Source organism: Seriola aureovittata, chromosome 14, assembly GCF_021018895.1.
Source record: "Seriola aureovittata isolate HTS-2021-v1 ecotype China chromosome 14, ASM2101889v1, whole genome shotgun sequence".
Classification (NCBI taxonomy): Eukaryota; Metazoa; Chordata; class Actinopteri; order Carangiformes; family Carangidae; genus Seriola; species Seriola aureovittata.
Window position 1 is genome coordinate 22,021,516 of NC_079377.1, and position 60,948 is coordinate 22,082,463.

The 60,948-nt window shown below is 39.4% G+C and overlaps 1 protein-coding gene across 1 annotated transcript; it reads right to left on the reverse strand.

Annotated features, from left to right (window-relative positions):
* Positions 1-7,842: 7,842 nt before the first annotated feature.
* On the reverse strand, positions 7,843-54,908 carry bean1 (brain expressed, associated with NEDD4, 1). Its single transcript, XM_056395995.1, has 6 exons — positions 54,748-54,908; positions 53,387-54,086; positions 46,668-46,787; positions 23,345-23,548; positions 22,325-22,466; positions 7,843-12,587 (listed from the first exon to the last, which is right to left on the reverse strand). The coding sequence occupies exons 3-6, from the start codon at positions 46,690-46,692 to the stop codon at positions 12,197-12,199; spliced, it is 762 nt and encodes a 253-aa protein (XP_056251970.1). The 5' UTR covers positions 46,693-46,787; positions 53,387-54,086; positions 54,748-54,908; the 3' UTR covers positions 7,843-12,196.
* Positions 54,909-60,948: the final 6,040 nt, after the last annotated feature.

The window sequence follows — 60,948 nt, forward strand, 5'->3', positions numbered from 1 at the left end:
ACATTTTTATGACTTTTTATGCCTTACTATACTATGACATTTTATGCCTTACTATACTATGACATTTTTATGACTTTTTATGCCTTACTATCCTATGACAATTTTTTACCTTACAATACTATGACATTTTTATGACTTTTTATGCCTTACTATACTATGACATTTTTATGACTTTTTATGGCTTACTATACTATGACATTTTTATGACTTTTTATGCCTTACTATACTATGACATTTTATGCCTTACTATACTATGACATTTTTATGACTTTTTATGCCTTACTATCCTATGACAATTTTTTACCTTACAATACTATGACATTTTTATGACTTTTTATGCCTTACTATACTATGACATTTTTATGACTTTTTATGCCTTACTATACTATGACAATTTTTTGCCTTACAATACTATGACATTTGTATGACTTTTTATGCCTTACTATACTATGACAATTTTTTGCCTTACAATACTATGACATTTTTATGACGTTTTATGCCTTACTATACTATGACATTTTTATGACTTTTTATGCCTTAATATACTATGACAATTTTTTGCCTTACAATACTATGACATTTTTATGACTATTTATGCCTTACTATACTATGACATTTTTATGAATTATTATGCCTTACTATACTATGACCTTTTATGCCTTACTATACTATGATGTTTTTATGACTTTTATGCCTTACTATACTATGATGTGTTTATGACTTTTCATGCCTTACTATACTATGACAGTTTCATAACTTTTTATATCTTACTATACTATAACATTTCTTGCCTTACTATAATATGATGTTTTTATGACTTTTTATGCCTTACTATACTATGACATTTTTTGCCTTACTATATTATGACATTTTTATGACTTTTTATGCCTTACTATACTATGACAGTTTTATGACTTTTTATGCCTACTATACTATGACATTTTTATGACCTTTTATGCCTTACTATACTATGACATTTTTATGACTTTTTATGCCTTACTATACTATGACATTTTTATGACCTTTTATGCCTTACTAAACTATGACAGTTTTATGACTTTTTATGCCTTACTATACTATGACATTTTTATGACCTTTTATGCCTTACTATACTTTGACAATTTTTTGCCTTACAATACTATGACATTTTTATGACTTTTTATGCCTTACTATACTATATTTTTTGCCTTACTATATTATGACATTTTTTGCCTTACTATACTATGACATTTTTATGACATTTTTATGACATTTTATGCCTTACTATACTATGACGTTTTTATGACTTTTTATGCCTTACTATCCTATGACAATTTTTTGCCTTACAATACTATGACATTTTTATGACTTTTTATGCCTTACTATACTATGACATTTTTTGCCTTACAATACTATGACATTTATATGACTATTTATGCCTTACTATACTTTGACATTTTTATGACATTTTATGCCTTACTATACTATGACTTTTTTATGACTTTTTATGCCTTACTATACTATGACATTTTTATGACATTTTATGCCTTACTATACTATGACGTTTTTATGACTTTTTATGCCTTACTATACTATGACATTTTTATGACTTTTTATGCCTTACTATCCTATGACAATTTTTTGCCTTACAATACTATGACATTTTTATGACTATTTATGCCTTACTATACTATGACATTTTTATGACTTTTTATGCCTTACTATACTATGACAATTTTTTGCCTTACAATACTATGACATTTTTATGACTATTTATGCCTTACTATACTATGACATTTTTATGACTTTTTATGCCTTACTATACTATGACATTTTTATGACTTTTTAAGCCTTACGATCCTATGACATTTTTTTGCCTTACAATACTATGACATTTTTATGACTATTTATGCCTTACAATACTATGATATTTTTATGACTTTTTATGCCTTACTGTACTATGACATTTTTTGCCTTACTATACTATGACATTTTTATGACTATTTATGCCTTACTATACTATGACAATTTTATGACTTTTTATGCCTTACTATACTATGATAATTTTTTGCCTTACTATACTATGTCATTATTATGACTTTTTATGCCTTACTATACTATAACATTTTTTGCCTTACAATACTATGACATTTTTATGACTTTTTATGCCTTACTATACTTTGACATTTTTCTGAATTATTATGCCTTACTATACTATGACATTTTTATGACTTTTTTGTGCCTTACTATACTATGACAGTTTCATAACTTTTTATATCTTACTATACTATAACATTTCTTGCCTTACTATATTATGATGTTTTTATGACTTTTTATGCCTTACTATACTATATTTTATGACTTACTATACTATGACATTTTTATGACTTTTTATGCCTTACTGTACTATGACATTTTTTGCCTTACTATACTATGATGTTTTTATGACTTTTCATGCCTTACTATACTATGACAGTTTCATAACTTTTTATATCTTACTATACTATAACATTTCTTGCCTTACTATAATATGATGTTTTTATGACTTTTTATGCCTTACTATACTATGACATTTTTATGACTTTTTATGCCTTACTATACTATGACATTTTTATGACTTTTTATGCCTTACTATACTATGACATTTTTATGACATTTTATGCCTTACTATACTATGACATTTTTATGACTTTTTAAGCCTTACGATCCTATGACAATTTTTTGCCTTACAATACTATGACATTTTTATGACTATTTATGCCTTACTATACTATGACATTTTTATGACTTTTTATGCCTTACTATACTTTGACATTTTTCTGAATTATTATGCCTTACTATACTATGACATTTTTATGACTTTTTATGCCTTACTATCCTATGACAATTTTTTGCCTTACAATACTATGACATTTTTATGACTTTTTATGCCTTACTATACTATGACAATTTTTTGCCTTACAATACTATGACATTTATATGACTATTTATGCCTTACTATACTTTGACATTTTTATGACTTTTTATGCCTTACTATACTATGACATTTTTATGACTTTTTATGCCTTACTATACTATGACATTTTTATGACATTTTATGCCTTACTATACTATGACGTTTTTATGACTTTTTATGCCTTACTATACTATGACATTTTTATGACTTTTTATGCCTTACTATCCTATGACAATTTTTTGCCTTACAATACTATGACATTTTTATGACTATTTATGCCTTACTATACTATGACATTTTTATGACTTTTTATGCCTTACTATACTATGACAATTTTTTGCCTTACAATACTATGACATTTTTATGACTATTTATGCCTTACTATACTATGACATTTTTATGACTTTTTATGCCTTACTATACTATGACATTTTTATGACTTTTTAAGCCTTACGATCTTATGACATTTTTTTGCCTTACAATACTATGACATTTTTATGACTATTTATGCCTTACAATACTATGATATTTTTATGACTTTTTATGCCTTACTGTACTATGACATTTTTTGCCTTACTATACTATGACATTTTTATGACTATTTATGCCTTACTATACTATGACAATTTTATGACTTTTTATGCCTTACTATACTATGATAATTTTTTGCCTTACTATACTATGTCATTTTTATGACTTTTTATGCCTTACTATACTATAACATTTTTTGCCTTACAATACTATGACATTTTTATGACTTTTTATGCCTTACTATACTTTGACATTTTTCTGAATTATTATGCCTTACTATACTATGACATTTTTATGACTTTTTTGTGCCTTACTATACTATGACAGTTTCATAACTTTTTATATCTTACTATACTATAACATTTCTTGCCTTACTATAATATGATGTTTTTATGACTTTTTATGCCTTACTATACTATATTTTATGACTTACTATACTATGACATTTTTATGACTTTTTATGCCTTACTGTACTATGACATTTTTTGCCTTACTATACTATGATGTTTTTATGACTTTTCATGCCTTACTATACTATGACAGTTTCATAACTTTTTATATCTTACTATACTATAACATTTCTTGCCTTACTATAATATGATGTTTTTATGACTTTTTATGCCTTACTATACTATGACATTTTTATGACTTTTTATGCCTTACTATACTATGACATTTTTATGACTTTTTATGCCTTACTATACTATGACATTTTTATTACATTTTATGCCTTACTATCCTATGACAATTTTTTGCCTTACAATACTATGACATTTTTATGACTTTTTATGCCTTACTATACTTTGACAATTTTTTGCCTTACAATACTATGACATTTATATGACCATTTATGCCTTACTATACTATGTCATTTTTATGACTTTTTATGCCTTACTATAGTATAACATTTTTTGCCTTACTATAATATGATGTTTTTATGACTTTTTATGCCTTACTATAATATGATGTTTTTATGACTTTTTATGCCTTACTATACTATGATGTTTTTATGACTTTTTATGCCTTACTATACTATGACATTTTTATGACTTTTTATGCCTTACTATACTATGACAATTTTTGCCTTACTATATTATGAAATTTTTATGACTTTTTATGCCTTACAATACTGTGACATTTTTATGACTATTCATGCCTTACAATACTATGACATTTTTATGACTTTTTATGCCTTACTGTACTATGACATTTTTTTGCCTTACTATACTATGATGTTTTTCTGACTTTTTATGCCTTACTATACTATGTCATTTTTATGACTTTTTATGCCTTACTATACTATGACATTTTTTGCCTTACTATATTATGATGTTTTTATGACTTTTTTATGCCTTACTATACTATGACATTTTTATGACTTTTTATGCCTTACTATACTATGACATTTTTTGCCTTACTATATTATGATGTTTATATGACTTTTTATGCCTTACTATACTATGACATTTTTATGACATTTTATGCCTTACTATACTATGACATTTTTTGCCTTACTATACTATGATGTTTTTATGACTTTTTTGTGCCTTACTATACTATGACCGTTTATGCCTTACTATACTATGATGTTTTTATGACTTTTTATGCCTTACTATACTATCATGTTTTTATGACTTTTTATGCCTTACTATACTATGACATTTTTATGAATATTTATGCCATACTATACTATGACATTTTTATGACTTTTTATGCCATACTGTACTATGACATTTTTTGCCTTACTATACTACGACAGTTTTATGACTTTTTATGCCTTACTATCCTATGACAATTTTTTGCCTTACAATACTATGACATTTTTATGACTTTTTATGCCTTACTATAATATGACATTTTTATGACTTTTTATGCCTTACTATACCATGACATTTTTTGCCTTACTATACTTTGACATTTTCATTACTTTTTATGCCTTACTATAATATGACATTTTTATGACTTTTTATGCCTTACTATACTATGAAATCTTTTGCCTTACTATACTATAACATTTTTATGACTTTTTATGCCTTACTATAGTATGACATTTTTATCACTTTTTATGCCTTACTATAGTATGACATTTTTATCACTTTTTATGCCTTACTATCCTATGACAATTTTTTGCCTTACTATACTCTAACATTTTTATGACTTTTTATGCCTTACTATAATATGACATTTTCATGACTTTTTATGCCTCACTATAATATGACATTTTTTGCCTTACTATACTATGACATTTTTATGCAATACTATACTTTGACATATTCATGACTTTTTTTGGCTAGCTGTACAATCAAATTTTTATGCCTTACTATACTATGACATTTTTATGCCTTATTATACTCTGACATTTTTATGCCTTACTATACTATGACATTTTTATGACTTTCTTTGACTAGCTGTACCATGACTTTTTTATGGCTTACTATATTATGACATTTTTATGCCTTAATATACTATGACATTTTTATAACTATTCATGCCTTACTATACTATGAATTTTTTGCCTTTCTATACTGTGATGTTTTCATGTCTTATTATACCGTTGTATGTGGAGCGGGAAAGGGGTTTCAAAACTTCAGCCTCCTATTTGATTTCCACCACACAAGCTTAAACAGCTTTGAGATAAACTAGAGTTCAGACCTTTTTATATACCGTCTATGGTGTAGACCCATCCACGCCTAGCTTCAAGAAATTCCATAGATGCAAAGATTTGTTTTACAGGGAGGTCAATGGAAAGGTCTCAGATTCAGATTGTATTTTTTCTCATAGAAATAAAGCAACTGCCAAAGTTTTATCATATAATCATTTGAAAATTTTTAATTTAACAATTATTTACTTTGTACAGGTACACCTACCTATAATAGTTGGCTGCTGCTACAGGCCGCATTGCGCAGCTATGAAATATCTTGATGTCATCTGTGAAGTTTTGAATGATGCCATTACCATCCATAATGTTGTCAGACAAGTATTAGTAGTATCACAGCATCAACACACACTGAACACATTTTTACTAACATACCTGAGTACTGTTCCAAAGCCATATCAGTAACACAAAACCATAACACCTCTAAGATAAAATATGGAAGGTCTTACGAGGGGTTCATTCAGGAGTTATTTGTAAAAGAGATTAAGCATGTGCTGAGGCTGAATATATGTCGAGAAGAAGATGCGGACTGCAGATAAATATGCTCCATTGAAAAAGTGGACTGCTAGGTTAAATGGCACACCATAGGTTAGGGATGATGAGCTGAGGAACTCGATGGCTCGTCGTAATGATGTTAAAAAAAATGTTATGTTAAATCAACCCTGTAAGAGTAGCTGACATCAAGGCGTTAGCTAATAAGGATCCTAATAAACTAATAGACATTGCAGTGAGTCAGCAGGGGCTGGAAGCAGCATGAGAAACATCAGTGTTGTCAAATATGTGCTGTAGTCAGCGCACATCAGCCTTTAAATTACAGGATGATCATTGATCTGTACTTATCAGGGGCTGCAATGCTTTAGTTCAGTTCTTCATGAGACCAGTGATTCGCTGACACATTTTTCAGCTTCACGTAACACTAGGTGTTACTAAAGAACACAGACGAAAGAATTTAGGCTTCGTGAAGCAGAAATGTGGCAGCGCCAGTCAGTGTGCACTAAGTGAAATACATAAATTGCTGCCCTCAAGTAAAAAGAACAAGTTTTCCTGATTTGCATTTTATTTCCCACATGCCATCAGTACTTACACTGAGAAGAAATGCAGTCACACCACAGTCCTCACCTGGTCAGATACATGACTGACAGGTCATTCAGACTTCACTTTATAGCTCTGATATCAATGTGGCCTTCACCCCTTCATATGTTTTACGTATGTTTTTACCTACATGAGTAAATATAACCACATGAAACCATTCCTGTGCACTGATTGAACTATACAATGTAATAGGATTTGTTTTTTCCTTTGGGGATTGAGAGTCTCTTTTTAGCTTATCCTTGTTGTTTCAGTGATACATGTGAGCAAATAAAAGCTTTGTTAACATCACAGTACACAACGCAGTGTTTAGTGTGTGGTGTTGGAAATGCAGCTAAACAAAGGATTAGTGGCTGCAACTACAGCTGCCCAGCGAAAAAAATATGCCTCATAAAATCAGTTGTTCTTCTCCTGCGGGATCCGTGTGAAATAGAAATTATACATGAACAAAGATTATACCTTCATACACAAAAAAGAAGATTTTTGTAACTTATTTATAGGAAAAAACAAACAAAACAAAAATAGGATACAGGATACATACAGAGCTCTCCTTTCACCTATATGTGTGTGTGTCTATGTGTGTGTATGTGTGTGTGTGTTTCCAGCTTGTTCAAAATCAGCCACTCACTGATTGATATAAGAGCTCAGATTTATTCACTCTTCTCTACAGAAGAAAATATTTACCAAAATCTCTAATACAGAACATAAAGAAACATTATTAACCACTGTTCCTAATATATACATGAAGTTTGTTGTCTCGAGAGACAAAGAAAGAAGAGCAAGGAGGAAATGTGGGGAGTGATACACATGTAAGACAATTACACACCATTTACTTACAGAGAATGCACCTATACGAAACAGTGCTATCCTAGCTGAAAAGAAAGTAATATGTGAACATGTGCTGGAAAATACTTCTCTCTAGTTGGACTAGGAAAGGAGACACACTCATGTCTTTAATTAACAAATTCTAATATAATACTGACATGGTGATCTTTACATTTTACTCTTCCTCTAATCTAATAAAGCCTTAAAATACCCCTCACTTTATACAAGCACGGCAAAACACACCCAGGGGATCGTACTGTTTTATTCAGCATCCAGCCTCTTGTGTGTGTGTGTGTGTGTGTGTGTGTGTGTGTGTGTGTGTGTGTGTGTGTGTGTGTGTGTGTGTGTGTGTGTGTGTGTGTGTGTGTGTGTGTGTGTGTGTGTGTGTGTCTGTGTGTGTGTGTGTGTGTGTGTGTGTTGTTAAATAGATGAGTGATATATTGTAGTTCTGCAGCACCCTCTGGTGGACGATGGGTAAAAAAAAAGTGTATAATGTAAAACTACATTTGTGACAGTCTGGTTTGATCTATCCGCTGATGTAGATTTTCAACATACAAACATGGGAATTTGTGGAGATACACATGAATTCATTTTACTTAATGATGAACACTGACTAAAAGGAGAGCAGTGTGGAAGCGTGTGGGAGTTTTGGGAATAGGTGTATTCATGATTTCATTTGATTAATTTTTCAGATTCTCTGTAAAACTCGGCCTTTTATGTGTCAGACAGAAGCGTCTTCTTTTCATATTTTTACTCTAACTGGCGATGGCTTTTTTCTCAAACTCAAAGTACTGTATCTCTTGAATCTGAAATGAGGCGTGTATCATTTCATACGTCTAAAATATATATATTTTTGTTTGTTTGTTTTGTTTTTCTCAAACACTACTAGTAAACCAAATATAGTAGAGTTACTAAATAAATAAAATAACATAAAAGCATCGTTACAGTTTCAAGGTTCTGGTCATACCTTAAAACCATCAGGAGCAGGTTTTAATGTAAAATTGAATATTGATACAGCAATAATTGCTTTGTCTACTTCATACTTTCCAAATTCAAAAAGCTAATTCTGGTGCTTATTGTGTTTTCTCTTGTGGAGACATTATTATTGCAGGACTTGGCCGATGCTATAATGCTATTTCTATGTACTGTATAAATGTACTCTGACTATATTAGGCCTGCTGTCATGCAGCTGCGTGCACTACATGTGAGGTCTTTTCATGTCCTTCATATTTTGTGTAATTTGATGAGAACCATTAAAGACATGAGATTCTCTGATCACCTGTTAAATCCTACTAGTTTGATAAAATGCTATTCTATTATACTGTATATACATATCATTTTACACCCATAACTAATTAGCCTAAATTTACTTACAAGCCAATTAATTCTAAAATAATCCTTTATGTGTAGAACAGTTACAGTGGCAGAGAGTGAAAATGAGCGACGCTTCAGTAGCAGATGAAATGAAGTTATGTCTTTGTTTTGAACTGACTGTGCTTAAAAGAAAATGGCTGTGGGCATTACAATAGTAATTTCTAAAGATTCCCTGAATCCTGCAGGGAGAAAAGAGTGAGGGAGGAGGGAAGAAGAGAGAAACAGACAGAGGGGAGAACAGAGAGTTCATGGTTCATCACAATATCATCAAAAGAGTTATTAACATTTGTACTAAAACCGACTACATCATGACTCTGAATGGAAACAATTCAAAGCAAACGCTGGGGCAATAAATGAAAGGTTGTGACTCGGGCAGTTGACCACTCGACTTCAGCTGCCAAACTGAACCAAATGATAAACGAAGCTGATCATTGGAACAAACAAGATGTGTCAATCAAATCTGTCATCACGACTTATTTATACAGGGGTTCAAATAGTGAGAAGATCTTCCAAACCACATCAGGAAACCAAAACTTCATGACAGAACCAAACATTTAACAGTGCAGAGCACTGGAGTCATTGCATTGAGATTATTATATTATGGCTACAATGTTCAAACTAACAGTCTGAGGGCTATTTATTTAATAGGCACATCTTTTAACACAAAGACAATGTCACATAAGGACCATTTTCTACATTGAGGAACAAAAGTCACAGAACGAACCAACCTGGACGAGTTATTCTAAAATCATAAGCAACATTTGCATCGTTATTAAAGCTTCGCCTCAGATGACTTCCCGCTTCAATAACTGGTGATGAATGGTGATGTGTTGTCTACAGGTCTTAGTGTCTCCAGGTTTTTCCCTCCTCACACCTTGTTCGCACATTCCTCTCCTGCTTCTGTCTTTGTCAAAATATTTTAAACAATGTAAAAACACGGAGAGCTTCGAGGGTCTCGGTTGGCTGCGGTGGAAGTGTTCAGCTTCTGCACCCACAGCAGTGAACAGCTGGTTACATCTTTAATGTACACATGGCGCCTGGATTATATTTGTCTCCAGTGCGTCAGACATGAGATCGATTTGTACAGTCATGCTGTTGTTAAGGTGAGGCGACCGACACCTCTTAATAAGAGTAAAGAAAAGTCTGTGGTTACAACTAATTAAATGTATTTGTTGAGGAATAGAAGCTTCTTTTGCAAATTTGCTCAATCTAAATATTTTTGACAGGAATTAATTTTCCCCCTTAAAAATAAAATTTTCAATGCAATTAATTTGTTTTTGATCAGGAGCGATACATCCCAAAAAATTGTGTTTGGATGTCGATCTGTTTACAATAGACATGGAATGACTGGTCAGTTAATCAATTAGTAGATTGAAAAAATAAGTTGATAACATTTCTACTAATTTGAAAGTAGACTGAAATCTTTGGGTTTTGAGGCGTTGATCAGACAAAAACCAGCAGTTTGAAGACGTTACCTCGAGCTTTAAAACAACGCAAACGGCATTTTTCACTAAATGTAAATATTGAAAACAACAGTATCTAGATTCTTATTCCTGTCACATCTCCAGTTGTTGCTTATGCAGGTTAATAACTGTGGAGATGTTTGGAAAACTCAGGCCAAGATTATTCTTTCACAAGGCTGGAACCAAAAGACAAAAAAAGACAGAAGCATCCGTCTCTCCGGTGAACGGTGTGTTGACAGTTTCTACAGTTTCATGTGTAACTTCTCTGTTGCATCAACCCCCAACCCCCCGTCAAGGGGGGAGGGGCTCCGAGCTACATTTTGCTGCTGGGGTCCAGGTACAGCACTGATATTAAAACCAGAGCCCTTGACAGAAGTAGTTACGACAATGTGTGCGACGGCGGACTGGTTGAAACCCCCTCTCTGGTGATGACAGATGTACAGTATGTTGCAAAACATTTCACGGTGACTTCCTCATCATAGTGCATTGCTGAAGGAGACAAACATATACGACTGGAAAGAAGGGGACTGTTGATGATTCACTCTTCTCGTCCAGGATTTTATGGCCACAATCATTTCGTTACAGAGTCATTCCTCTTACCACTGGGATACTAAATGTTCACACACTGCTGAGACGCACTGTTCTCTTACACAACACCAGAGCTAAGTGTAACTTCATTCAAAACATCATGAAAACATACCGACAGGTGAGGATCAGACCAAAATAAATGGGAGAGGGGGAACTCTGTGTGCTTGTGTATACCTAAAAAAAAAAAAAACACTACTAAAAACCACATTGATGTTGTTCACACTCTCTCTCCTACACAAGAAGTCGGCTTCCTGTCGTCTACAGTGCGGTGAATCAGTGTTAGTCTTTTAACTAACTCCAAACACGTGTCTCTTAGATCCGTCCTAATTCAAGAAAAAAGAGATTAACAGTCAAGACGCGGTAAAACTGAACCAGACAATAGTGTTATTACCAGATGGAGTCATTGTCCAACGGAGCGTCGCTCGGATGACAAACCTTTTTAGAGAAGTTGTCTTTCTGGAAACTTTACGGTACAACACAGTCAGACGTGAGTTTTTATTTTGTCCGGAAACAAACTGTAGGTTGAAAGCTGGAGTCCCGGCTTCATGTCAGTCCGCTGAGATGCTGACGTTCAGCCTGATTAGGTTTTAGCAACTGTGTGGAAAATGTGTACATCTCGTTAGTGTCCATTGTTTGGTGTCCCAGCCGCTCCGAACAGCCATTTTGTGCCCCACATCACAAGTGATTCAACTGGGGACAACCAACGGCGCAGGTGAGAGAAACAAATTAATTGTCCTACAAGATCTGGCTCGCCCCGGGTTGCTGGGAGCCGCCATCGTCCCCCCGCTCTGACTGGTGTTTATAAAGGTCACATGGCATGAGAGGGATGGGGTGTCCCTGCTCGGCCAACACTGACTCGTAAGGCGGTGCCGCCTCCAGCGGGAAGGAGATGGATGCGATGTGTTGGTGCTCGTGCTCCTGCAGTCCCAGCGCGTAGTGGGAGGGGGAGAACCAGCCGGCGCCGGCCGAGGTCTCTCCGCAGTACGGAGAAGGATCCGGACCGGTGTAGCTTGGCTGCTCCTCCTGCTCCGGGCCTCTCTGACAGGGGTCCAGTAGGGAGTAAGGAGGTGGGTCATCTGTAGGTATGTAGATCTGAGTCGAACCAGGGCCAACACACTCATCGTAACTATGGAGATTAAAACAAAAATGAGGCGAAAATTAATTTATTTTATTTTACTTTCCTCTGTGGTTTGGAAGTCGGCAGCATTTTATGTCACAAGAACATCAGCAGATTATTTATCAGAATATTGAGAGAAAATCTTTATAATCTTTTGTTTTTTTACTCCTCAGCACCGTCAGTCGGAGCGGTGGACACGGTAAAACGCCTTGACGGAACTTCTTCAAATTTGGAACAAACATTCACTAAGAATCGAGGATGAACTGAATAGATTCTGGGGGTCAAAGGTCACGGTGACCTCACAGAATGGCGTTATGACCTTGTGAACGCAATATCCCTGTAACGCTTGGAGGGAATATCTTCAAATTTGGTAAAAACATTCACCTGGACTCACCGGCCAACTGACTACACTTTGGTCTAAGGTCAAAGGTCAAGGGTCACGGTGACCTCACAAAACATGATTTTGGCCTTTTGAACGCAACATCTCCAGAACTCCTGAAGATAAATCCCTTCAAATTTTACATGAATGTTCACCTGGACTCAAGGACGAACTGATTTAACTTGGTGGTCAAAGGTCAAATGTCATGGTGACCTTCAGAAAACACTTTTGACTTCACACAGAAATTATGACCAAATTTCACACACATGGTTAATATTTTATATGATTCTGGATAAACAGGGATGTAACCTGATTCTAGTCTTAGCAGTAGAGGCAGAGAGAGAGTGTGTGTGTGTGTGTGTGTGTGTGTGTGTGTGTGTGTGTGTGTGTGTGTGTGTGTGTGTGTATGCTGTGTCACAGCTAATTTTATGATGTGCTGACAGCTGTCCAGTTTCATCTGTCTCCACCCTGACAGGGACACAAAAAGGAAGAAAAATGACATTCAGTGAAAAATATTATGTAACGGCATCTTAAAACATCACCTGCTTTCACACCCACTCGTTTGCACGCACACACATTTGTGACATATTGGACCCTGTGAACACACAACAAAACAAAATCCTGTTAGAAGCATCAGTTTCACATGATGATGCTCCTCAAACCCAAACCACATTTCCCATAACTCCTGCTATCCGTCTCTTCTACACCTCTGAGTCCTGTCAGATCTGATGCTGCTGCATACGTTTTAAACCCACTCTTAATGGTGTGTCCAGTATCGTGGTGATTAAAGGAATATGCCACATTTAATGTAAATTATGTTTTAAATTGATGTGAAAATGCTGCATGTTTCACCATCAACATGGATTCCAACCAGCAGCAGCAGCAGCCTCATTCACAACACACACACACACTCACACACACAGCCTCCTTTCTGCTGTTTTGGCACACTTCCCTGATGAACTCCTCCAGGAGCCCAAGAGGTCAGGTTTCTACCGACCTCCTCCCACCTCCACAGAGAGGAGAGCGAGAAAGGGAGAGAGAGAGAGAGGGAGGGAGAGAGAGAGAGAGAGAGAGAGAGAGAGAATAGAACACATAAAATAGAACAAAACGAAATAGAAAACAGAATTATAAAATCACAGTGTGCCTGCATGTGCGTATGTGTGTGTGTGTGTGTGTGTGTGTGTGTGTGTAGAGCTAATGGTAGAGATGATGGTGGGGAATAGGAAGCAGTAAATCAGAGTAACTCAATCAGCGCAGTGGTTAACTATATCAGTCTGGTACCATAGTGCTGCAAGTGTGTGTGTGTGTGTGTGTGTGTGTGTGTGTGTCTCTCCACTGTTTCTGTCTTTCTTTTTATTCATGTTTACTTTCTCTGTTTCCTTCACTTCCCTGTGCAAGTGTGTGTGTGTGTGTGTGTGTATGTATCAGATATTTTAAAACAGTGTTAGAGTGTGAGTGTGTTTCTGCGGTTTTATTCTTAAATGTGTGCGTTTGCAAGAGAGAACGAGGGCGGGGCGAGTCTATTTTAGCCTCAATGTGAGGACGAGGCTCAGTCAGAAAGACCTAATGTCCACACACACACACACACGCACGCACACACACACACACACACACACTACATAGTTATATCAAATGTGACCCTGTACGTCTGATCTAATCTAAGATCCTTTTACAAAATCATCACTACAGTGAAAATCAGTGTTTGTTCTTTAGTGTCGCACTTGTTAATTAGTTAATTGCTACTTACTCATTTATGTAAACAAACCAGACAGAACAAACATTTTCTAAATAAAAACCTCGGCACAGAACTGGTTCATATTTAAATCCCAGTTCAAGCTGTGAACAAACCAATGGGGACATGAGGACACACAGGGGACTGAAGCCACTGCTAATGGCAATGAAAACTAATGCAGATTTACTGACTTCTTTCATGAGGTGTTTACACTCTTAACTGCGCTTTTAAACTCAGTATCTCCAGGACAATGTTGAGGCTTACAGTGTCATTACCATGTTGTGACTTCATTGTTTCATTCCAAACTGCAGTGATCTGTTTTTGTGAGAAGATTTTTTTTTTTTTTTTTTTAGAGATGATGATTGCAGCAGTCTGAATTTTACATAATCTCTCCCCCGGACACCCTCACACACCTACACACACGGACACAAATCAAAAGACTGGGGGCAGCTACATGTTTTTTTTTCCGTGCTGATTATTTTCTTCTGCTTTGGGAAAACTGACCTCAAACATTCATGCCAATGAGGCGTGTTGAGGTGAAAATTGGAAACGGGGAAGCGGCGTGCGCGGCAGGGCGAGGGTGTTTCAGAGGTGTCATAACACACTGTAAATCCCTGTGTCTTTGGTCTCTCAGGAGTTATGAGCTCCTCCGCTCCCCCGCCGCCTTTCGGCTCCGTGTGTCTGTGCTTCTGCAGAAACCTCACACCAGATAATGAATGTGGTGTTTTACACTTTTGTGTGCTCTGCTAACGTGTGTGTGTGTGTGTGTGTGTGTGTGTGTGTGTGTGTGTTAGCGAGGTGTGGCTGAGTGAAAATAATTCGTCCCCTCTGAGACACACGCTGGGAGTTAGGGCCGGGAGTTACACAAGTGCTTCTGTTTATCTGTCGGTCTGCGTTTGAATCTGCTGCCTGTTTCTGTTTAAGCTCCCGACACGTCACATAAAATACCCTTTAAATAAAATTTTAAATAGCTAGTCCTTTAAGGAAGTTATTATTACTCAGTAGCAAATAACAAAATAACAAGTTTCATGCTGCTGCTGTCCTTGTTCTAACAAGGTGAAGTTCTTATATTTGTTCTGTTTATAAAAATGTGTTGGGTTACTGAGCGAGTGAGCAGTCTCTCCTCTCTCTCTCTCTTCTTCTCTGCTTCTATACCCTCTTCTTTTTTCTTTCCTCCTCTCTTTGTCTCGGCCCTGGATCCGCCTCTCTCTCTTGACTCTCTTTTTTTATACAGGCAATGACGAGGAGAATCAATAGATCCAAGTCTTGATAAATGTTAGCTTGGCAAACAACTTCTCTATGAGGAGTAAATTTAATTGATTTATTTCTTCTTGCTGATGAAGCAGCTATACCTAAATAAAAATTTCCAAAGGCAAATGACAATTACCAGGTGCACACGGTTAAGTGAATCCGAGGTGCTCCAGAAATTAAACTGGTCAACTGTCGTCAAAGGGAAGCCTCAGTGGGTCCCAGTGTGAATCGAAAATCTGATCTGAATTTTCCTTTTAGCAATATTTCTTACTTAGATATGCGCTAACTAATAAAAGCTTTTAGCTGCATCGTCAGCTGAAGTTTGTGCACCATAAATAAGAAAGTCTGCATGTTGTTTTCATATGCTTTATTAATCAATTTTATTTTAAACAATGAATCAAATGACTTTGCGTATTGTAACGTGGGAGGGGTCTCAGATGATCCCACAGAAGATTATTGCCGAACTCTGCAGTTCTATATAAGTTTTCAGCCTTTTTAACAAGACGAGAGGAAGCGGTGTGACATTGATATAGTGCTGCAAAACCACTTGAAGAAACTGCATCCCTCTTCTTACCAACAATCTCGTGTTGACTTCCTTTAACAATGACCACGATCTTTCCCTGACTCTAAACCTCAATGGATATTAATATGATAGAGAAGGAGGTTGAAGTCGGATACGCACGGGTCAGTAGAGAGGGAGGACCTCTGGCATGTGTTCATGCGCTGGTTGTGACGCTCTACAGATCTGGACACAGGACAGTTCTAGCTACAGCGTACAGCATATGGTCCTCGGTGTGTGTGTGTGTGTGTGTGTGTGTGTGTGTGTGTGTGTAGGTCTATGTGTGTGTAATGTTGGCATGTCCTTGCTCTTTACCAGTGTGAGAGGTACTTGCCTGTGGAGTAAGAGAACCATATAGATGCTGCATTCACAGGTGCGTGTGTATTTATATACACACATATATACTATGTGGCTCGTGCCAAAGCTGATTTGATTTCTCAGCATAAAACAGCTCACGGCATGAAGTCTACAGTCAGATTTAACCTTTCAAAAGAAAGTTTTAGGTGAAATTTAACAGGTTTAATCAGATCACATCGCTGCAGCTTCCAGAAAATAAAGGTCACGTGTCTCCTGTTGCTGTGTTCCTGTGCTGTAAATCTATCTGTGTTAATTTTCCCGCTCTCAATCTTTACACAACCTGCATGTGGCAACATCACTTTCACTCTACAATATGACAGGAACACATGGCAGATTCGAGTGTTGTTCCTGCGATTCAATTGCTGCGCGTCCATCACTGCTCTCACCTTCTCCGTCTTTCATTTTCACTGTCACTTGTGCTGTTAAATCCTGATGCTGCCCAGAGTTATCCTTCCTCCAGAGCTTTCTCTGTTCTCTGACAAAACTGCCTTGAGACACCCTGACCTGAAAACACTTTTTCCTTTTCTTTGTCAGTGACACTGAGCATTAGTGTCACACAACATGACACAGCAACAGGAAACAAGGAAATTATTCTCCTGCTGAACAGGTCGTGAATCTTTTTAATAATGCTACGTACTTGTCTACTTTTTCAATGTGATGTGCGTCTATCAACACACATGAACATCTGAAGGCAAAAAAATGATTTCAGATCAAATCCCACATAAAGTCTCACGACCTGCAACTTTGATGTTGTGGTTCATCCTGCTTCCTCTCATCAGCTTCCAGCAGCAGTCAGCTGTTTCCCTGCAAACGTTCATGAGCTCACTGTCAGCTAACGGTGCAATAAACAAACAAAACATTTTAGGAGACAGCTCTCCTATGGGAATATCCCGCACGTTGAGAAGTGACGCTACAGCGGTTCCCAGTGACGACGGTCGGGCCCTGATCAAGCATCCGTACGTGAGGACGTGTCGGTCCTGTAGTGGTTTGTCCGCAGACCTAATGATGTGTTGTGTCAGAGGGTTCGGATTCAGACAGCCTCTCTAGCGTGGACAAAATAGATTTCAAATCCAGCTTTTAAACAACAGCAGCACTTCTTCTTCTGTGCTGTTAATGTAGGTGTCTCGATTTCTTGCTGAGGGAAATTCCTGTTACAATCATGTGTTTTCTATCACGCCTGGAGCACAAACGAACCCAGTGACATCTATGACCTTAGTAACGACCGTACAGAGGTTAAACACTTGAGTCTCCACACCAGTCACAGAACTGAAGAACGTCTTTCTTGCTGAGACTTCGCTCCAGTTGCTTTCGATTCAACCATGACGTGGATGACTGAGAGTCCTCACAGACATTTTCTAACAAGATTACACGCTCATTCATTTTCATAGATAGATGCATCATATATATATAACCACATGATTTTACAATGTTGTTAAATTGTTAAAGACAAAGACACTCATTATCAAGCAGTTTAGCCTGGAGGAGGAGGTGAACGTGTTTCCTGTCTACATGTGTCTGAGAACATTGAAAACAACAGGATATGTGTGTATAGGCGGAGTTAAGGAGGATGTTGTGATGCACAAAGAGAAGAATAATGAGTCTTTAGATGAGAGAAACTCAGGCCGGGTCATCTTGACATTTTGATTGAAATCATGTGTTAGTTACAGCTGGTGTGTGTTGCATCAAATTACTATAAGAACCGAGGAGGAGACGGCCTCTCCTCAGTCAACAAATATCTATCGATAATACGAATATTGTGTCAACTGGTATTTGAGTACCATCTGTACTGCACAAGAACTGATTTTCAGAGTAAATGTTAATGTCGCTCTGTCACAGGTTCGCCAACAACAACTTTATTGGGTGTTTACAGTTTGTTGCACTGCCCCAAAGTGGCCACACAATTAATTAATGCTGCTTTACAGTCTCAATTAATGAAATTGACAAGACTGACACCAGCAGTCAACACACATCTTTCTAAATTCTGTGCAACAGTTTGCTTCCACTTGCTCCCTTATATTCTTATGCAACACTAATCAGAAGGGAAGGTGTGTGTGTGTTCGCTTGTGTGTGTGTGTGTGTGCGTGTGTGTGTGTGTGTGACTGTGCATGTGTGTTTGCCAAAGCTTGCCCAGCTTCTCCCCAAGAGGAAGCAGAAGCTTTCAGTCTCCACAGGTGAGCTGCTGATCCATGAGTGTGAGTGAGTGTCGGAGAGAGAGAGAGAGAGAGAGAGAGAGAGAGAGAGAGAGAGAGAAGGTGTCTGTGTGTGTGTGTGTGTGTGTGTGTGTGTTCGTGTCGGAAGCACAACGTTCACAGTCTCAGTAGGTGAGCTGTTGATCTGAGTTCTCTGAGTTTCCCTCAACCATCTGTGGCCCCCCCCCCCCACACACACACACACAGACACACACACAGACACACACACAGACTCTCTGCAGGATCATCACATGACTGCAACTACCTGCTTGCTGACAGTGTACCAAACAACAACTTGCCAGCATAATGGTAAACAGAATATGTGATTGGTATGTACGTACATTATGTGTGTGTGTCTGTGTGTGTCTGTGTGTGTGTGTGTTGGCTGCCGTCCCGTCGTCCGGTTCTCACACAGGCTGTCCAGAACACTCTGGTTACCTGCCAGAGCGCTGACGTAGCTCGCTAGCTCCCCTTTCTCTCTTCTTGTCCTCTGCTTTCATTTCCTTTTTCTTTCCTTGTCGTGACGCCGGGACGTTGTTTACTGTTACACTCTCTCAGGTTTCTACTGCTTCAACTGCAGTGAGAACAGTGTGTTTATGGTGCCTGTCCTGTCCTGCTAATCAGCACGTTAAGGATTTTTCATGAACACTGAATGGATTCATCAGAAGTCAGGTGGTAGCCGTGATTGAAGATGGGAACATCCTCTTGGCCCACATTAGTCCCTGCAGCACCAAGCATCATTTAAACACCACGGCAAACCGAACACCCGCTGCCGACCAGGTGTGTCCCTTCCCAGATGATGTATTTTTCCTGCAGGATAATTCATTTTAACTGTGTTGCGAGATAGCACCGAGGACATGACAGGAGCTTTGGTTTAGTCCCCAGATCACACCCCTCCAGCACAGACCCTCAGCCTCGCATTCAACATGATGAATGTTTGGCCAAAAAACTGCAAGAACTGTGCAATAGGCCGACTATTATATCAGCATGAATCAAGATCCATATGGAACATTTCCAGCACTGTGTTGAATCCCACGGGACCTCGAAGCACATGAGCTACGTGTAGCTGCGATAACATGGCTGGTGTGTGAGGAAAAGAAAATCGATCACACTGTTGAGGTGACTGGCAGTCGGAGCACTTCCATAGACTGTAAATAAAGATGGACGCAGCCTCCGTGACGTCACCCACAGGTTCCTTCTGAAGAGCGGTTTTGTGGCTCAGAGTGAGCTGCTCTGCTGTCGCCATCTTGGCAGTGCCTGACTCCGCCTCACTCCCAGCTAATCCAAAAATGGGCAAAGAGGAGGGGCGTGTGCGGAGCAGAGACTTCGTGGCGCTCTCACGCACTTGTCACTCACAGTGACCACGCCCTCAATTATGCAGTACTATAGGCTTTAATAAAATTTAAATGGTTGTGTTATATGAAAATTCATCCCTTGTACAGTCGTCATGAAGGAGGAAATTAGCTATAAAGACCAAAACAGTTTTTTGTACCAGGCTGTAAACATTTCTGCTATGTATTTGGACATTTTAACATGGGAGTCTATGGGGATTGACTCATTTTTGGAGCCAGCCTCTAGTGGCCATTCAAGGAACTGCAGGTTTTGGCACTTCGGTGTTGCTTTCATTTTTCAGCCGCTTGAAACTGGACCTGAATAATCAATTGACATATATGTCCATCATGTTCTCTACATGTTTTCCCATCATTTAAGGTTTGACTGGTACACAAATAATTACGTCATCTTCTTGAGCCACAACATTTCAATGGAAATCTAACTTTATAGCACCTTGGTAAGAAGCATCAACCACGCATTAAATTCTGTAATCACACCACCAATGGACAGAGGTAAATCTAAACCTGATAAAATATTCAGCTGGTGAAACTGATTCACTTCCAGATTCTGGTTCAATGTTAGATGAATTCATCAACTATGGCACAGTGTTTTGTTACCAATTGTGCCAATGAAGAAATTGTAAATTTGCCACCACTGACTAGCTTCTTTTCCTGAGGCTCATGGGAATCACAACAGCTAGAGCCATCTGCCATAACAAACTGGTGGACAATCAATCATGATGTCTCATAAACTGAATTGAAACAATCAAAACTCTTGACATTACATAAACCTGATGCATAGTTAGATTATCCAGGAGACTCCTGTGTTTTTACGTTGATAAATATTGAGGATATCGATGCAAGAAAGCTTTTGAATGGGATTTTAATAAACCTCAAATCGATCAATTTGGGTAAAGTGAGTGTTTCTAAGGCAGAACAAGGAAAAGACTAAAGCACACACACACACACACACACACACACAACACACACACACACACACACACACACTCTGCACGGGTGGGATGTATGTGAATTATTAAAGTTGCCAATTAGACCAGCTGACATTTAGCTCAAAAACACCATGACATTGGCCTTTAGCAAGCTCTTTCTTTCTCTCATTCTGTCTTGCTCTCTCGCACACGCACGCAGACACACACACGCGCACGCACACACACACACACACACACACACACACGCACACACGCACGCTCATTCCTGCACCTTCACAAAGGGCACCACAGGTAGCAGTGCTCTCTAATAAATGAATTACCACAGAAGGAGGGTCAAACCAAGTGAACAGAGAACAGTGGGGGACATGGGCTGAACTGTCAGTTATATTTTATATTTGACATTTGACATAATTGGCAAGAGGAGGAGTGGTCCGCTTTCTTATTTTACCAACACACTGTAACTTCTTGTAGATGAAGAAAGGCTCAACATTTGATTTTTAGCTTAAGTGTCATCAGAAAAACCAACTGAAAGCTGTTGTGCTTCGGCTGTTAACGCTCCGATGACGTAGCGGAAAGTGTTAGCGCCCAATCAGATTGAAAAAGCAACAGCCAACGGGAAAAGTCCAACCCTCGGCCGACCAACTCTATCACTCACTCACTCAGTCGGTCGCAGACATTTGATAAATAAACATACCAGGAAAGAAAAGACAAGTCTTGCTGAGAGTTAGATGAGGAGACTGAGATCTTCCTCTGGTCTGTAAGCTACATAAGTTACTGTCAGCAGCCCGCTAACCTAGCTTAGCACAAAGAATGGATAAAGGGGGAAACAGCTAGCATGGCTCCGTCCAAAGCTTCTCCAAGCTCGTCAAAAGCCCTGTAATTAACACAGAAGTCTTGACAAGAAACTGATTACATGTATGTCAAATCGTTAATTCAAAAACTGGATTTTGTGCCCGAACACTGAATACTGAGCTACCTTAGATTCACAAAGCACTTACCGTGGAGGCGAGTCTGGGTACAGGCTGTTGACCTGCGATAGTGTCTCTCTGTATGAGTCAAAGTCTAAACCAGGAGGAAAGTCTTCTAAGCAGGTAGACCTCAGTTCTCCCACTGAGCCTCCATAGGAAAAACCATCTGGTCCTGCAGAGACAGAGACGAGAAGTTATTGCTCTGTTCAAATGGGACTTATCATCTCGGGGCATCCAGTAGTATTACAGTAATTGAGGCGATGGACTGCATTTCTTTTTATCCCGTACAAATCTTTCATATGTAATTTGTTTTCAGAGCAAACAAGACTCCAGTCGATGCATCTTATACGATGACCGATAAAAAAAAAAAGAAATGAGATAACAGCAGGCCTTCAAAGGGCAATGAAATGGATGAGGCAATTTGTTTTCCTTTCCGTCCATTTAAAGTCCTGGCAGCAATTATTGTTTAATATTTGTTTAGTGTCTTGAAATATTTACATTCTCTTGGGAAACTGAAAACCTGCTTAAGACTTTGGAAGAAAGTTAGGAGCAGGAAGGTGTGGGAGTACTGAAAGTCAGAGTAACCTGAGTATTTCATTAGTGAATAAATATCCTATAATAATGAGTTTGAAGCTTGTATTAAATCTTAAATTGAAGTATTATCATAGAGAGTGTTACAGTTTCATTCTACAACGTCACGTATCTCTGACAACTTCTAATTTCTGATAATGAATCTTTTGAATTTTGATTATTTCCACTGAAGGCGACAAACAAAACTTCCCAGATAAGAAAATTAAACTTCTGGCCCAACATATGCCCGGGTCCTCGTCCCAAGTCTGGCCCACATACTGACAGCATCTGACAATCAAGCTGTTTATGGGCCAGATTTGGGCAGTGGAACCGGGCACATGCTGGACCAGAAGAAAACAAGCATGTGGCCCAATGTAATTGCTAAAAAATCCTTGGTGATGGGGAGGGGGAAGATGTCGGGGTTATTAATAAAGCTCCAAGTCGGATCTGTCAGAAAGTCAGATGCAGTTACAGACTGACCGTAGCTAGCTCGGAGGTGTGGGTTTCGGAGTCGACTGTCTTTGCGCAGGCTGCCGACGATGATGGTGATGCAGGAGAGGAAGAGGACCAGACCTATAACGATCCCCGCCACCACCAGCGGAGACACCAGGAGAGACGCCTCCCCTCCCGACTCCCTCTCACTGCGGCAGTCTGGGTACTCCCCATGGCTCTGGTTGGAGCTCACTGCAGGGTGACGGAGAGAGATGGAACATGTCAGGCGTGTGAGTGTGTGTCAGTGTGTCACTGTGTGCGACCATGTATGTTCACATAATACATAATGTTTACATAATATTACACATATTTACAACCCTTTCAATATTCTGTTCAGATCAGAACATGTTCATCTTGACCATTAACTACTAATTAAATGTTTACTGTATGTTAATGTTTTTTTTAAAAATGGAGGATAAAAAATAAAATCTAAGTAAATATTTATAACAAGCTGCATTAATTGATTTTTTTTTTCTGTGGGAGGCACAAAAAACTGGAAACACGTACTTGCTTACACATGTAGCAGACATGAAGCAAAATTATCATTGATTTGGAATTGTGTTGATAGATTTCCAATACTGTTCCAACTCCTGAGGGAAGTATCTGTTTATTTTTTCAGCTGCTATTTATTTCACTATGTTCATCAGGAAGTAATTAATATGGTCTGTTTGCGTTTTGGTGCTGGGCAGGAAGCGTTGTGTGGGTTTATGGCAGCTTTGTCACCGAAAACCTGCCTGTAAAGCCTGTGGTCAAGACTGATGACATCTATCTATCTATCTATCTATCTATCTATCTATCTATCTATCTATCTATATATACAGTGCATCAGGGGGTCGTGTTATGCAACTGCTGTCTTACTCACATGCACATGTCGCACTCACTCCTTATTCCTTCTCCTCTCTCCCCGTCTTCCCAGCTCTCTCTCCCTGAGGACTTATTCCATTTCAGTGTGTGACAGATAATTAGAGCTGGAGTCTAAACACACACACACACAGTCTCTCTCTCAGTCGTCATCGTCATTAGATTACAGAACGATCCTGTTCCTCTCCACTTCTGTTTAATGTCTCATCTGTCTGTTTGCTCTGCCTGTCCACCCTCCGCCTGTTGGTCTGTCTACCCCTTTATCTGTCTTAGCACCAGTCACTCTGAATCTGCCTCTCTGTGTTCACAACACAGCTGAGAGAGCAGAGAGGATGAGACTCACTTTTATTCTTTGTCTTTCTTTTGCTCTGTTCATGCTGCAACCAAAAAGGTTCTGATGCTGTCACTCTCTATATACTGTGAGACTGCATTTCATGTGACTGGCTTAAGATTCAAATAAATTCAAATCAGGAGGTGCATCTCTGACGAGGGGAGAAAGTCAGTCCTACATTATTCAGTCAAGTTCATAATGATGGCATCACGATTCTCTTTGCCTGAGGTAGAGTCACAGGTTACAGGACATGGGTTTGTAGGTTAAAGGTATAATAAAAGAAAAACAAGTTCAAAATTATTTTAAAAAATTGCAGGTTTACGTTCACGTGACAAAGCCCTCTGTGGTAATTATGACTCATGTGTGACGGTGATACAGAGGAGGTCGGGTGGATGAACCCCGAAGGAAAACAAATTTGAAAAACCGTGTCCACGACCGTCGCCTCTAACCTGGACGTAGTATTAATTTGAATCCAAACCACAATGTTTCCCTAACCTTACCCAAATAATAATCACATCAGAAAATAATAATATCATTAAAATAATAAAATAATATAACTTACATGTGTTGTTCTGGTGTGCATGGACCAAAAACATGTTTTGTCATTCAGTTTATTTAATTCGGAGGACCTGCTGGTGACACTGGCTTCAGATATGAGTATGTAAGATGTAAGCAGTCATGTAAGTTATCATGAACACCTGCAGTGTGAGAAAAGCTTTGCAGAAATATCTTGAGTGCAGCGGAAAGTCATTACTCCTCAATTCAGTCATGTTGGAAACAACTTGTGCTTTTCTTGCACTGTTTTTGTAATTTTCACTAAAATTAAGGACTAAAAAGTGGATTTTAAAAATGTGTTTCTTTACTGTGAATTGTAAGATATACAGTTACAACATGGAAAATATGCGTTGTGTTAAATGTACCTTTTGAAACACTTAAGCACTTAAATACATGTATGTGTCTTGATAAGTTGCCCAATTTAGAGAAAACACACCTACGTAACAACGTGAGGTGCTGCAGGACAAAACGTGTCATTCACGCCACTGACTGACCCACAGGGAGACCACATCCTCTTTCTGTCTATCACCGCACCGAATATGAAGCAGGAGAAACAATCAAAACCTCTGAGTGATTTACACTCACAATATCTTTTTCATTTCAGTCTCTGTGCTTCTCTATTGCTCATTTCTCATCTCTTTCCCCCCTTGAATGTCTGCGTCTGTAATTCTGTTGTCCTCAGTAATTTGGTTTCACACAGATTCCCGAGAAGAGGAAAATGTTCTCTCACCCCAAATGATTCCCAGCGGACCTCTCTCCTCTCTCAGTGCCGTCTCCTCTCTCACACACGTCTTTGTCTGCTCCTTCTCCCTCGTCTAACATGATTTTCTCTTCATTTCGCTTCTCATCTCTTTCTCATAAACTCCATTTTCTCTCGTTCTCTCCGGGGGGAACTCACATGGAAATCTATAATTATATAGATTTAGATTCACATAATTTCTAACGCTAGGACACACGCGCACACGCACACGCACACACACACACACACACACACACACACACACACACACACACACACACACACACACACACACACACACACACACACACACACACACACACACACACACACAGTTGCCGGGATTAGTTTCCATCCAAATAGGGCACAAACTTCATCTGGAAAAAGGTTATCACTGTGTGATTTAGAAAGGGGTAAAACAAAATGACATAATTAAAGAGCAGCGACAGAAAACTTGTATATTGACATGTACATGTCATTTATGTTATTTTCGTAACTTAATTTGTTTCTTCTGGTCACTAAAATTGCTTGATGTAACATCTTCAGCCATTTCTGTTTAATGACGCTGGAGATAAAACGAGAATATTACAGAACCTGCAGCAGAAGATCTTTCCTTTACTAACACCAACTTCTGTACCACAATTAAACTTCTTTGTGACAGTATGTTCAGATTCATGGTCATGAGTGGGTGACAAGGTGTGACTCACAGCAATTTTGATTTCAAGGTTCCACTTTTACTCGTAGACTTTGTGATGATCTTTTTACTCTCATTATGACAAACAACTTTGCAGGATATTAGCCCATCTGCATTACCTTGATTGTCTTATTGTTATTGCATTCAATCATAACAAAAACTACAAACTAAACTATATTCAGATAGTCTAACAGGGTAATCCTATAACAGGAGTAACGACCTTCCACTGCAGAAACAAAAAGTTTGCTAACTGACAGCGAACTGTGATCAGTGCACACACGAGACAAGATGCTCCACAGCTGGTTCACTCCATCTGCTCTGCGTTATACCCGCCATATAAACTCAGAGTGTCTTTGATTCAACATCACTCATGCTAATTTGAGGCTTGGTGTGTGTAGTACCTGGTGGTGGATGAAATGTTTATACATTACTGGTAAATAACAAGGCAGGTAATGCAAAGTGATACTGAACTATTAGCGACATTCAACACAGCCACTCGTCTCCTGCTTTCACGGTACATACCTGCACAAGCAACCACCACAACACATGTAGATGTTACAGGAAAATGAAGTTAGCCTGTAACGCTTCACCGATAATAACACATATTAATCTGACGTGACGTGCATGCGCATCTTCATTTTGTAGAACAGCCAATAGGAACTCTGTCTCTCTCTGTGAGAAGACCTGTGATTGGCTGAAGTCTCCTGTGGCGGACTAGGTTTTCTAAAGCCTGAAAACAGAACCAAGAGGAGGTGCAGATGTCTGGTTCGCTCTCAGGCCACTTGAATTACACTATGCTGAAAGGTGATTATGCAATATCTGCTCATTAAAAATGAATGCCTACCCCGGCTTTAAAAGAGATGTGATGAAACTGCTAAAACTTTTTTCTTCTTCTTTTTTTTTTTTTTGCGTTTTCAGCAAAAATCACAACTCACTTCTCATAGACAAAGGAGGAATTTGCTTCTTGTGTGTGGCTGGATGAACTTGATGTCCTGTATAAAGGCCACTGGCCACAACCCCGCCCTGCAAATGTCCTTTTTGTTCCCTCCACCCTCAATGCGATTTAACACACAGGAGGGAGACTTTAAGCGATTCAGAGAGCGGAGTAAGGCTGGAGAGAGAGAAGGCGACCGCACAACAGTTTGGATAGAGCGGAGAAGAGAGAAAGACAGAGAGGGAGAAGATTGTAATAAATGGTGATAGTGTTATATTTCAAAACCCTGAGGGGACAGGACGCAGCTGCAGAGAGAAAGGAGAGAATGAGAGTGAGTATTGGTGACTCTGGATAGCATGAGTCTCAGAGTGTAAAAATATTAGCTTTACACACCCATCCCACGAAATAAATCAGCATAAATGAACAGAGGGAAGCAGGTTAACAAGAAACCTATAAATCTTGAGACATCCAGCATTAGAAAATGTCATGAATCTTCTGTGTCACACTTTATTTGCCTCAATTAAACTGTCCTTCGTGAACATTCATTATGTAACAAAGGTAAACGCAGCACAGTGAGTGAACTGCAGCTCTGAAGGTGGAAGATAATCTGTAGAAAACACTCTTCTCTCACACACACACACACACACATTTTGAATCTTGGTGCCAAACTACCACAAAAACACGAGGAGAAGAAGTTAAATTCATTATTGAAACCCTAACGTCTGGGAATGTACGTCAGCACAGAAAATCTCCAGAGCCAGCATTAAGCAGCTAATTGCGATACTGCATCTTAAGATATTTCTACATTGGCTTCCTCTTGTTAATGATTCAGCGTCCTGCTCAGTGGCACTTCAGCAGGGCTCGTGCTCGCAGGCCTTCTGCATCAGAAACGGCCAGTGACCTCTACGACACTCGATCACTGCTGTATGTATGTGAGAGTATATGCTATACTGTATGTTCATATATAATGAAACAGCAACAGTGGTAATTCACTTTGACAGTTTGTCACTAAAGCTTACCATTGGACGTGCAGCCTCCTCTTACACCATATACTGTGGTGTGCTACAAAAGACCAGTTCATAATCCTGACGCCGACACCAGCCCCGAGTCGACCTGAGGCGTATTTACTGTGGGTTAATAATTCTGCGTTTGTTTTTTCACAGTCAGTTGCGCTTTGACTTCATCGTGTAACAAAGAACGACCTGGTAACACGGTTGGAGTTTTTGCACTGACAGGAAAGATTTCACTCAACTGCACAACATCAGACTGTTTGGAGAGCTGCTGCAGGAGAGATGCATGAAAGGGAACTTTTGGCAGTTCTTCAGTATCAAAGAGCAAGGCCGCCTTTTCTGCTCATGTTGCAGCAACAACCTCGGGGAAAAGAAAAAAAAAAACATTTTACTCCACCGAAAAGCAAAGGGCTGCACTGATGTGATCATGTTGCTACAGGTACCCATGAGAAGAAAATACCCACACAGTGCAGCGTGAGTAATACGTCCATGAGTTTGAAGGCACAGTGGTTTATAACGCTCTGAAAACGAACAATCGTTAGATCCTGCGAGGTAAACGGAAGAAATACACCATTACATTACAAAGTATACTTCTACTACAGATGTGATTATCCAGTGCAGTTCATTATGGCCAGGGCTTAGCAAAATCAACTTTTTTGTTGGACAACGCTGCGTTTTTTTTGTTTTGTTTTTGTTTTTTTTACCACAGCCGCTGCGTCAGGACTCTTTCCTGTGCCAATGTAAAGCCTCCTCATTTATGGAAATGAATTGAGAGCCTGCATTTTTCAGTGCAGTGCTGTTGGCGGTCTGAAGGCAGCCCTTTTTTCTCTGGGAGCTGACAAAAGTAATTCTGGAAAATATGAGATATACTGTGGCTAATTGTAGCAGTAGTATATACAAAAGGACCTTGAAGAGAAAAATTGTCTAACAAAAATATGAATTGCATCGTCTGCACAAAATATGTCCTGGAGTTCAACAAGAACAGAATATGTATGCAGTTCAGATGTTAATCTCTAGGGTGAAATTGGTGTTAAAGGTTAACATATAGGTCCTGTATATATGGTGTGTGTGTGTATGTGTGAATTCAGCTTAAGGAGTCACTAGCCGTCATTTATTTTTGGGTGTCACAAGCTATAAAGGTTAAGAGCCTGTGATATTGACTGCTGCTGCGTACGCTGCATCACTTTGTACATTAGCCGCATACATTATACAAAAGCATCAAGCAGCCGCTCAGATTCGATCTGACAGCTTGTCATTATGAGTTACAACCTCCTTCTCTTCAATATGAAATATACCATAGTGCTGGCTGACTGTACGTCCACAGTCGTCGGGTCAGAAAGAGTTCCTCGTGGCAGGACGTTCGATAAGGGACAGCAACAAACTCAACTCGAGCCAACGGCAGCATCTACGTCGATGATCAGCGAGAGCGAAGGAGGAAATAACTGGTGTCTTAAAGGACTATACCAACTATCCCTAAATCTTTTCCAATGATACACATTTTACATGTCTGCCAAGCAATTCCCAAAACATGCTACGCTGTAAACCTACTTACATTTGTGAATGTATTCATGTAGTGTGAAAATCAATGGGAATAGACCTGGAGCAGATTTCTTAAGAATTCAGAAACTCCTCAGGTTTTGTTTTAGTCCTTTTTATCTGTATAGTAGAAATGAAAACAATATAAAACTGTTACTTATTGTGTTTGTAAAAGTTAATATTAGACGATACAGAACTAAATAAATAATTCTATTAAACAGCAGAACCTGACTTAATTGTAAGCCACATTTACATTCAACAACAAACTGTTGAATGGTGGATTGCCTTGTCTAATTAACAGTAAGTACAATTTTTAAACCACTTTGTAATTACTATATATATTATTAGCAGTAAAAGTCCCTTGTGATATATGTTATTAAGTAACCAACTCTAAGGCAGAGTGACACACTGTGGATCCTGAGTTTACAGGAAGAACCAACTCTAACCCTCAGCAACCATCAAGGCATGAAATAATAGATGACTAGAAGTGTTTACTGTATGTAAATGATTGTAATTCTGTACACGCAGAAGCACTGTGCTGTGTGTGTGTACAAGCACAAAATTACAAGAATAAAATAAAATAAAAATATATTTTTTTATGTACTTTATGACCATACGAAAGGCTGAGACGAAGTTGACCTGATACAGTGTTTAGGCCATTCAAACATCTGCTCATGTATTTGACCTTACAAGCCGAGGCAGAGTGTGTGTGTGTGTGTGTGTGTGTGTGTGTGTGTGTGTGTGTGTGTGTGTGTGTGTGTTCAGGAGCAGAGCTGGATCTGATTATATTCTGAACTTCAGTAACCTTTTAGTTGTTACTCTCATTCACTATCTGTTTGTTGTAGGAATCTGCTTCCAATACTTTATATGGACCCCAAGGAAGAGTTGCTGTTGCCAAGACAACAACTCATCATGCAACAAAAAAAAAAGTATTTTCTTTAAAACCAAATCTCTCAGTATTTTCCTCAGTGACCAACTGATCACAAGCTTAAAGAAAAACAAAACAAAAACAACATACAGCACCAGGTGGAAATGTGACGCATACAGTGAGTGTGAACTGTTTAACGTGAGCCCCCACTCCCACCCGAAAACACTAATTTGTTAATGGACAGCATTCATCACATTTGAGACTGAAAGCTAATTAAACTGGTTACACAGAACAATCAGTATCAATGCAGTTAGACCAGGCTGCTCATTATGATGCATTAACCACACAGCTGGATTTTTAAGCCCATCAGCCTAAGTGATATTGAAAACATCTCCACCACAGCATGCAGTCAAAGAATAACAAACAACCCCCCCGCCGCACCCCCACCCCCTCACATTCCTCAAAAGGGAAGGGAAATTATGTTTTTGAAATACTTTAAGGCGTTAACTGTAAAACAGTGTTGACAATACACATTTATTCTTCTAATCTATCTACATTAAAGGATTTGGCCTCATTCAGTATTTTGCTTTATTTGTTGTTTGTTTAATATCTAGTCTTTTCTCCTGTTTGGACCTCTGAGGGTCACAATATTAACATAATTACAACATTAATATGCATCTTAAAAGATCTCTGTGGCAAAATGGGGTTTAATAAAAGAGGTTTCAGCATGATATACACACACATTGTGTTAGTTGAAGTGCATATTTCATATATTTATGGCTCAATAGGGTTTAAATAGGTAATATGTTTGATGATTGCTCTAAAACTTGACCACGAGCACAGTTAAAGGTGTCAAAATAAATCGAAAGCTCTATAAAAGATCAAACTTAAACTTGTCTAATGCTCAGCAGGAAGCTAATAAACCAAGGTCATTGCATCTTTGTCGTTTGTTTCTTTAGCACCAGATGAAAAATCAAGTCAACAAAGGAATGTCAGTATTCATGCAAAGTTTTAGGTTGTAGTTTTGAAGCGAGGCCCATGTTCAAGTGCCCGACCGGCCTGATGTCGTGAGGTCCAGAACATTTGTGTACTCCACATTGTTTTCAATAAGCTGGACAGAAGGTCATGAATCTTGACACTGCTGTGAGGAGCAGCCTTTTCTCTGCTTTCAGGTGTGGACAGCCGACACTAAGCATCATCTTTAGTTCCTCCAAATTTTGCTCATTGTTTGGCGGACTTCAGATGATTTAATATGAGCTCTACTGCCGAGTTTTTCATACCCAGAACGAGGGTTCTTCTGGGACCCGGCTCTTCCCTCTCCTGAGTCACGCCTGTATCTTCTCACTGTTTTTCATCGCAGACTGAAACCCCCTCAGACTGCGGCTGCACCTGACCTGAGCTGGATTTGCATCAGCTAGCACAGGCACTAATTAACCTCTCAGCTGGTGTTGTTATTGTTCCATTACAGGATTATACTTCGTTAACATTACAACTCAAAGAGGGGATTTATTTTAGATTATTTTTTGGCAGGTTGTAAGAGATGATGTGTCCCACAAGGAGAAAAGTTTTCACTTTACTTTACAGAAGTATTGTAAGTCTTCTCTCGCTTACATTTACTGTGGCACTTTTGTGAGTTGCTCTGAATAAGAACGTCTGTGTGTGTTGATGAAAACATAGTGTTTCCTCCATGCATGTGGTTTTTATTCACGATAACTCAGTGACGCCTTGAAGGAACTTCTTCAAATTTGGTAAACACGTTCACATGGACTCAAGGACGAACTGATTACATTTTGGTAGTCAAAGGTCAAAGGTCAAGGTTAGTGTGACTTCACAGAAACACTTTTTAGCCATTAATCAAGACAAAATTTCACACAAATGATTAATATTTTATAGGATGCTGGATAAACAGGGGTGTCATCTGAAACTAGTCTGAGTGGCGGAGGCAGACAACCGCGAGGAGGTAATTCTAGTTTGGAGTGTGTGTATTCAGCATCAGAAGCGGCAGGATGACCTCCAGTCTCTGAACCTCTCGGGACACCGGAGATATTCCACTCCTTGCAGAAACAATGTTGTTCCTCCTTTTCTGACACGTGAGCAGTCTCCACGCTAAAAATATCCCTTTCAGAAAGACTCAAGTAAAACATGACTGTTTCTATTGAATATGCAGAGGTAAGGAACAAGCAAGCATAGGTATAAGTGCAGGGAGGTAAGCACAGTCATGGTTTGCAATTAAATTAAGATTATAATATATATTATATATATATATATAATATACTGTATATAATAATTTCAGTTTTCAGGCTCTTGTATTGGCACTAATCTCAACAGAAGATTTTGTCTCATCAGTAAATCACTCAATTACCTTTAAAAAATAATTAAAAAAACAGCCTAAATTAATAACTTCATACGTGTCAAATGATTCCTACAGTGTCTGTCAATAGCAGGATTTTCAGTAAAAGTGTCTTGATTTGCAGTAGATGTGATTGTGGCTGTGGCATGAGGTGACAGATGTTATCTCCTCACTTGTGCAGCGTGCTGGAAAAGCCTCAACCTTCCTACAGCCTGGTCAAAGGACAACAGTCAAGGCCCAGAGAGAACATCTCTGTCACACGCACATCCTCCTGTCTCTCTCTCCCTCTGTCTTTCACTGCTGCCTCCTTGTTCAGCTTCCTTTGCGCTCTCTGATCCTTCCTGTTGTATTGAACAGATGCCAGGAGGGCTTTGTTGTTGGCGGAGGGAAGAAATCGGCCATTAAACAATCATGTTGAATTACCACTGAAGCAAGGAAAGGAGGAGGAGATGAAGGAGAACAAGACAAGTTAAAACATAGTATATGGCTGGACCGTATCGTAAGCTATTTGCATTCTGTCTACTGTCAGCCGGATTCAGCCCTTCATCTGTTTGCATCTCTCCTCCTCTCTGTGCTCACATATGCAGTATTTTAATACAGCCAAATTCCAAATAAAGCTGTTCTCATTTTCTTGTTTTTTTACGTGGGTCTGAAAAGAAATCTAGTGATCAATGGGGAAACTCCCAACAGTCGCCCGGCCGACCAGTGGTGTAACCTCATCACTCAGTCAGTCTGCGACATTTGTGTTTATAGGGCTGGCCCCGCTGTGGCGGTTCAGCCAAAAGGACGAGGTCCTGAACTCAGAAGTGAAATCACTCACACTAGTGGCGGTGAAATAACCTCCTCTTCTTTAAAGAGCCACTTCACGTCAGGCTAAAGAGCAGTGTTTTCCTACGACGTCAGATGTCTGCTCTCAACAGCAAATTGGGGAACTGTACGAGCATTGCATCTCTTTCGTAACTAACCCCTATGCCTGAATGACCAAATAGTTACTTACTACAACGGACAGATGAAGCCAGAAATGTCAGGGTTTCCATGTCTAAAAAGGGTTCTTTAGGCTTCACTGTAGTTCCTGCATTCAACATCTACTTAAGTGAGTTACTGATTTTAAGGTGTAATTAAAAGCAGTGAATGAAGAACTCAGTTAACATTTGTATTAAGCTACTACAGCGTGTATAGTCTCAATTACTGCGGCGTCCAGATGAGGCCAGCACCAACACAGGGGCGTCAGAGCAACAGCAATAATAATACTGCAAAACAAAACTACGCCTTTGGCAAAGTGAACTTGAAACAAATAATTCACATTCAAAAAACAAAAACGAATTCTTGAAATGCAGATGTGTTCACTGATTTTTTTCCCTGCAAGGCCTGTGGAAGCTTTACACACACTGTTGCTGCTGTTTCAAGGTTGACAACACATCAGGATGACTGACAGGTGCAGTGGTATGAACCACGTGACAACGAAGGGGCGAGATGAGCCATTCACTTTGCTGACTCCGGGCAAAGAACTGTGGCAGCTGTGGTGTTTGATGTTGACAGACAGCTATTACATGCAAACTTGGTAAATGTGAGCAAAGCCTGACCCTCAACCCTACAACCACAAACAGCTCACCGTCCATTTTCACTTCCTCTGTCTCAGTTATTTCAAACACAATGCAAGTATTCTGCTGTTGGATGCTCAGCAATCTATTTCACTGGAGGGGTAGGTATTTGGCGCCTTGGACTTTGAGCCCCTGGACTTCAAATGACCACAGTGAGACACAAAATGGCCACAAAGAGATGAAAAATTACTACAAAAAGACACTAAATACCGACAGAGATGTAAACTGACGACAAAAAGATGGAAAACAATCACGACAAAAACATTTTTCCAAACACACCCCTGATTTCAACCGCACACTTTGTGGGTGTGAATGAATGTAACTGAATATAAAAGCTCTCACATTCAGTAAAAACAACAAGTATGATTCAGCTGGATCCACTGAGCTGCCCGGACCATCTGACGGCAAAAACCTCAAAGCACACTGTCTCTCGTCTGCTATGAAGGTTAACCAATTACAACATTATTACATCACAGTCATATTACAGTGGTATTCTAAGGATTCAATCCTTCATTCATCCTCGATGTGTAACACACTCAGACACACCCATGTCAGTATTAAATTAGGATGTGTATTTAGATGAGGTAGTATGTGGGTCACAAAACATCACTGTGTGTGTGAATATGGGTCAGAATACATCATACATCCCCTTAATCTCTCTCTCTCTCTTCCCCATGTGGGATAGATGGCAGAGAGACAGATTATCACACCCTGCTGGCCCACATTCCTGCCTTCCCCTCGTTTAATCATCCACCTCTTTCCTCACTCGTTGGGCTCTCACCATCCCTCGCTGTTATTGTTGTGGTCACTTGTTTGGGTCGCTTATCTCCATAAACAAACCTCTGACCCACCAATTACAGCCAATTCTGATTACAACAACTGCTTGTGAATTAAGGGAATTATGATTCAGAGGAATTAGGTTTTCAAATGCAGTTTGGGCAAATGTTATAGCACGGCATTATTCTTCCCATCCATCCATATTTCCCATCCATATATATTCAAATAAGCTAGATAGGTAAAAATAAAGGAGGTCATGGAGGGTTTTTTTTTTGGTGCCTCATCCTGTGTAAGTACATTAAAACCTGTCCAGGTTGTTTGACGTTAGCAAATCTATAATAATGTATGTGGGCAGTTAGATGTGCTTAACATTTTTTATTTTTGTTTTACAAGAAATTAGATTAGATGATCAATATCAATCTCTTTTTATATTAACCCTTGTGTGGTGTTCGGGTCTGTGGGACCCGTTTTCATTTTTTATCAAAAGAAAAATTATATGATTAAGTATTTTTTCAAACCCAGACTCATTGGCCTTGGCTCATTTTCTGTGAAGAATATTTATCAGAACACATTTTCAATGACCACACATTGTACACCCCCCCTACACATTTCTATTACATACAAGATGTTCGGGTCCACTGGACCCGGGGCTAATAAAAGTATGGAAATTGTTGTACCTTCACTCTGTCCTCCACCAGTCTGGGCCAGCTGTTAGTGTGTGTGTGTGTCTGTGTGCGTGTGTGTGTGTGTGTGTGTGTGTGTGTGTGTGTGTGTGTGTGTGTGTGTGTGTGTGTGTGTGTGAGTGAGTGAGAGTGTGTGAATGTGAGTTTTGTGTTTCTGCCACTGCCATTCCCACACAAGGTTGCAACATTGTTGCAAAATTCAAGTACCAACACCTGTCTGCTCTCACATTCCCGTACATCTTACCCTCTGTATTGCGGGAACCAATCTTTATTTTCTCATAGTCTATCCCAGCTGCAAATTGGGGGCGGGACACTATAAATATAGCTTTGCCAGTGTGGTTCCTTATCACAACTGATCAAGATGGCCAAAAGATTCTCTGTTCAGAGGGCCTTGCAATTGGTTTTTGAAGAGAGTGAAGCTTTTGATGATGATGTAGGCCTGGAGGAAGAGGTTTCAGAATGTGAGGATCACATTACTGAAAATTCAGAGTCTGACAGTGACTTAGAAGAAGCGTATGAGATTGAGCATCAGCTAGCTCCAAAACAAAGATGCCATTTAGGGGCCACTGCCCCTTTAGGCAGTATATACCATCTACACCTGCAAAATATGGTATAAAGATCTGGGCTGCCTGTGATGCCACTTCCTCATATGCTTGGAACTTACAAGTCTACACAGGGAAACCTGATGGACCCTCGTGTGTTGTATAGGCTGGTATGAAAAGGCAATGTGTTCAATGGGGCTGATGTGTTGTCTAAACTGACATGGTTACTATATGTGTTCAGCTTGTGTTGTGTAAACTGACCTGAATTTGTTAACCTCCTAAGACCCGAGCTCTATACTTTGCTATATAGGCTGATTGGGACCTGAGAAAAATGATGTCACATATGAGGACATTAGTTTTAAATTTCGATTACTGAGTGGCAGTATAATATCCTCATATGTGGTCACCAGGCCTTTGTTGAGAAAAAGTTAGTATTGTGGTCTAGAGAACCCAAAATGTGAGGTCCACATATGTGGACGCCAGGTCCTAGGAGGTTAAATTTCAAATGGTGTTCAAATAAATGAAAATCAATAGTTACAAAAAACCTTGCTTCATTTGTAAATTTGTTGAATTTTTTCCAATCATATCTTGATTGTTATTGATTTTCTTTTTTTATTACATTTTATTAAAAAACAAACAAAATCGAGTAGCACTTTAATTTGTAAGTGTGATCTAAGAAAGGTAAAGGGCAAATATTAACCATAAAAGTAAATGCTGTTTACTGTATATTGCTTGTAATTGAGATGAAGTAAACATCTGTTAAGTATTTTAATAGAAAATTGTTTGATTGTGTTGAATTAAACCCCAACAAATGCAGCGGGTCCACCAGACCCGCCAGCACTGGCTGAGTAACAAAAATATGAACATCACACAAGGGTTAAGTGGAGAGGTGTTCATCTAACCTTGTGAATCAGCTGGATTTCTCGCCAGTGGTTCAGACCAATCAATCTTATAAGGGGGGAAGTACTGGCAGCTACAGGCATGTCTTAGGTGTGACACCAGCGAGAAGCTACTGTTCATTAGCAACAGACGTTAGCGTAGATGCTGCTATAGCATCAGTTATATCAAAACTGCAGAAAGAGGAGCAAAGAACGGCACTGAAGGTTTGGAAAAAGATGATTTCACTCTCCTCCTGACTGCCATTGGCAAGAGTTTAATTTACCAGCTAGCTTCGCTGGTAAATTATTTTTTTTTTGGGAGCACCTGTCCTTTTGCAAACAGTTTCTTCTTGTCAGGTTAGGGTTCATATAAGTGCATAATTATGGTAACTCTTAAAGCACAGCCCGGCACAAGTTAGAGGAGCTACAAGTCACCTCTGACACAGACAGCCTCTGGGACTGGGATATGAACCAACTGCTAGTTAGTTCATAGTAAAATATTCTTGCAGTAGTTGGTGGTGTAGGTTCGGCAGTAAGAAGGAAGGGACGTGTTTAAATGAGCAGGTGCATTGGAGGCCTGGGAGGTTTACTGGGTGTCCTGTGGTCTGGTTGTGTCTATGTTCTGTTACAGAAATAACTGTATAAATAAATTATGCCTAAAAATGTGTTTTTCTACTTAAAAAAAAAAAATGCAAATATAGATCACACAAACCCAGTGTGACTCTGGCATCTCTGTGGTGCAAAGCGAACTGAATATAAATCCTGGCAGTGACTGCAGTAATATCCTCCTATGATTGGTCAATGATCTCTGTTAATCCAGCAATAAACACTGCAGATGAAGTTATGATTGGTCAGAGCCAATGAAACATCTATACTGATTGGTGAATGAGCCTCAAAGATTCAACTCCAAATGGTCAGGTAGCACTTTAAATCCAGCTATGATTGGTCAATCACGACTTCAGCACTGCAGAAATCCATCAACTGACACACACACACAAACACACACAAACACACACAAACACACACCACAGGCTGTGTGCACCCACACACGTACACACTTGACCATTTCCACTGAGAGCATCTGGTGAAATTCAGGAAATGAGCGGCGATTACTTTTTTTCACCAGAGAGTGTGGCTCAGATCTATTTGCCGACAACGTGATTAATTTCGTCCCATCTCACCTCATAACAAGTCGCAACACAACTTCTGTCTTCTCCCCTGCACCTCACACAGAAAACACAGCATACAGAGGTGAGTATTTCTCATTTTCATCTAATGAAATAGCAAATTTTGTAAGGGGTTTATGTTTCTAAATGTCTGCAACAGAACTAAAACTAAAAACTAAAACTAAAACTAACTAACTAACTGCAATATTCTGGTTTGTGATTTTTGTCACTGTCGCCTCACAGGTAGGTGTTTTTGGACACGTTTTCCCTGATTGACAGGTGTCATATTCAGCCGAGGCGGTCTGACTCGCTTTTCCCATGAGTTTTCAGCTTGTTGCTCATTGTTTTCTTGGCGAGATTGGCAGAGAGCACTAAACCCAAACTCCAGACTTGAGAGCGTCTATTCAGCTACTACATCTGTCTTTATCCGTCCCTGCATGAAAAGGCAGAGCCACTGCTGAATCCATGCTGGGATAAACATCAGCACCACCAGCGTCAACCACACTACTGACTAATTCTATCCAGCATGTTCTACATACTAATAATCTGAGTTTAAGGTTTAAACAATCAATCCACAAAGATAACAACATACTTTACAGTTTTATACTAAAAGAAAATTATACAATAAATGAAACTCAATCAAACTGTGACTTATAAAAGCTACTTCAAATTAAACTTCACAAAGAGACATTTTCTAAGGTTTAATGAGTTTATGGAGTTGTTTCATCACCTCCCACAATTAATTAAGTTTTTTCGTCCACTGCGTTGTGGAAAACAGTGTGCGTTCAACAACACACTCAAAAACAGCCATATCTAGTGCGCCTAGTGTCTGGTTTGAACGTACTTTACTTTGTATGGATTTGGGAGGGAGTGCAGGGCTTTCCAGTAGAAGTCAGACTTTTCAAAACATTACTATTTTTCAGCTGAAACATTGCATATATAGAAAGTATAACATGTATACATTGATAAACAGAGGCGCACACATTCAATTTACTTCAGACATTAGTTGCGTTGCATTTATCCTCGGTTATGGGACTGGCTATGTGGTTAGTGCAGCGCTGCACTTTAAAAACACTTATTTCAAAAAACAAGACCTTTTGACAGCAGTCTAATGACTTTCCTATTATTAATAATCACTCTCATGACTTTATCAACTTTCTGTCCCGACTAGACAGTTAAAAGCTGTGAAATTGTTTTGCGTTGAAGCAGACATAGGGTTTGACAGACAGCCACAACAAACCGACACAACAGAAGATTCAGCTTTGGAAACTGTTTTGAATGACATATTGCGATATATTGCTAATGTACAGCATCACACTGTATATCAACTTTGTTCCAGGGAATTGTGGTCTGTCAATCCATCCGGTAACAAAAATAAATAAATAAATAAATAAAAACTCAGCAGGACCTGCCACACACAGTGACTCACACAGATTTGTTGAAAATCTGTCTCTGTCTCCGAACCTACCAGACAATCTGCCTGAAAGTGTTTCCATCTGTTTTTCTGTCAGGTCTCTGAAGGAGGATTACGCCCAATCCAGTAAGTGCCAAAATAGCCAAAAGCCAAGGCCAAAATAGTCATAACATCATATCACAGAAGCCCATTTCACATAGACCCCTCCCTTATGAATTATAAGACTGTGATCTCTTTCTCTCCCCGACCCTCCTTGCCTCACACTCTGTCTTTCTATGTGTGATTCCCTCTATGGCTCTTGCCCTTTTTCTTATCACTCTTTATCTCTGTCTCTGTTTCTTTCTTTCTTTCTTCCTCCCACCTTCTCTCTGTCTCAGAAGTGCTGTGTAGGGGATAACGACAGGTGAGAAAAGAGTGGGGGGGAGAAAGCAGAGGGAGATGATGAAATAGAGGAGGAGAGAGGAGGCAGAGGTAATTTCTAATCATGTTAAAACAAGGTCCTGCACACACCCCTCTGTGCAGCCTTTTCCCCTGTGGACACACACACACACATGCACCAACACACACTCTTATGGATCGCATGGTGCATAACATGATATAGATGGTGCATCATGAAACGACTGAATCCTTTCATCTATTCTCAATCTGTACAACCATCATTTTCCAACTGATTCACACTGAAAAGCTGCTTAAATATGTAATTCTTCTCTTTACTTATAAAAATACACAAAAAAATATTGGTTGATTCACAAGGAACTGTATGCATATTTTATCTTATTTTCAATGACCATTTTTCAAAGCATGGCTTGATTTCTTACCTTCAGGTAGGAAAAAAATAAAAAATCATTTTGGAATTGGTGGAATTACTTCAGCTGGAAGAGGAGACTCAGGATTCAGGGATTTCCTCCCTGCCTGTGGACAAGGTGAAACACCTGTCCCAACTCAGTCAGGTGAATCTGCTAGGGACAGGTTAAAGCTCTCACACCCACACACACCTGCCTCACTGTGAAGGAGTAGCCATGCTTTGCCCCTGCTTCCTAAGAACAGCTGTGCCAACAGGATAGAACCACATCCCTTCTTCTGAACAGTAACTATTTTCCCTTTTCACAGTGTCCGTGTTTGCTTACTGGTCTCCAGGTTGGATCTTATTACGATGTGGGAGGTAGCAGCGCTTATTGGCAGCAGACCTCAAACCTCAGAATGAGCAGCTTCCCACAAGCAGTTAACTGCACCACCGACTCTCAGCTGCAGCCTACTACTACACAATCATAATCTGACTTCAGCAAGTAAAAGAAATAGATTTTATTACATTGTTTCAAGCAAGTTTAAAGTCTCCGCAACTTGATTTTCATATCAAATTGACTTTAATTAAAGCTAGTGCTGCCTGGACGAAATGAAAAAGGCCTTTAACAATCAATAGAGCTTTGGAAAATTGTCAGATTGATATGTAAGTATAAGTAAATAAGCTTAAAAACCCCCCCCCTGCAAGCGGTACTCTACATATCCATCCATCTAGCCATCCAATCATTCAGCATGGTGACATTGAACAGCTGAGCCAATACGTCCATTTCCAAATGACAGAGCTAATGAACTGAAGAGGAGGATGCAGCGAGTCTACTGAAGTCAAAAGGGAGCCAGCGTTAGTCAATATTGGCACCAAGACATTAGCAAAGACATTTACCCTTCACTTCTCCTTCCTCCCCGCCCCCCCCTTTCTTATTCTTTCAGCCGTTCCAAGCCACCTCCCTCAATTTCTCTCTCTGCTCTTCTGCTTTACCCCACTTCCCCTTGAGAGTGATGCCGTTTCCCCCCTGACACTCATTTCACTCCCTAAACTGTACCTTGTTCCTGTCCACTGCTTTCTTTGTTTCATCTATACCTCATCCTTCCTTCCTTTTTATTCATCCACGCCTCATCACCTCTCTCCCTTTCTTCAGATAGACAGACAGATAGACAGACAGACAGACAGACAGACAGATAGATAGATAGATAGATAGATAGATAGATAGATAGATAGATAGATAGATAGATAGATAGATAGATAGACAGATAGATAGATAGATAGATAGATAGATAGATAGATAACAAAGCACTCACTTCTTTCCTGTGCTACTTGTTTTCTGACAAACACACAAATACACACACTCACACAAACTTGACCACCTGTGGTGTGTATTAATTGTCTATGGGCCCTGATGGGGGGTTAGTGAGGCGGAACAGCCTTGGTATTTGCTGACCTGCCGGGCCGTGAAATCTCCCTGCATATGCACATGCCTCATATCCATTTAAATAGATTTAAATAAACGACCTCACACTGTGACCAGATTGGACGCAAGCACAGACGGACGGACGGATGGACGGACGGACACAGAGAGATAGGTGGACGAGATAGAAGGCAAAATGCCGTTAAATGCAGTTTTTCCTTCCATTTCCATAAAGCATGGGAATGTGATGATTGATGGCTTGGCGGCGGGAAGGCGAGGCGTTGTGGCGCTCGCGCTGATAGATGGATAGATGATGTGTGCAGCGAGGGGGAACAGAAGGAGATTCCATTTCAGATCTGCCCTCATCTGATGCACGCCCGTGCCAGTGCTCTAATATGTAGATTGTGTTTAGCCTTTATCTTTTGCAGTGATATCAGAGGGCGGGGCGTGAGCACGCACGCGCACACACACACACACACACACACACACACACACACACACACACACACACACACCATTACCCACGGGCCCTTCCAGTTATCACTTACTGTGTAAACAGCAAACACACAAATACTAATTTGTTTAAATAACGTGTAACTTTCTGTCACATCTGTCTTGTTCAAGGTTGTCCCTGAGTTCTGAGACACCAGGTGTTGGACTTTTACATCACATGATAATGATTTCCCTGTTTGTTGAGCTTGGACACTAATCGTTACGGTGTTTTAACTAATTTGACTAATAGCCTTGAAGAAAAAAAAAAAAAAAAAAGAGAAAAACTCACTTTGCTTTTCAGTCGGATGGTTTCTGTGTAAACATGTACTGACTGACTTTACACCGCTTCCGAATAAGAAGACACATATGGATGTTTATGCTGGCAGTTGGCCACTGAGTGCCCTTCACTGTGGCACAGCAGCAGCAACCCTTGGGCACAAACAGATGCCATGTGGTACATGTCAGCCTACTCTGGCCACTCCAAAAGCACCCGAAGGTGGGTCAGAGTAAACATTGTTTATCTGGCAAAGATTTTTGTAGCACAGCCCTCCTCCATTTTGTTCTCATTTGGGCACTGCGACGATATTCTTCCTCTGGTGAAGGTGAGTGAGTAGCTGGTTGAGAAAAACGTGGAGCGAACATTGAAGCATGCAAGAAGTATTCATGTGTCATGGACCTTACACTGTTCTGATCTTCTACAAAGTCTTTCTCTAAAAGGGCAAAAAAGAAACTTTCAGCTCTGAATTCAAAGCTAAAACCTGGACATCAGCAAAACCTTAGTGCAATCATGGATATACTACATTTCAGTGAGGGATCTTATGTTGTCAGCAAACTCTCCTCAGTCTTATACATTTCAACAAGTCCTCATATCTAAATGTGAAATCACTGTTCTCCACTAGTTTGGTTATGTTTATGCAACTAGGTTAAAGTGGGAGTCACTTTTCTGCATAAAATCCCTTGTCCTAAACTTGATCTTGAGTTTTCAGTCCTGGACAACTCATCATAGGATTTCCACTAAATTTAATGAAGCTATAGTGAAAGCTCAATCAGGAAGACTATCTTCATGCTGACTCTTCTTTTTCTCTTGCTCTTTTCCTTTCCTGCTTCCAGCTCAATCCGCTGACTTGAGTCTTTTCCCACTTAAGAGTTCAACCGATCAGATTTTGCCATGACCTCTGTAAGCCAATTGTCTCATTACTGTCAAACTGTGAATCTGTTCTTTTCCTCTTCACTTGTCAAATAAGCTTCTCTCTTGATTGAAACAGTTCTAATATCACTGTGAGTCCTGCAGGTTCACTGTACGACGAAATACCAGCATGAACATCATGGCAGCCACCGAGCAACATCCTTGAAAGCACACGCAACAACCTAGCAACACCATAGCAACCATCCTGAACACCCTTGCAACTTAACTTCAAAAAATTTAAGCAACCACCCAGTCAGTATGTAATATGGGGAAGAGTAGTAAAATATAAAATGAACATAAATCATGAATGCTGTCTAACAGTTTTCTGAACTTTTCTTTATTGTAAGAGCTGAATACGCATTATCTAAAATAATAGGGGGATAATGGGAAACTTCTGGAACATCATAACCTCCTGATATCCAGCAATGTGAGATATTTAAAGGGTAAACTTAAAATAAATAAATAAATATAACTCAACACGGCTTGAGTCACTGTCTCAGGTGTGTAAAAATACTACATTTTCCACTAACGTCATGTTCTAACTTATTCATCCGTAGCTGCACTCGGGAACCAGTCTTTTTGTAGGATGACACAGGGCTGTGTAAAATGTCAACCTGTACAATACACCACACGAAGAAATACCTTGGCGTATCTATAGAGCTGCCCATCCCAAAGCTTTTTATCTGTCTCTGCGCTCTGTTCTTTTATTCATTATTCTATTTCTTTTTCCTAGGAGGGAAGCACTGTCGGTGGAGGTCTAAACACCCCGGAGCGGACGGAGGGATTTCAGGTGTCAAGGGAGAGAGAGAGAGAGAGAGAGAGAGTCAGAGAGGGATGTGAATAATAGATCAGAGAGGGGGAAAGAGAAAGTGGGAAAGAGTCGGGAGAAGAGAATGAGGGAGACATAAAAGGTGGGAAATGGAGAGAAGTGAATAGAGAGAAAGAGAAACAGATATAAAAGGGGATGTCAAAAGGACAGAGGGAGATAGGGAGGGAGAAGAGGGGATGCATGGGAGAGAGAAAGAGGAAGGAAATAGGATAGACTGTTTTCTTAGAGGGCAACCATGACAGGAAAACACACATCCATAAAAGTCATGCATCCATCCATCCATCCATCCATCCATCCATCCATCCATCCATCCATCCATCCATCCCTCCCTCCATCCATCCATCCATCCATCCATCCATCCCTCCCTCCCTCCCTCCCTCCCTCCATCCATCCATCCATCCATCCATCCATCCGTCCAGCCGTCCGTCCATCTGTTCTTCCCTCCTCCCGTCTCTTCCCTGTCTCCAGTGTGGCCAGGAGTTGTTGCATAAGACAGCGATTCATCTTTTATTGAAATGGGAAGCTTCTATAAATATGTCCACCTTGTTCTCTGGAGTTTAAAAGCTCAACCTGTAATGCAGCTAAAAATAGACAAAGGATACCCACAACAACAACAACAACAACAAATAATCAAATTATACTGTGAGGCCCACAGGACACAACTTCTGTTCTTTCTTGAATTATTTCACAAGGACTCATGTGTCTTCTCAAGTGTTTCCTTTTTTTTTGACAATAAATTATATATATTTTTTCCCTTCAGAGACTTTGCTTTGTTTGTCTGCTGAGAGAGGCCTGCTACTTACTGTTATATAGAAATCAAATGTTGACTGATGTGACTTAAAAGCCAAATGCTGATGTATTTGTACTGAAGCTGCCAGCTGCCCTAAATGCACCAATATTCATTATCTTTAAACGTGTTTCCCTCAGAAGTATTAAGAAATTATCAGGAACATCCAATATGATCCAGACTGAATAATCAATATTAACTGCAGGTTTTATCTACTTCTCAATACCTGACTGTCCAACATTTAACATGTCAATGTGTTAAGTATTTCATATACTGTAATCCATGGGGCCACAACATTTTTATATAAAAAAAAGAAATGTATTTTTGTCTTTTCTTCACTTTAGTTTAAGTACTCTTAAGTAAACTTTCTACAGGAAAAAAAAAGTTACAAGGTTCATTGGGATAGTAAATATATTGGTTTATCACTACAGGGTGTTTGGTCTGACTGTTTTTATATGTAAGCCAATAAAAACATGAGTACATATGGTATAAATAGAGTAAATCAGAGTTTAGATGTGTACACCCCTGTTTATAATCCCATATGCTATCACCCTTTAATTACAGTGACAGCTGTTCAAGAAAACAATAATTAGCCAATCAATACACCTGGGATTTTTCCTTCATTTTAATAATCAGGTTTCATCTGATATCAAATTCTAATATTAATTACTGTCAAAACACACACGCCTTTCTATTTCGCTGTCTTGTATTTTTGTTTCTCACATGATTCCCAAGTACATTACAATGTAAGAATCAGACTTTGTGTCTTTCAAGAAAGACGTATTCCCCTCTCAGTATCTGCAGAGCAAATAACACTTAATACCAGGAGACTAATTAAAGCAGAAAAACAAAGAAAAAGGTTGTTGATCCTTACCTGAGCAGATCAATTTCATCAGCATGAACCCCTGTTCACAGTGTTTCCTATTGGCACATCTCAACAGGCAGGAAGCCAACTTCAACTGGTCTCTACCAAGCAGAGCGGCTAAATATGTAACTACAAAGACAGAGAGAACGAGAGAGGCAGGCACATCAGTGCATGGAAATTGTGGGGAGCAGGCGTAAAGGGAGCAGGGAAAGAAAACAAACAGCAGGCAGGTAGATGGAGACTGAGAGAAATAAATGAAGAGAGTGAGAGATGCTGTGTTGTTTTACCAAGAGACAAAGAGAGCGAGGGAGGGAGGGAGGGAGGGAGCAGAGACTGATGTGCGAGTCACAACCTCCAAGCCCGGCTGTTTATAAAGCCCCAGGCAGAGTGTGTGTGTGTGTGTGTGTGTGTGTGTGAGGCAGTCAAGTGGCCACCCACGCCACCCTGTGTGTGAATATGTGTGTGTGTATGTATGTATGCGTGTGTTCATTGCTCTTTCCGGTACATGACCACAGGGTTCAAATGTTCCAATCAATACCTCAAACACACACACACACACACACACCACACACACACACACACACACACAGACACAGACACACACACACACACGTATAAATACATACATGCAAATGCTACTGCTTTACTGCAGGAGTGTAATACTGCCTACAACTGCTCTTACTACCATTAACAATACCTGTCATAGATATTATAAACACACCTAACAAGAACTACACAAAAAGTACTGCTTGTTAGATTTTATACCAAACTTCCAGTTTGCATGCTTCCTCATTTTACCAAGAACTTAGTCGTCAGAAAACAGACCCACCTCCTATCTCCCCCTCGTCCTCTGCTGTGAGATGAGGACAGCACCTTGCACAGTGGCTTGCTGCCATTGTGAGTACGCATGCGAATGGGTGACTGAGAGGCCAATCGTGAAGCACTTTGGATAAAAGCCCTATATAAATATAGTCCAGTTGCTACTTAAACATAGATTTAAATCCTGTTTATTCTCTTTTCTAAACACAAATAACTTTGCAGTTTCTATGATGCAGGACAAACTAGTGCCATTTAGGCCTAAATTTAGCAATTGCTAGGCCTCCACCAGCTCTGACGCAGCCCTGCCCTCCTGCTCTACGGTACATCAAGTTGTCTTTCCTGCCCTGTTCTCTGATCCTTCTCCACATACCCCCACCTAAGCTACAGGCACATGTTACTGACGCTCACAACCGATACTGGACTTTTTCATTTCATTATCTTATTGAAGTTTTTACTACATTAGTATCCGAACCTGTTATAATCATACTGTTGGTTTATTATCCAATTAGTGTGTTTTCAACCTTTTAGTTAATCAGGGCAGTTTAACTGAGAGCCAGGCTTTCTCCTGTTGGAGGATCATGTATCTAAGGAAGTTTTATGTAAGTTTGATGACTTCCTGTTCATGTTTTTGTAATCTCACACAGCTCCTGTTGCATCACAACCCATCCAAGTAGGAGAAATCTCTCTGAATGTCCTCTCCTGAGGCTTCTTTTATTTGTTCCTCATGAAGAAACATTAGTTTTTCTTGTCTGAGAGAGCTTCTTTATCTTCTTATGGATCATCAACAAAGGTATAGAACTATAATAGATGTGGGCCTATAGAGCCCCATGCGATGTTGCATATGGTAATGGTCTTCACAAACAGACCAGAGTTGGGTAAACACGTCACATGTTGTCAAACATATTGTCGCTGTCAGGTCAAAGCGGTGAGATGTCAAACTACACTTACTGTAATTCTGATAAATCATGCACACTGTGTATGATTTAATGCTCACTTCCTGTGTACAGACACAGTGTGTGCGTGCAACTCATGTGAACCTACGATGCGTTCTGCTTTGTTGTTACATAACTGTCCCTGCTCACACAGACAGATATTACAGACAACACACTCTGGCAGCGAGACTTCTCTCCCCATCTCCCTCTCTCTCACACTCTCTCACACACACACACACACACACACACACACACACACACACGCACACACGCGCACACGCGCACACGCGCACACACGCACACACGCACACACGCACACACACACACACACACACACACACACACACACACAGTGGGTTGTTCTCACTCCGCTCTTGTACTGTTGTGTGTGAGTGAGATAAAGAACAGAACTCACAGGATTTGTGTCAACTCTAACCCGACTGCAGGCGAGCTACAGAGGAACTGCTACAGTACGAGGGGTAACACAGCCTCACCTAACCTCCTCTACGTTACAGTAAATGAAAGTTAAAATAACATTAAAAACATACGATCACACAACAAAATTTTTTGTTAGGCCACAGTGTCGTGTGCAGGGTTTTGTGCTGATTATTGATACATTATTATGGTAATGATGGACTCACAGTAACAGGCTATTGGTCTAATTACTAATTTAAATACTTAAAAATAATAAAGATATAATAATATCTGTTTGTTTCTTCATTTGTTATCATTTTTTGATCATATTGATTCATACTGATTATATAATCCCAGGAAATATACCTGTTCAATGTACAAAATGTTAGTTGTTTTACTGATATTTTATGACGTGCTGCTTTCGCTCCATGTTGCAGGAAGATCAAGTGCTGCATTAAAGTATCTCCATAAGCTGATTACTGTCACAAAAAACTGAGCCTCATTTTAATGGAAAAGTTGAAGTTTTATATGATTTAACGAGGAGCTCTTGTTTCAGAGACATTAGATGTAGCTGTGTATTATGGGTTTTTAAGAAGGGAAAGGAAAATAAACAACACCAGATCATCCAAACAGAAATATAACCTCAAACATGCAGCACTGATATAAAAAAGTTACTGTTGTGGGGGAAAAAAAGAGAAACAAATGAATATTATTCTCTTTAATGAAGAATAAGTGAGAGGGTGTTCAGAGGGATTCGGATTTTTATAGACTTGAATGCTGTTTCAAAATGGAAATGATGTCATTTCTCTCCAGACTTGCATTGCTTATAGCTGCCAACAGGAGGCTACTGCCAATTTCACAAAATCGCGTAGAAATGTCCTCAGAGAGAGTTTGGTTGGAGATGAAAAGCTTCTGAAAACTGGACAAGCAGAGCAGAGTAAACACTAATAATTATAGAATATAATTTCAATTTCACAATCACAGAAACTCTGCTGTTACTTCTCTGCATGCAAGACAAAGCATGTACACAACCGACTGTCCTATAGGGATGAGGTTGGAGTTTACACCTTGATTTAGTGTTGGTTATTTAACAGTTTTAGTTGCCTTAACTTAAACAAATCTTGATCATAGATGTAAGCAGATCCCAAAACACTCCGGATTAGTTTTCAGAACAGCACCTTCAACCAAAAATATCATGTTCTGATCACTTTTATATGATGAAATGAGCAATGATAGAGCAGTACATTTTAATGATGACATCTCATCATTTAGGTTCCAGGCCATTGAAAAGGTGACCTACCTATCTACCTGAGAGAGGTGGTAACACTGATGACACTCTTAATAGAAGATATATAAGTATACTGGATATTCAATTTGCAAACGCTATCCCCCAAAGGACTGAATGACGATATCCCGTGGCATGTGGGACATAACATACAAATCACTGTCAATGATTGAAAGAGAGAATAACCGTCACACACCTGCGCACACAGAGATGGGTGGAGCATTATCTGTTTAAGATCATGGTTGTAAGAACTGTTTAAAATACATCTGATGAAACATTAGGATGATCAATAAATCGTGAGAGCAGTGTGCGGGTTATTCTTCTTTTCAAGACCGATGTGATAAAATGGGAAAGACCACTGCAAAAAAAAAAAAAAGCAAAGCAAAAGTAACTTGTCAAGTTGTCACAAAGCAGACGCTGTAACTCATACGCCACTGTGCAGAGCTTCTAATACTCCACAGATTACACAAAAGCAGCCGATGATTGGGGGAGAAAAAGAAGGAGCGACTGAGGGACGGGACCAGTCAGAGAAAGAGAAACTGAGGGAATCAGGTATTGTCTGTAGCCACAACAGCACTCCATCATTTCCTCATCTCTCTTTCTGGTATTCCCTCTCTCTGATGCTCTCTCTCCCTCTCTCTCTCTCTGTCCCTCTCTCCCTCCTCTCATCCATCTCCTCCCAGCTCTCTCTGACAGTCTATTTGGCCCACACAGCCCTGTCATCCATTCAACCTGTCAGTCCTGGCAACGGCACCAATCTCACACCGACTCGCGTTTGTAAGCCGGGGCAGTCAGAACCCGCGGTGAGAGCGTCCGCGCCGTCGCTGAAAGCCCGTGTGTTTAACTCCCGTGGCGGTTCGGTCACGGAGCCGACCCCGGAGTGAGAAGGTCAGAGGTTCAGTCCTTGTGGAGCAGAGAGTTCATCAAGGTTTTCATGCAATCCACATTTAACACCGCTACTGTATTTTAGTAACTTTTGCGGACTTCGACTGGTAATTTCACATTATTTTACAGAGCTTGGCCCAGTGGGATGTGGGAGCATGACTTATCAGAGTGGACAAGGCTATAACAGAAGTGATGAATCAGATTTTAAACCAGTTGTCTTGGTAACGGTAAAAATTTTGGAAGTAAAAACAAACATGGACTTATCTAATGTGTCCGTTTCTATTGCCAGTTTCACTGTGAAATTACTTGTGAGTCCAACTACCTTGAGCACAGTAAGTCCAAGTTTAACAAGAAGCAGCTTTTCCTTTCCTGTTTAATAACATGTCTGTTGCTTAATCCTCATTAAATTATTTACAAGCAAACAGAAAATGAATAAGATCAACGTGTGTTTAGATGATTACCTTAAAATTTCATGCCAATTTGCTGCAATCAACACACATTCTTCCTTGGTTTTTCATATTTGCACTGAGACACTACTTACACTCCACTAACTACTGTAATATACATCTATGTTAAACTGAGGCTTTATGAACTCAAGCAATTATATCTCAGAATTATATATCCAGGGGTTAATCTCATTTTATTGAATTTGTCAAAGGGCTTTTTGTAGTGTCGACCTTCATGGCTGAGTGCAGAGCAGAAGCCACTTAGATAACATGGTAGGGCTCTGATATCCTCTGGGGAGCCCGGTACTAAGACTGTGTGCTGTCCTTTCGCTGTGAAGCTTTTAGATCAAACTGTCAACCACTGTCACTGGAAAAGTCACATGTGCTAAAACTGGAAATGTGGCTTTTATCACAAGGACACGGATAACCACACTTCTGCTACATCGAGGGAATTACTTGTTAAATGTTTTATTTTTATTATCTATTTCCTTTTTTTCCCCCCAGTTCAAATATTCTCTTTTTATCTTGACTCGTGTGGTTTTATTACATCACCTGCACCTGTTTGGATTTCCTCTCTTTTATAAGCCTAAATAGTTTTTATATAACTCAAACACACTGATGGATCGTGTGGCATGGTAATCTGGCAGGCCTCCCTCTCCGCGCTGTTACTGTTACAGTAGGGTTGTAAGGCTACTGTACTTCACTGCTGAAACGAGAGAGTGAAAGTGTGTGGGAGGAAAGCCGAGCGAGAGAGAGAGAGAGATGAGTCGATCCAAAAATCACTATAACACGCCTACAGTAGTCCTATAGGAACCTACAGTGTGTTTGTGGTACTCAATAGTGAATTTGCTTAAATAAAATAATTTGCTTGAATTAAATATCAAGTCTATAGCGACTTCTTGTTGGTGAGAGTGTCTGTAACACTCAGTAACAAGTGTATTTTTTGTATTTACATTTGTTCTTTGATTTCCCTCCTTTGTAGCATGTCTGTCAAGAATTGCTCATGGATGATCAAATAGAGTGAGATCTGATGACTCAAAAGGACATTTCATAATCATCAAACCATCACTTGACCTCTCATGTCCTATGTGCAAGCTTCTGATTTCAATGTTTTTCTACACTTATTTTTTCAGGTTGTTCCTTTTATTCCAATATACAGGTATATTTAGAGCAGCGGTGGAAGGCATGTTCAAATCATTTACATAAGGTAGTAATGTAGTAATTTTGAAGTACTCATTTACAAGTCTGTACTATTAGGCCTATAAGTTATTGGATTATCTTTACTAAAGCATTCCTGTGTAAGCTGCATTTTCATGTTATATGACCATGGTGGAGCTAATTCTAAATTCTTTATTTATTAGAAGAAGTAATAATGTATTATACTTTAGAAACTTATCATGTTTTTTTCTGTATTTTTATTTAATCGAAAGGTTAACCAGCAACCACAGGTGACAGAAACAGTACATTTAGTGGAGTATAAATATATTATTTGCCTCTGAAATGTAGTGGAGTGGAGTTAAGTAGCATAAAATGACAATACTCAAGAACAAATACCTCACATTTGTACTACACTTGAGTAAATGGAGTTAAATGTCACCAGTCACTTAGCTGACAATACTTTATAGTGTGTTCATATAGTATCCTGTTTGTGTACCTATTGAAATATTACATAATATTACTGTTATGCAGTAGGAGGTAAAAGACACCATGAAGATAATGTCACTATACATTTGCCACTGAGTACCAAAGATATTCAATGCAACTGCAATGTCCGTGCTCGTGTCATATTTGTGTAGGTAATACATTTCTTATAGTTTCAGGATGAGCAGAGAGAGACAGAGACTTTAGCTTGGGATGGAGAAGGAGAGACAGAGAGAGAGAGAGATAGAAAGACAAAGAGAGAGAGAGAAAAAGAGAGAGGCAGAGAGTCCGACATTGGTTGCTTACCTGCAAAAATGTATGAGTATGTGTCCTCGCGCTGGCAGGAGTCCTTTCATCAGCTCCTTAATGTCGCTTCACATCACGGACAACAGCAGCAACAACATCCCAGACTGTCACCGAGTCCGAAGGTCCTCCCCCTCCTCCCGCTCTCTCTCTCTCTCCTTTTCTCTCTCTCTCTCTCTCTCTCTCTCTCTCTCTCGGGACTTGGCCCACCTCCTCAGAATAGCGCTTCGTTAAACTCTCGGTGATACCCGAGATTTACCCGCACGATGATCAACACTGAGCAGAGAAGCGCTCCGATCGTCCGAGCATCCCCCCTCCGAGCAGTCCCGTCCTCACCACCTCGATCACCATCATCATCATCATCACCATCACTGTCACCATCCTCCAACCCGCAGAGCTCTATATTTCTTCATTCCTCTGTCCACAGTATCATCATCATCATCATCATCATCATCAGCAGCAGCAGCAGCAGCAGCAGCTATGAGCAGCTTCTCTCTCCCGCATCCTCATCATCCTCGTCTGACTCTGTCCTCTGGCTTCCGCACCGTGTCTCTGTCCCGTGGCTCGTCCCGTGGCTCGGCTCTGCAGCCCAGTAAGTGTGTCATGCCTGGGAAGAGAGGCGCACCATCCAGGGCCGGCACACGACGACGGTGGGACTGGCAGCCAGGAAATGCCTCGTGAAAAAACAAATAGCAGTGATGCCCTGAAAAAAAATTAGAAAAATGATTTAATGTGCAGAAATCAGAACTTTACTGAATTCATTGAACTCACACAGGATTTATCCATGCATTTAAGTACAGGTACAGTTTAGTCCTACACACATGGTAGGGAAGTTTTAATATCATAATGATGCCAAAAAATAAACTGAATTACAGGCACAATATGGAATATTGTAATTATTATTATGACTGCATTCCCTAAGAGATTATAAGGTGATATAATAGTGGGTATGATAAGGCACTTTAACCACAAGTATCAATGTAGACTATTTGTCAAAAGTATGTGGACACCCCAATCCACATCATACATATCTTACACAGAAGAGTGCTTAAAACTTTAGGGCAACATTTGGAACAAAGTCAGTCCCATGATTAGGTGGTTTTCCCGGTTTGTTGAGGAAGAACTTGACCCCGCAATCAAGAGAGCCAAAACAAAAACAATCCGGCCACAGCCATTAGCCCAGGCTAGCATAGCCGTGACGTGCTCTACAGCAATGTTGGCCGTTAGCCTGCTAGCTATAGCAACCTTTGCCGAACACATTCATGCTATCAGTAACAGCAAGTTAGCAAACGTTGTCATGACTACTGTAGCCGGCCACTCGTCAAAACAGACATGTAAAAGTATGTATTCATCAAATTACTTACATATCGAGAAAAAGAAAAGAAAGTCAGTTTCCGAGGGTGAAGCTGGAGCTCTTTAGCAGCTCGTAGGTTCGCCATCCTGGTAAAGCCAGACCAGAATTGACTCCACAATCGGACTGGGAAAGAAATTCACCGTTAGTCTCGTGACATTAATGGAGCTGTTAAAAACTTTTAAAACCTTAAGGGTGATTTTGATAGGCTACTAGCCGACCTGCCGGAACTGTACCATCTCACATGTGGGCGGTCCCTTTGTGTTTCTAAAAGTGGGGAGGGGCCAACGTTCAACAGGTGGGACTCACGTGCACTAACATGCACATGCACTGGCAGACCAGATACCAAAACAAATAACAGAGAGACTTCTTTCTCTGCTCAGCCATTATTTCACATCTCATTATATCTTTGCGTAGAAAATAGTCGTTTGCCGCTATATTATTGTTTAAATCTAGTTTACAGGGGCTTTAAGCAACAATACATTAAGTAATGTTCAGATGTCCACAAATTTAAGATTTGTACACCTATGCTGAATCCACACAGATGATTTTAATTATTCTGGCTGTGACCTCTGGAAAAGGTCAATTTTCAATAAGATTTAGGGGTATAAAATTTTGGAATTGCTTTCTCCATTTGGCAAATAACTGTTCCTCAAAAAGATGCTTAAAAGACCATTTAACTGCTGTTTTATAACTATACCCCATGTATTACTGTCCATGTAGTTATGTCTTCTTTGTTTTGCTCATATTGCACACACATCACATTCTCACATTTTCTGCTTTTATTTTGATATTGATGTTATTATTGCTGTTAATTTTATTATATAGCCTATATTTTGAATCTATAAGTTTCTAATAATTTTTATATAGTCACATTATTTTCTTGTATGTTTATTTAGTATTTTTATAATTTTGTGATGTTTCTACATACTGAGGTGGAGACTCTAAATAAGCCCACTGGGCTTTTTGCCAGTCCCTGCACTGTATGCTGTTTGTTCTCTTTGCCATTTTCTGTGTATTTTGAATTGTACAAAAATAAATAAAACTAAAATCTACCAACTGTTTGACTGACATCTCCCTGCTTTTCCTTTGTTGCACCTGTTAGAGCAGGACATATTACACCACTATAGTAGACCTTCTTCACAGCACATATTTTGTCAATAAAATGAATGATAACTGAATTCCATGTAGTTGCTTTGGGACACTTGAACAGAGCCATAATTAAACACCTGTATGACAAGTCAAAATGTCTTCTGTGGAAAAATTCTTACAACTACATGGAGTCCATGTAATCATAATCCAATAACCATAATCCCATTATATCTTAACCCACCTTGAACTCGAATAGAGGTTTAATCAGCCAGAATTCAAAACACAGTCTTTAAAAACAAGTAGCATGAAAATCCTGACAAACTGCATCAAATTATCCCATTTTTTTTTATTTGTAACTGGTGTTAAAAATTTCCTTTTAAATATTACATTTATTCAAGTCAGTTCAAGTACAGTCTTTAGGTTTCCTATCCAGTACTTTAACTCCCTGATATTTCAGAGAAAAATGTAGTTTTGATCACTATGATTTAAATTCAGCATGAGATATCCACACGAACAGCTGTAAAATGTTTTCAGGAACAAAACATGGTTTCAGCATAAGCATAGACATACTTCTAGACTGCATCTAAAGGTTTTTTAAGGTGTAAGAATTTGGAGAATATTCCCAGTTTCTTAATGTTTTAACTAATATTTAGTAAGTTTCAGCTTTTACTTTTGATGCTACCAATATTATTTGTTTCCTTCCGACTGGAGTGAAACAGGAAATCTTACTCTTCTTCTTCTGCTGTATACCAATCTGTATCAAGATGCTCCTCTGAAAAAAACAACAACATAAACATAAAATACAATACAAAATACAATTGAATAAACATGAGATGGACATTTCCTACTCAGACATTTTTGAAAGGGAAAATTCAGTATGGCTGCCTTGGCATGATCCCCCTTTTTTTTTTTTTTACAGTCAAAATACCATAAAGCAGAGTCAGCCTAATACATTTGATACAGGGTGTATTTTGTGCTTTAAACCACAGTGTGGCGACAGAGCACTGCCAGTTTTGCTGCCAGTTGGCAGTTTGGCTTTTTTAGGTTGTGCTGTTTTCTCCCTGTGGTGGTTAATAAATTATCCATTATCTCATTGCTCATGCACATAAAGCGTATCAGAGATGCTAATTAACCAGATTCAAACCCACAAACAGGCAAAATATTCCCTTTTGACCTGGAAACTCTGCTGCAGTGACACTTTTTTCTTGTCCTTTAAAGCATTTTTTTTTGACATTTTTATGAGATTGGAGTAACAATTTCTAAAGCATACAGAGACATTGTAATGCATTTAATCATATGCACATGTTAATATTGAATCATTCAAAGGTGCTGAGAGGTAAAAACATACCACAGATCAAACCTCAGCAGATCAAAGAAAAGCTTTGTATTCAGTAGCACAGTTGTTAGTGTAAATAGATGATTTTTGCATTATTGTGACTTTAATTAAAATCCATTTGGCTCCAGTTCAGCTCTTCTAAACTGTCCAAGACTCTTTATATGGTTAAAAAAAAACTATTTTCCTTTGCTGCACTAAGCAAAAAGGGGCAAACATTTAGAATGAGAGGATGGAGAAAGGGGATATCCTCCTCTTCACATTGTTGTGAAGTATTTACCATTCACAGACAGGACATAAGTCAAGCACTTACACTGGCAGTCATTGTTGAAATCATCCTTTGTGTATACAGTATGTTACTTTATGTTACTTCGCACAAAACCACCTCTCTGAGCTGATTAGTTGTCAGAACATTCCTAGTAATGTCTCTCCCCCCCCCCCAAAACATGGAACCACATCGTGTCTGGTTCCATGTTTTTGGTTCCCCTGGGTCTAATTCCAGCAAACACTCAGCGAGATGTTGGACCTTGGCGGTGTCTCCATCTGCAACAGCTCCTGCTTTTACAGCGGTTGTTTTGAACCCCGGTTTTATTTGTCAGTGTGTCAGTGGGATGTTTGATGCAGATGTGCTTTTGTGATGGTTGACTGCAGTGCTTTTCAAACCAGGAATGAGGACCAGGAGTGTTTCCAGTGGGCATCCACATGGGAGGGGTACCGGTATATTTGAGTAATCCTGCTCTACCGTGACTTACAAGTAGGGAATTGAACCCCCAGATCTGGCGGTGCCACATTCTAACTACTTAGCTACATGCCACAGCTTTATTTTTGCCTCTATAAAAGACACAACCACATCTGCTTTACCGACCAACAGAGGACATGAAACAAAAGACACCCAGACATAAATCCTGACACACATTGTGAGGCCAGAACCTGTGTGTGCCATGGTGTTTAGTCTGTAGATGCTTGTGTTACACCACAGTGGAAGAAAATATTTTCCCTCCTCCTGTAATAACAATGGAGACAGGCTTTTTATTTATGAGATTTTATGAAAAGATATGGGCAGATGTTTCACAAATAACCCGAGCTTGTCTCAGACAATGGACAGATATTCCTCATGTTGCATTGAATGGAGAAACTGTTTTTTTCAACTGAATTTATCCTCTAAACCTTACAAACCCATTTAGAAACCCACTGGAAATTATTCTGACTTCCTGGTAACGTTCCAACATTTCCAGAGACCCCAAATACTCCAAGTCAGGTGTAATTATCAAGTAATTATGTGCACCAAATTATGCAAGATGTCTAGATTTTTGCATTTATTGAAATTGAAAATATTCCTTCAAATCTGTTTCTCTCAAAGTTCCCGTTAAATTGCTTCGAATTGAGAACATTGTCCAGCCTTCATCATAAACTCAAGATCCCATTTATGTGGTAATAAGTAGGAAATTCAAGGTGGATTTTTTGAACCATTTTTTCTCTACTTCCCCCTGAATCATTGGAGATCTTGGTAATGTTTGTTGGGTCTATAACTAGCATTTGTATTGAGTCGCCAAAGGTCTGAAATGATAACAGCACATGATTTGATTTCTTTCCTCACATGTTTTGATCGCAGCTGTGTGTTTCTTCCCTCCAGGGTTATTTTGGTAGAAGTACATCTGTTGACTGAAATGTTTTACAGCGAAAGGCTTATGTTTCTTCATACACTAACAATACACAGAGTATGAATTTATTACATGTTTTGAGAGATGTGAGATGATTGCAAACCATAACAAATAAAAAATATATAAATGAATGATGTATAGCAGTGGAAGGTATCTAAAGGGGGTTTTTTTTTTGGATGCTATGAAGCTGCCAAAGGCACATTTCTGTAGAAAGTCATGCTCAAACCAGGTACAAGCCAACAGATGAGAATACCACGGTGAAAAATATGCACGTATCAAACACTTGTACATAAAATCATGTGATGTGTGTGTAATACGGAAAATGTCTGAAACGTGCACAGGTAGCTGTGCCACTCTCTCACATTCATTTGAGCTGTTTTTCATGCTACTAGAAACAAACATAACTGCTCGTGACAAGTGCTCTCTAACTGGATTACATACTGTGGTCATGTAAACAGCTACCCATATCAACTCCTTTTGCATGTAAACACAAACTGCAGCCCACTTCAAAATTCAGACTTTCTTTGATCAGGCTTCAAAGGATTATCCATTCGCAGTCTCCATGTAATTGTATTCAAGGATAAAGCACGCCTCGCTTTAATAGTCTGCTTCTCTAGTTTGACCGTAACGCAATGTTTAGCATGTTGCTGCCAGCTGGTCCCGTCCCATCCTCACCACAAGTAGACCAAGGCTGAGCTGAGGTCGAGGAGGGAGGATTAAAGGAGTACTTCCAGGAGATGGAGGTACGCCTTTACTCTTCTTTCGATCATCATCTTTCTTTCCTCTCAGCCCCTCTCCTTCCTGTAGACATCCGTCACATCTTCCAGCTATCCTCCTCCTCGCCTGAATAACTGATGACAGAGTGAATTTGGTGACTGCAGCTCACAGGACTCAGTGAAAGCTTTTTAAAAGCAGCCCTACTCCTTATTAGGTGGAATTAGAGAGTGTTATCATAGAAGAAATATGAGCGGCTGCGTGGTAGAAAAGAGGTCACATGCTGAACCACATCGCTGAGAGTCATGTAGTGGTTGTACTGTCCCGGTAGATTTGATGATGAAGAAATGATGAATCATGGCTTAAAAACATATAAAGTTTTGTGTGATATGGATGTTGCTGATATTTTTTTACATGCTCAGAAGGATAATTTATCATTTTTAGCCACATTTCTTTTGCTTGAAACAGCTCACCCACGTTGGCTGCACCTGAGAGGTGGGAGTGGCTCTGCAGGGTCTTTAAAGCCTGTTTCCCCATGTTTCCATCTCTTTCCCTGGGCAGACTCTGTACTGTTATTCTCCACTTTCTCCCAGCCCCTTAATTAACTTAATGTTCAGACTTTAACACAGACACAGTAACACCTTCCCTTATCCAGCTGTGCCTTCAAGTCTGGTCACCTTACATTCATACATTGATCTATTGAATGAAATTACACAGCCCCAAAAACAAGGATGTGATGTCATGACTCTGATGTGATTAATCAATATAATCAGAGTGATGACAAACTGTAAAGTGTGTGAGAGTGACGCTGCAGTCAGTGTGTCTATTGGCCAACAGAGCACATCTGCTCAGTCAGCGTTGAACAAAGATCAACTCTGACCTCGGGGTCGTTAGGGGTCAGCAAGAGATCGCACCGAAACAGGAAATGCATGCTTGAATTCGTCCATCAGAGACTTAAACAGAAGGGAATTGTGGGTAGAGCAAATATTTGAAGGATGGAGATGTAATGCAACATCTCCACACACCTTAAATAATTAATATTTGATTAAAAACAATGAATTGTTATTGATAACTTTCATATGTGTGTACACTTGTAACTTTTTAAAACACATTGAATTGTCAGTGTTTCACAGATAGGTAACATCGAAACGCAAACTTTCTGTTTATTTATTTCATTATTAGTTTATAAAGGTAGAAGTAGGCCGATGTTGTTATACTCTAATAAACGAGCTACTTTGACTTTATATTAGGACTTCTTGGAAATTGGGCTTCCTGACAACATACAGAGCCTGAAGGTGTTTAGACACTTCGTCCTGTTTTAAAACATCATTTGTCAACCAGATAAAAATTGCAAAATCACCTTTTGGATAGAGATTTAAGTGTTTGTGTGTGTGAGTGTGTGTGTGTGTAGTTC

What these genes read in the sequence shown, in the direction of transcription:
- bean1 (XM_056395995.1), bottom strand. Translation starts at nt 46,692, where the DNA reads ATGCTGATGAAATTGATCTGCTCAG. An exon ending in ACACCTCCGAGCTAGCTACG is followed by an intron (nt 22,467 to 23,344) that starts GTCAGTCTGTAA and finishes CTGTCTCTGCAG; the next exon opens with GACCAGATGGTTTTTCCTAT. An exon ending in TACCCAGACTCGCCTCCACG is followed by an intron (nt 12,588 to 22,324) that starts GTAAGTGCTTTG and finishes TAATCTCCATAG; the next exon opens with TTACGATGAGTGTGTTGGCC.